Genomic DNA, 71,185 nt, shown 5'->3' on the forward strand with positions numbered 1-71,185 from the left:
CTTGGTCTTAGGTTTACCTTGCAGCAAATGTCCTACCAAAAAAAGCTGCGATTTTTGGACCTTACCTTGATGTTCTGCACTCGCCATGTGCTCTGGCAGTATTCACCTAGGAGTCCATGTGCTGGCAATATTCACCCAGGAGTTTTACGCCGCTACTTGAATACGGGTTGGACCATTCTTAGGTAGTGAAAGATAGAATTGCATCGTGTAGCCTGGGTTCAGTATTGAGGATGTCATGCTTTCACACCATGACGACCAGTTTCCAAGAGATCATTTTAGGGCTAACGAGCGCAGGATTTCCCAGCGATGTTATGCCGAGAGCTTGCAATAAATTGTTAAAGAAACTGAAAAAAAAAAGTACATTCAGGCTTATCTCAAGCAGTTAAAAATAAAAATTGAGGATAATGGGAAAAAGAAAACGAATTTTGAGAGATTTTGAGAAGATTCGAATGAAACTAGAGGAAACAAAAAGGTGAAGGTTAAAAAGAATTATTTAAAATAATAAGAATAAATGCATAAATTTTGAGAGAAAAGTAAAGGAAAGAAGAGTTAACACAAAAATTACCTGTTCTCGATAACATACCTGTGAAGAAACTCACACACCAGCTTAAGGGCAGGCCCTCTGAAGCTTGCACCGCAGGAGAGGGCAACAGGAAGAGTAAACGGCCGCCCTAATTTAGCGAGAGGATTTTGCAAATACTTAATTGTCTGCCGGCCGCGGCGGCTAGAATTTCTTTGGAGGAGAAATTCTAGAGGCCCGTGTACTGTGCGATGTCAGTGCACGTTAAAGAACCCCAGGTGGTCGAAATTTCCGGAGCCCTCCACTACGGCGTCTCTCATAGCCTTAGTCGCTTTGGGACGTTAAACCCCATAAACCAAACCAAACTTAATTGTCTGCCGTGCAAACCGCAGGCAGTATAGGATGAAATGATCTAGTTTCAACGTCCCCGCATGACGCACATAGATTGAACGGCGTGAACCCAGAACGGCATAAATACAGATTAAAGCGAGGAATCCTGCAGCATCATGGAAACCTCACATTGCCTTAATGCGCAGGAACGTATGTTCCACTGAAATTTTAAATGTTCGAAATCCGCTGTACCAAGGATGAGCTCATGGCTTAGGTACTGGCGTATTTGGTATCGTTCGTAACGGGTCGTGGTCAGCAGGGTGAGGTTTGCAACGAATTGGGCGACAGGCCCATTGATGGCTGATTTCTCTAAGAAATCTGCCATCGAATTTGAAGTAATACGACAGTGCCCTGGGATCCGCAGAAAACGCACTTCTTGCACATGAAGTGGCACAAAGTACATTAGAAATCGGTACAAGAGACTAGTTCCCGAACTTTCAAGCGCTGCCAAGAATGAGAGACAGTCCGATTGAATGATTAATTGATAGATATTGCGGAGAACTTTTTCAAAAGCCATACCAATAGCAGACAATTCAGCAGCAAAACTGCTGTATGATCAGGAATCCGGGTAGATTAATTCCAATCCAGTGCGTGGGAATATACACCTACTGCTGCTTTTTCCCCATGTTGAGAGGAATCTGTGAAAATAACTACGTGGCTCCGATACTTGAACCGCATTCTTCCAGGAGACCATTTAGCACATTTGCAGTGAAGTTCTGTAAAATGTTGTGGCAGCGTATGGTCGAAGCAAACTGCTGGAATAGCCTGAACATTGCTAGCACATTGCATGGATTTAAGCGAAACTGCAATTCTAGACAAAAGGTGCTCAGTAAACACAAATCGACGGAGCTTGTTTTGTGGCCAATGTTTATCTAGAAGCAAAGCTGGGTTTGTCAAAAAGAAAAATGGTGAAGCCACTACAGGCATATACTCAAGGCCCTGTAAGAAGGTGCGTACTGGGTGGGTGAGGTGTGCACCCCGTTCGGACGCTCACGCGACATTCATCCGCAACTTTTGCATCTTCTTCCATGCCCGCAGCATGCGTCACAATCCACATCATCAAACAGTATACTATATTGCAGGCAAACCTGCTGTTATCCGAAAAATTCGCCTCTTTTAGAAGCGGTTCCTTTTTACTTTCCCCATTTTGTCATCTCCAGTTGCTTGTTAACTCGGGCTGTGGTAACTTCTCAATATGTGCCACATTGCAGATCGCTGCGAATCCTCGTACCACTGCCAGCGCAATGGTGAAGCGGTTAAGGGATGCAGCACCGCAGCTGCTAGCGGCTGTTTCACACACTGTCATCAGTTGGGCTTATGAGACCCACGTTGGTCTTCTCGAGTAATTCGGAAGAAACAAAGCTCACGCAAGCGCAATTTTTGCAGAGATAATTCTTCGGGAGGCTGCCTGTTTTTCACGTATGCCTGCTGCAGTCCGCGTCATTTTCTTCTTAGCTGTTTGATATGTTGCTGAGTAATCCTTAGTTTGGCCTCCCTCTCCCCTTCCGTACGAGTGGAGGGGGAGACTCCCCTCTCTCCACCTGCGCAGGTGAAGAGAGGCTATATTCTACGGTAGCCACCCGGTGAACTGTTATTCCCCTGGCAGCCTCCCTCAGGTGGCGAATTCCTCCGCTCGCTTCAGATCTTCCTCCGTCCGTGCTGGCCACCCTCTAGATTTTTCCCGAGGCAGCCACCTTCCAGCCTCTCTCTCTCCTCTCCCCTGCCAGTGAAGGGGATTATTTCCCTCTTTCCACCTGCCAATCGTGACCGGTGGAGAGAGGGAAATCCCCGCTAAACTCCACGTGCCGCCTGCCACGCCTAGCTGGTGGAGGCTTTACGCAGTCGCCGACGGCGGAAGGACAGCTTTCGCCTTCATGGCCCTCCTAATGCAGTCGCATTAAAAATGGCCGAATGTTGTCGACGGAAGCGGTGCGCACCCCTCCAGCCCGTGCGCAAGCTGCACCGACCCTCCGTGCCCGGAGGCACCCTACTGTGCCCGCCTACCATGACAAGGATTTAGTGGGTGCGTGAACTACGAACAAGCCACATCTGGACGCCGTACTGCAGTTGCCCCAGCCAGGTATACCAAAGGCGGAACTAACAAACAATACATGACAGAATGGGGAAAGTAAAGGTGAACCGCTAAGGGACAAGACGAATTTTCTCTCCATATCAGAATCACACTTGGAATAAAATAAAAATTGGAACCTTGGCGACGAAAGAAGAAAGCTATTCCGATTCCCGTGCATCACTCAAATTTATAGCCTCAATTTTTTCATTAACCCCTGTTGTGTTTTTCAAGGGTTGTGTTATTTCGGGATTGTCCCCCATAATTTTTTTGGAAGTTTTTTTTCAGCCTGATCTCACCCCTTACCTGCGCGGCGCGGGTGGGCAGGGTGGACGTTTTTTCGCGGCTGGGTTTTGAAAAATGCCACTTGTTTAGGGTTTCGTTCTGTGCTTCTGTTCTTTTTTGTAGAGGTTAGTTCTCGCCCTGCATACTGCGCAGTCCTGTGTCCGTCGTCACCCGCCCCATTTCCGCACCTCACTCTGCGAAATAAATCTTCAGTTGCATGTCAGCCCTCGTCCGTAGGCGTGTATGTCTCACTGTGTCCATTCTCTCCCGTGATCTCATATCGCTTTCCTTTGGAGATGGAGCTTGAGATTTTGCGCACCGTTCCGGTAAATCGCCTCTGTTTACTACGATGACGTGGCTACAGAAAAAATGCGAGCCGGCCAGATTGCTCATAGAAAGTCGATGCTTGCGACGACAGTGAAGCCAGCCAGGGTCGTGGCACGCAAGGCTTTTTCCTGCCGGGGTCTGGTACCTCGAGTGCTGTGACGGCGACCCTGAAGATGCGCGGCCGAAGCCCACCGGCATCAGCGACACCACATCGGCCCTGAAGCAATCGTCTGCAGCCCGGGGACGCTCCTTGGGCCCGGACCTTTCCACTCCGCAGATAAGCCACCGCTGCCCCCTCTCCCCCTCTTCCGAACTCTGTATCCGTGTAGTTCGATCACGGCTAGTGTAGTTCGGCTAGTTTCGTTCAATCGCGTAACATTGTGTACGTTCATGCGTCTTTTCACTTATTACCGCGGTATTACCCCTGTGCTAATTCCACTATGGCCTCGCTTTTGTCCTCTCCATGCGAATTTAATTCCACGGTCGTGTACACTGCACTGCCTACGTTTTGGGAATCACGTTGTTTCTCTTAGGCGCTGTGTCTGATAGTTTTTTTGCAGCTTCATTCGGAGCACAGACCTTTGGGCTAGTTGGTTCATAGCAGACACGTACGAGCGAAAAAAAAAACACGGACAGAGAAGAGACTTGGACAACACGAGCGCTTACTTTCACCTGAAGGTTTATTGATACACAAGCACAATTATATACACCTTGCTGCATGACGTCAAACTGATAGCCCTGCCGACATCACGTGGCTGCTCCCAAAAACATTATTTCCTTTTTAGTCAGTGTGACAGATGGTGCGCTGACGCAGGATGGACCGGCTTTTCTAATCAAATCTGCCTCTATTATCTCTCTCACATCCTGACAACTATGTTTGGCCACAATCTTGCATGCGCTGAAATTAGGTTTACATGGTTTCTTATTCTTTTCAGCACAATCATGACAATGTTCAGAAAGATTACCGTCTCTATAATTGCCTACCTTCCTCCTGTGTTCCAGTAATCTTTCATTCAGACATCGGCCAGTTTGACCGATGTACAGTCGGGGACAAAAGTCTCCGGACCACGTGTTCCTCTAACGAAGCCGATAGCTCAGCTATTAGTCGGCGGCTAGAGACCACACTTGTGGAGGTAAAAGTTAAATTTTTGTTCTTTCATCTCCACAAGTGCGGTCTCCAGCCGCTGTCTGATAGTAGAGCTATAAGCTTTGTTTGAGGAACACGTGGTCCGGAGACTTTTGTCCCTGACTGTACCTAGAGCCACACGACAGAGGAATTTCATAAACCACACCAGAAACACATGCTACAAAAGGATCCCGGTGCTTGATACCGCATGGTTCTTTAGGCTTTGGAAAAGGATTAGTCAACTTGACTAGTTTTTCCAACTTCTCAGACGCCGAGAACACTACTCTGACGTCACTGCGTTTCGCAATCTTTAGGCGATGCGAGGTGTTGTGCAAATAGAGGATGACTACCATTCTGTTTCCATTTGCTTCAATCTGGTTCTTGTCTTTTCTCTTTACGGTTTTCAACATTCCTTCAACATCCCTTCAGTCGGATTTTTTTTTGTTCTCCAATCTGTCGTGTGTGCCCCGTTACACCTGTCAGCGGATTATCAGGCATAGCCCATGTCACCTGTCAGCAGTCCGAATCTCCCTTCTTCCGCAAGTGGCCTGTAGTAGTCTGTCGCTACGTGAGGGGTTGGAAACTTCCTATATATGTCATTTTCCAGTCTGTGCAGAAACTAGAGGCAATCGCTGCCATAGCGGCCGGAGGAAAGCCACTTCAAGCGTCGTGTCATTGTCATGGCAATGTTTTACTCAAGAAGAATAACTTCACTCCAGAGCAGGATTGGAACCACCGCTGGCGAGGACAAATCAGCTTAGTATCCCGGTTTCTCAACCAATCCAGCCGTCGCCGCAGCCTGTCACACTGCGTGTATGTAAACATCAGTTCTCCTTTCACGTAGTGCGCTGAGGTGGTTTAAACTGAAACTGGCTGGAGCTTCCTACGTAGCCCTGGCTACGTCCTCTCAAAACTTACGGAGTGGGCAGCGGTGGGCAGGTCGGCCCTATTAATTATGGCAGTGTCTATTATACCACAGAATGAGAATTTCCTGGCTGAAGTTTTCTCGGAATTCTCCTCCCATTTGCTACTGAGGGTGTTGTGCGAACTTTCCTACGCTTTCCCTACATGCACAAAGTCGCCCACAATTTAAAGAAAGTGGCAAACAGGCATGGTGTTCCGGTGGTTTTTTCGGCTCCAAAAAAGCTTGCTGGGTTATGCCCCAGGATCGCCGAGGAAGGAGCCCCACGGAGCGCATGTACAATAAAACATGCGGAACAATATGTCAAATGTGCCACGGGCGTGGTGTATCAAATCCCGCTCAAGTGTGGACGCGTGTATGTCGGCCAAACTGGACGCTGCATAAATGAGCGCGCAGGGGAGCATGCTCTATCTGTAAGAAAAAGAGACGGGGCTAACTTGCCCGCCCATTGCATTTCATGCTCTGGTTGTGAGCCGAGGCTCAATTACATCAAGATTCTGGGCAAGAGCAAAAGCAAAATAGCCCGCGAACTTTTAGAAGCTTTCCACATCAGAGAAAAAGGCGGAAATTGTATTAGCGATACCTCGGTCACCTTATATGATAGGGAAAGGAATTTTATCCGTAGCTTTCGCTGACCTATGCAGGCCTGACTTGATTTCCCCTTCCCCCTTGTCCTTTTTTTCCCTCTCCCTATTCTGTTTTGCACGTGTATATGCTGCATATATATTCTGTTGCGAAAGCAATAAATCTAGTTGATAGTTTGCGCTCTTTCTGTCTTCTGCCTCTTCCTGTGTATGTTTGTTCGTGTGCGCAACGCCATCCCAAGAAAGCTTTTCACAGCCCTGAGTCTCGCAGAACTCGCAGCGAGTGCTCGCAGAACTGTTGATTTCCTGTCTCGGATACACATCCCTGGATTACAGCTTAGTGTTCTGGCTTACAGTGTCAATGCATATAATTCATGCGCATTCGTGGCGCCTCACGTGACTGTCGTCGGCGAATGCAATCAACAAAATAAGCTGCGGGTGTAGCGACCGCAGTTCTCGTTGAAACCAACAATAGCTTCCTTCTCATTCGTGAAAGCTGTTAAGATAACTTAGCACGAGGCGGTGTCCGACGTTCTGCCTCACGCACTCGTTGTCGACCTCCTTACCATAGCCGTTACACCGCTGGTCTCGTATACCATTCGTGGCCCACGATACAGTCGGCGTCCCGTAAAAGCTAAACCAATGTTGGCAACAAAATACGGACGAGGGCCAGGTCTCGTAGGCTGCTGGTTTCGTATGGCATGCGTGAACCAGGGACGGGTCGGCGTCCCTATGTTTAATCAGAGCACAAACGGCTTAATTGGCAAGCTAGGGAAGACTGTGCAAATGAATTGTCCAAAAAGAATAAACTTCTAAACCTCTCGCGGTCAGAGTAATCGCGCACTTATTTAACGACCCCAAGGCAATGGACGCGACTCCAGATTAAGTAATGCGAGTATCTTTGTCTCTGGCAAGAATGACCACCACCCCCTCTTCGCGTTGTTTCAGCGCATGCCAGTTGCCGAGACGGTAGGTGTGGCGTTTCTGCGCACTTTATTTCTTTTCGCAGATTTGGCCTCGGAAGCATCGTGAAAGAAACCGCTGCATCAACGCCAGCGAGTGTTCGTGCGTTGCTACGCGGCGGCCTCGCGGGTTACGCTTTGCACTACGAAGGCAGAGCAGCAGTGTTGGATCGACCGGCGCTCCTCTTTGCCGTCAGGTTCTTATGTGCAGTACGATGTCTGAATATGAGGCTCTGTTGCGCAGCCTGTTTCACTGTCTCGGTCTGCCTAATACACGCACGCGCGGTACGATAGTACTGTCTTCAGTACAACGAACATCGTGGTTTGTTCTCCTTTATAATCTTTGTTAAAACTGCGCGGTGCGCTGACGGCATCAGGCATATCTGGCCATACACAGGCTGACGAACAATACTTGGGGCAACCAAGCACACCAGCTAGCGATTTGTTTACAGGTAGTGCTGACGTCTAGGAATTCATTCTCCCCTTTCTGCGATTAGTAACGACGTAGCGATTCTTCCCAGCAGTCAGTTATGGTTGACCGTGAGCAAGAGTAGAGACAAGAATAGCCGGATTGTGAAGACAAGGTATCAAAACAGGACACTGGTGCAGAAACGAATCGCTTTATTTAGCTTAAATCAGTACAGAATGTCATAAGACCTATCGTGCATGGAGCAGATTATGTTTAAATGCTGATTTCTCAGCGGATGCAGCTGAAGGCTTGGCATTCCACACTCGTGAAGTTGACGCCGGGCAAGACACTGAAGCTGGTTCGCTGAACAGGAGTGTACAGTGGCGATCAATATGAAGGTGATCGCTCGAGCGGCGACCGAGGCAAGGAGCAGCGCCACGTTACGTCATCACCTTCCGTAACGAGGGGAACATCAGAGTAGCTTCCCTCTCTCTTTTCGCTGTTTCTTAAGCTGCTGTCACTCCCTTCTCGCAAGTCCCAAATTTGGTTGTTTTTTTTTTTATGCGTCAGCAGACAGATACGCGTGTGTCGTAATCTTGTGTATACTGTTAGACCGGATGCAATCAATTGGAAGTTAATCGTGCCAGCGTCAACCTAAGCTAGAAAAAGCCGCCTTGCGCGGCATTTTTTTATCTCTCAGGAATGAAATTACGCTAGCTTCCGTTGCACTCAAGTTCTTGCGCAAAGAGCGGGCAGTCTTCTGAGTAACGATAGTGTCAGGCTTCACTTTTTTCTTTAATTCTTCCTTTGCACTGCACACTGCCGCATCTATTAGCTCTGCGAGGGCAGCACATTTTGAAGCTCCCAGCTGATCGAAACTATTAACGCAAATGAGATACATGAGTTATCGGCAGGAGAAAACGGCGGATGTGGCACCGTCCAGAAAAAAACGACACCGAAAACCGTCCAAGGTAGTCGGTCATAGGAATGGAAAGGTGCTTTCTCTATCCCATTGCTTACGTGGGCTCCGATACTTCGCTATAAGGGATAACTGCACACCTGAATTTCGGTTAGCAATAGAGTGAATGGAGGAAAATCAAGAAAGTGAAGGCATGATCTATGAGATACTGATCTATGACATCTCGAATCAGCCCTTTCACATTAACAGCACGAAAGTAGTCTCAAGTGCCCTCGTATTGTTCCGGTGCCCTCCACTACGCAATTCCTCCGTCCTTTTCTTCACTCCCTTCTGTACCAAGGGTGACGTCTACTGCGCCTTCCTTTTCCTGCAACTACAATATTATAATACTATCAACTGTTTCGGTGTTTAACACTGCTGTTCGTTTCTACCCTTTGCCTGCAGCCGCAAAAGTTGCTATTGAAGAGTAAAAAAGAATTAAGGCATAACATTGATGAATCTTTTATTCACTGCAAAAAAAAGGATAATTTTCTGCACGCTGCACTCATCCATAACACGCAACATAAACTCTGTTAATAATGCCGTCTTCAGAAATGCATTGACTTTCTATCAGACAATATTGTTGGTAAAAGTGCCACGTATCATTGTAGCGTCCGTTCGTTCGCGCAAGGCCGCAGAAAAGGGCTGTTATCATTTTTGTTCCTGACGCGAGAAGCGACCGGACTAATCTCGATTGTTCACAGCTATGAACAGCTTCGCCTACGTGTTTATAGATTACTCTAGATGATCTCGACCTGTTATCTCGAAGTTTCCTAGCCGGCTTTAAATTGAACGATGCCACGAGCAGCGGACATGCGTAGATCGACGATTTACGAGCACGCTTGTTGCTTACGCCGCCACCGAGTGATTCAGTTCTTTTCCGGGCGCAAGTCAGCCCTAATAAAGAGCTTCGTTTGCAGGTATTTCTGGTGTCTTCCTGACCGCTGGACTGCCGTCACTACAATAGGACAATAGGAAAGCAGTGCTTCACTGAATGGCCAAATGGCGAGGGAAGCTATCATAATTCTGCATTTGTGTGGTAAAAATGTGCCACACGAAGATGCTGTCTTAAAGATTCGTCACCCTTCGTGAGATAACCTTCCAATCATATCGGCCACGATATGAGGTAACGACGCGGACACATGATTTCCATGTAAGAGAACAACCACAGAAAAAAGGTGGCGTCCTAGGGATTACGGTTGTAGCCCGGAAGAGCCTACGAGGGAAAGAAGGCAACACAATCTTTATCGCCGCAGTTCCGATATCGGCCGCTATGCAGCATGAAAGGCCCGCCGGTCGATGCTCGCGCGATCACCTTCAAATTGATCGCGACTGTACAACTTGATCTGCCGCAGGCGGGTGTCCTGGCCATTCTTGTGGTTGGCCAACCCTACAATCTGCACATGGAAGGCGCGGACAGGGCGGCCAGCCGAGTCTTGCGTTGCGATGTGCACCCATCCCGTTGTTGGCTCGTCCAGGTCAACAGCTTTGACCACCCGCAGGTCGTGGAAAGTGCTTCCCACTTTCACGGCTATCCTGAAAGCACAGGTGAGACCAAATGTTGTCATTGTATAGCATGTGGGCAATTTCATTCATGGCGCTACAGAAATCCGCAATGTTGGAAGCAAACTGAATTTGACCGGCGTTAGCTGATTATAGGGCAGCCTCTTTAGCGTAGAAGATGCGTTCGTGGAACGGATGTGTAGCATTTCGCGCAGTTGCGGAAGTGTCGCAGGGGGAGGGGGGGGGGGGGAGAAAGGAGTGGCCTGTGTGTGCAGATCACGCAACGACCACCTGAACCGCACTGCACTCTTAGCATAACAGCTGCGCAGGAGTGCGAACTGCATGTGACATGAGTAGCGGAGACAACGGAGGCGTAAGTAGACCGGAGCAGATTCCACGGCGTTGGAGAAGAGAACTTCTTGCCACGAGGTGCGTATCTCTGTGTCTAGTGTTCATTTTTTTTTGTGGGTGTCCTGCTTAGTAAGAGAACTGAAAATGAAGTGCGTAGTGTGGAGTGAATAAAAGAAAACGAACAATTCCACCCGAATGCGTCCTGTTTGAAGAACACCAACGGCTGCAGGAAACAAACGAGCCGAGGCGCAGCGTGTGCCGTGTGCTGCGCGCACCCAAGGCGCGAAGGTCAGTGCTCGCGGTATGTTGCTCGAACGGAACATTAATGGCAAGCTTAAACAGCACGCAGTTACCACGTTTAACGCCATCGCCTAACCACTATAACCCTGCAGCACGCGAGGGCAACTGTGACGAGGGACGCAGTCCGAACAAGAGCGCCACCGAGAATGGGAAGCTGCACAGGCCGCACACTTAAGCGATCCCGAAGGCGCGTCCGTGACGCAATGAATGTAACAGCGAGGCGGCGCGACACGTGAACAAAGCTGCGAATGCCGACTTGCCGGTGGGCTTAATCATGTGTGCGATGCGTGTGAGAGAAAATACGGTTTCAGCTCGACATTGTGACAGTAACGTTCAACCGAGTATCGTGGCACCGTAGACCGGGCACGGCATGGGCCAGCAGAAGCAACGAGAAAAGGCGCGTGCGCCGAGAGATCGCGCCAGCACGAATATCGTCCGCTAAGCTTTTCCGAAATGCACGCACAACCCCTGTCGCTGTTGGCGCCCGTCTCTGCTAAGCACCGATAGAGACAACAGAGACAATTTAATTCCATTACGCGAGGAAGATGTGACGATGCGTTTGTTCTTTATGCGCGAGTCGCGAAATAATTGGGAACCTATGTAGGCACAGGTTGGTCAAAGTTTGGTGCGAAATTCGAAGTTATATGTTGGTAGCGCATTTGTTACCTTTGCGATTGACTTGCGTGCAATATGGCGGGCAGCTGGGCCGCGGAGTTGCATGCGAACGGTGAAAATAAACTTGGAAGATTTGCTCACGCCATTCAAGGGCGTTATTCGTCGCACAGTTTGGCCGTGCTTCAAAGCGCGTGGGGCCACATATGGGTCAGAGAGAAGCGCAACACAGGCATAGGCGGCTCAAAAGAGGGAACCCAGCAGGCGTCCTATTATAGGCGCGCAAATTTTGTCCCATATTGTTCCCTTCTACCCAGAACTCATGAAAAGACACTACCATGAACTTCGTCCCCGCTTTAGAGAGAACTGTGCACGCCTGTGAATACAACAGTTGTTACTTCGCCGTGAGATATGGACGGAATGCTGGGACTTTCACGCTATTGAATCCGGATATCAGTCACTGCTTTTCAGCTTCACGTACAACATGCGAATACAGGCAGGCACTGCTAAGTTTCATTGCTTAGGGCATAAATTTCCACCGAGAACCGATTTACTGCACGCTGTGCTATGCTGCATCGGTGTTTTGCGTAAACAGCGCAGAAGGGTTACAATGAAAAAAGAGGCGCGCTGTGCTGTGGCAAGAACGTATAAAAAGATAGTCTACATTTTGTACCTTCTATCTTTTATTCGCTGCTTTTCACCTCCCATAAGTACGGCCTTGTGGTCGCTGAAGTGCGTGCTAATCGGCTCCGTGCACGCTGTGAGTGCAAGTCAATACACGTCATGTTTGTCGTTGGCCTTGCTGCGTCCGAAACGAGTGGCAGGCCGCAGTCGCTCACTTAGAGGCGCCCACAAACACTAGCGGGTCGTTCACGTACGGGTGAAGATCGCCCCGGTTGAATTGCGCTGACAGGCCAGCGAGGTTGCGCCTTCAGGCGAGCCACAGCGCACGTTTCTTAAATTTATATTTGCGCACACAAATGCGACACAAAAGGGAGGAGAGTTCCGAAGACCTGAGAATGGACCAACTCAACTAGCCCCACCTTACTGGCACACATTCCTGCAATGTTTCACGGGCACTCTCCGTATGACGCCCATGCTCAGTCTGGTTCCGGCGCCGACCGGCTTCCCACTCGGCAGCGCGCACGAGAGGCCTGTGTCCTTTGCAGAGGGGACGACTTTCACGCTGCCGTGCGCGACGGCGGTCGAAAGCTTTTTTGTCGGCTATGGCACTAATAGAAATACGAAACCACATAATCCTCTTATCTGAATCATCACAGCACCATACCATACCTCGAACATCAGCCGTGTGATGGCACTGGGATCGCGCAGGCTCTGGCTCCCGCTATCTACTTTCTTATCTTAAGCTGCGCGGTGGCTTTGGCGCCTCGCCGTCTTTCGCGCCGTGCTAAGTCTGGCTCCCAATATCAGGTTCTTTCCGCCTTATCTTAGTCATCTGCTTCTCCACAGTTGGAGCCTCTCTTGCGCTATAGCTCGGGCGTCGCGCCAGCCGTGCGGGGTTACACCGGAGCTCGGCTTTGGGCGGCAAAGGCTCTCGCGGTAAAAGTGTCACAAGCACCTTCGGCTTCTTTTCATCCTTCCTGCAACTGCCTTTCTCGTGAATTACGTTGAACGCAGAGCGGTGCACCAATGGCTTTGACGCTCGGCTCAAGATCGTGGGACGAAATCTTGGCCGCGATGGCCGCATTTCGATGCAAGTGAAATGCAGAAACGCCCGTGTGTTGTGCGATGTCGGCGCACATTAAACAACACCAGCTGGTCTGATGTAACATCGAGCCGTCCACTACTGCGTCCCTCATAACCCACAATTTTTGTTCTTTATTGCGAAGCAATACTACTTTAGCTACCACCTAAGCCCGTTCCAGCGCGAGGCGGTGGTAGGCACCACTTGACCTTTGGCATGACCTTTGGCATGACGTCATACCATCTGTGTAAAACGGGGCCCCATCTCGCGCCGTCGCAGCGCGAGGCTGGTAGGCACCAACGGCGGCTTAACTCTCGCTCCTCTCACCAGGGGCGCCGCGCGCGGAGTGACGTCACACCATCTATGTAAAAACGGGGCCCCATCTCGCGACGTCGCAGCGCAAGGCTGGTAGGCACCAACGGCGGCCTAACTCCCGCTCCTCTCACCAGGGGCGACGGCGGCCTAACTCTCGCTCCTCTCACCAGGGGCGCCGCGCGCGGAGTGACGTCATACCATCTGTGTAAAAACGGGGCCCCGTCTCGCGCCGTCGCAGCGCGAGGCTGGGAGTAGTATTCCTCGCCAGCGGAGAAGTAGCCCGCGAAACCTGGACTAACCTCCGCACGAACGCCGAGAAACGCCTCTCGGTAGCGTCAACTTTCCGCCTTTCCATGGCCGAGCGCAGCTATATAGTGAACTCCAGAGTCCAAGCCGCATGTTTTTTTGTCGTTCGCGTCGCAAACCCGCCGCGTACGTTTGCCCGCAGGCTAACCACGGCCTGTTTCTCTTTCGTTTGGGCGGGCAAAAGCAAGCTGGTGTCACGGCTGTTCATTCGCGTGCCGTCGTACATGGGTGGGTTCAGTATACCCTGCATCCGCACCATGTGTAATTCTTTTTCTTTTTTTTCTTTTTTTTACATCAGGAGGCCCAAAAGTCGAGACTGCAAATAGGGCCTCCTATGGCTACATGAACAGAATACATAAACCGGTGCATGCACAACAATCCGAGGTAAAAAAAAAGAAGGCAAATAAAGCGACAAAAAGGAAAGAAGTGTACAGCAAATGAATATTACATAGTGATTGCAAACACAAAAACGTTATTAAACATCTAAGGATTCAAAAAAGTGGTGTTTTAACATTTTTTTGAATTTGTACAATGACATTGGGGTTTTCAGTGAAGGGAGCAAATTATTCCAAGTGGAGATGGCAAACAACGATGTAGTTTGCTTTCCATAATTAGTCCGTACTTTTGGCAACAATAAATTGTTGGACAAAGCAAAACGCGTGACGTTATTATTTGTAATTATATTTTCAGGGACAAAATTAACACATACATGGTCTGGTCTGAAAGTCGTAGGACTGGTTTTTTCCTGGGCGAACGGGCGGACGAGAGGTGGTCTGCGCGTGCAGGATCGTTGAAGGGGGATATTGGGAATGCTGTGGAAAATCGGCAGTCGGCTCTCGGCCGTTAAAAAGAGGAGGTCGCTTGTACTGTGAACCCCTGTCGAAACGTCTCGTCACGCAGAATCGTCGAGCGTTTACTGCAGCAGCGATACGCGATCAAATTTTGAGTAAATCTTGGTAAAACGGGCAAAGAGAGTCACAACATGATTAAGGAGGCCTACAGTGACGCTTCCATGGGTAGATCAGGTGTTTTTGATAGGCACAAGCTTTTACGAGAAGGTAAGGAAAGAGTGGAGGAAGACGACCGCTTCAGACGCCCTTCGACCAGCAAGACCAACGAAAATGTGTAGCGAGGGAAACATTCCACTGCCGCCATCTTGCAAAGTGTCTACCCGTCTTGCCCCCAGCGACCCGAGACTGGTTTTGGTTGAGATGTTGAGATACGTGTCCGGTACTTTCTTGACCCGTGCTGCGTGAAGGCTTTTCTTTTGCTGCTGCGCCTGCCTTCAGAGGATTACAAACGAACCATGGCAAACCCGGCTGCTAGTCCCCGTCGTGCGTGGGGGGAGGTGTTGGCTGGGGTGGTTCCGCATGCTTCTTTCTCTGCCTGTCCCTTGCCAAAGCCAAAGAGAGGGGGGCTTCCTTTATTCGGTCTATGGTTCCGGAAGGGTGAAGGGAAAAAGTTGGAGAGCCGGGGCAAAGAGGGTACCGTCTTTGTCCAAACGGCGTCAGAGGTGGGGTGATCATTGTTCGGGATAAGGATGCCCAGCACGGGAACAGAGGACCGTTTCCTTCCCTCTCTTGTTTAGCCTTGGCTGAGTAGCCACAAAAAGCTGTACCGTCGATGTTACTTACTATCTGGAGGGCCTCCTTTGAGGGAATGTGCCGTTTCGTTCTTGAGTTTTACCCGAATACAAACTTTACTGTTTTCAATGTCGTGACATATATTAGTGGGGGCAAAGAAAAAAAACATAATGCTGCCCAGCCCGCGTCGCAAAAGGCACAACGTCGATACAGTGTAAACTTGGGAGAGTTAGTGATAATTGCCGACATAATTGCACAGCGCAAGTTACTAAGTAAGCGAAAAGAGAAAGCGGACGCCAAAAATAAGGAAGGTGTGATATAAAGCAGATTATTTATATTTATATCCCATGTATATATTTCTAGCGTTTTTTTTTAATGAACCTTATAGTTGAAATCGGTGCCTTTCTTGTGTCCTTCCTTCTGCCCTCGTCTTTTGCGCGTGCAATCACTTCGTCACTGTTGATGCATCGTAATATTAGTAGTAGTCGAAACACTCCTGGTCTAGAGTGTAACCTGCAAACTCTAGCGCTGAAAAAAAAAATATTTTTTTTATCAAATGGTATTGCTTCTATGATAAGAAAACTATAACAAAGACAGCTATACAATTTAGTCAACGCTCAGCGGATGCCTGTCCAGCCTTATAAACTATGGTTGGTAAAGAAAAAGGCAGAGAGAAGTGGGCAATTGTCAGTTTCTGTTTACCTTTGAGATGAATCGACTTTGCGCAAGAGACGTGAAATTGCTATTGAGAGGGTTAGCACCGCAGGGTGTCGGAATGTGTTTACCTCAGAAGCAAATATTCGTCGTACATGCGGCGGCACCTTGCCACCAATTCCGATCAACTTAGACGGAATTTTGCCAAGGTTCACAAAAATGCAGTATACAGCTAGATGCATACCATTCACGAGGCGGACTCTAGACTTTTTTATAGACATTGTACGAAGAACGGGGGGGGGGGGGGGAGGCGAGGTGTGCAGGAATGCTGCCAAAAAAAGGGGGTCGGCTACAAAGCGATAGTTCTGTAGGCACTTAGGGCGACCTCCTCCCCTCTCTCTTTTGGACCCTCAACTGCGTGCTCTTATTCATTTTAGACGTACGTCTTTCTTGCATCCAGTTTGCATCATTAGGTTGCTTATTCCCTCCAGAATTTTCCATCGCGTGCTGATATCTATATGTTTCTTGCCTTGCGCCGATCTGACTCGATTTGGTTGGATCAAAGATTGAAAAATTGCGCCCGCGTACGTGTGTGTGTATGCATGCGTGCCCACGCTCGCGTACCTGGAAACTGAAGGAACAGCTGCTATTTTCACACCGTCTATTGTCAGGCAACTATAGCCTCGTTTACATGAACCCGACTTCGGCGGGTCGAGCCAGGAGATCAAGTTGAGCAAGGTCAGCCCAACTTGACTGCATGTTTACATGAACTCGATTTTAGCGAGTCGCGACCGTTTCAACAGCAGCGGCACCAAGCGTCGAGCGGCGCAGCGGGAAAGGGCAGTGGCAGCCTGGAAGATTGCGGCATGCACGGCTGCCTCGTAGGCGCTACGGAGCAAGCGAATAACAGGTTCGAATTTAGCACCTCCCCTTCCACTAACCCGACTACAACCGGTTTACGTGCTATCTGTTGTTGGGGTCGAGTGAGTCAACCCACCCCCTGCAGCGGAGTTGACTGGACTCGCTCCCTCGACTCCCGGACCCGACTCTAGGTGTTTACATGAACCCAGTAACCGGTTTTCAGCTGAAATCCTCAACTCAACCCGTCATGTAAACCCCGCTTATAACGTGCTTGTAATCATTTTCCGAGAATTCCTTTTCCTGCGGCGCTAGTCTACCCCGCCTGCAGGAGGGGCGCCCAGCAAGGGGAGGGTGCGGTCCTTTGTGCCAGTTCCCGAAAAGGGGACTTCTCAGCACTATAGTCGGTTACAACTAAAGAACGAAGCGTAACACGCAACTCAGAGGGAGCTCTCCAGCCAATCACGTCGATTTGTGTGGCTGTGCATGCAGCCAAGCCTGCGAAAGAGAGCGAAGGAGTCGGCGCTTTGTCCCCGTGTCGCCGAGGGTGGATGTCATTTGTTCGGGATAAGGCTAAAAGAATAATAACGCAAAAAGAAAGGAAAAGATTTTGCTGCCCCCGCATCAGCCATCGTCTCTAGGAGCACCTGAGCTGGAGCAGGGGAAAAGACAGGGAGAAAGGCGAAGGTACTAGTAGGTGTGGTGCCCTCGTTTATTGTCTCAGCTGCACTGGCCACTAAGGAGGAGGGGGGGAGAGGGCTGGGGTGCTCACATTTCGCATATGTCCGCGCGAGAGCGTCTTTTGCGCAAAAGCGCTGGATGTTACAGGTGGGGCCATATTCGGCAACAGACGGTCGTGGCGGCTTCAGTCTCCACCGGTGCTATCGCGGCGCACCTATGAAGACCCAACAGAAAACTGTTCGGTCGACGCGCTTGGCTGGGCGGTCTGCTTTGATGGGCATGTGCTGCTTCGTTGTTGAGTTGTACCCGACTTATATACCACATGGATTCATTTCAGCGGTGGAACATGGCGCCCTCTGAACCACGGCATTCGTTTGAAAGAAGTTCGAGTCTAGTTCAGGAAAACTGCACCTGCTCCATGGTTAGTGCTGAAATAATGCAGCTGCAGCCGCCATGGAAGCAGATGATGGTTTACGGGTTGTGATAAACGGCGGAAACTCAAGTAACTTTCACTCGTCGACAAGCTAGAACGCTGCTCGAGTTCTCCGAAGAAACGGATCGAGGCTGGTTCATGGCAACATGTTATTGTGATGTGCTGTTTGCACATTTCTTCATGAGATACGAGATGTTGGCTGCCGCTGATGTAGGCTGTAAACAGCTGGCTGCAATTCATTGGCATCGCAAAGGCTAGCGACGACCAGGCCTGCACTCGACCATCCGTTTTGGAAGCAGACAGTGCCAAACTGCGCTCAAAGTGCCGGAACTAGCGGTACACACCCGCCGCTGCCGCAGAACTTTGCCAAACTGGTGCAGTGAGTGCAGGCGAATCGAGCGTTCTCGAAATTCCCCTCCACAGCGCTAGCCGGAACAACGAACAACCGGCAGCACGAAGCGAAAGCCTGTGTCTTCCCTTTCCTGTCGCTTTAGCAATGCCAAAGCTGTCCTCGAAAAATAATACGACGTCCAGAATGCGTTTCGTAGCGTCAGGTGAAAAAAATTGGCAGTGGCTTAGCTCTGCTATGCCTGGATATACGTAGCGTAAAGCGCTCCGGTGTTTCGGCCGCACGTTTCGCCTTGGCTGCTCGACGGCAAACTGCCAGGCGACAACCTCGGGATCGGAAGAATTTACATTTTCCAGTCTTCTGCGCCGTTTGGCAGCTGCTCGACCGTCATTTCTCCGCGCACCCTCCTCGCGCATGCGCAGTAGCGCGCGCTGCAACTGTCGTAAACACGAGGTCACGCGTGGGAGAGGAGCGCACGCCGGCGGCGCCGGCAGCGAGGAGCTCGCACCGGCTGTGGCGAGGAGGCGACGCACCTGCGGACCTGCGCCTCTCGTGACGTCACGCGGTTCTCGCGCATGCGCATAACAGGCGGCGCACACTCGCGCAAAAACTGGGCTCTGACCCGCGTAGTGTGGCTTTACTAGCTTTATGCTACAAAACAATCCAGCAAAGCAATATGGCGAAAATCTGCTTGGAAGTTCGACACACACTACATAGGGCAAAATCGAGGGAAACGTGCAAACATCGTAGAGATATCATTCCCTCTCGTGAACACCTCCTGATTGTAAATAAAGCCCCTCGATAATTTGAAAGTAGCGACACTCTCCTCCACTCCGGCGTTTTCCTCCTCGAATATCCTCGCCCGCCGGCTGAGCGCGCTGCACACGGCACGCTTTTTTGGCCATCGCTCGCTCGCCGTCCGGGCAGTTGGCTGACAGATGCGCGCTCTCTTAAGTTCGCGCTTTTTCCACGCTCTGTTAGTGAATAAAAACACGAGATAGACATGCGAAACGCGTGACTACCACGAGCCACATAAATTAGCGTCTCGTACGCGCAATGAAAGTGCCAATTACGAGTGCTTGCGGCACGAACAAAGCCACTTGCTGCATACGTACATCTCACATTCTTTTTGACTTTTCAATACCGTCTCTCTCAACACGGCATAGTATATGAAGCATAATATTTACAATATATTTTAACATTCCTGAATTTTTTCAGCATAGCAATGTTTAGTTAAATGTAAATTCACTTCGAACTAATTATCGCGGAAGTACAGTTCATGAAGTTGTTCACGAGTGGAGTTTCAGAAGTGGGATGGTTGTTGGGAACAAGCTGGGGCATTTGCTTTGATGGCCGTCCTAAAATTTTTATTGAGGTTCAGTCTGAGTTTGGCACCGCGCAGTGCACATGCAACGGCTCAATTGTTTTTGTAGTTGAGAATTTTTGCGGCGGCTTGAAAACGAATATGAACTTTTTCTATTAAGCATAAAACGACTTCAGCTCCCGCTGCCGGCAACCTTGAGGTGATGTCGAGCCGAAGCCGAGAGCCAAAGATCCGCACACCTATTTTCCGTCATCCAAGGAAAGTGTCCGCACCCCAAAATTTGGCCCTCTCAACCACAAAATCTGACCTTGTCCGAATTTCATCAAAATTGGTGTCAAGCCTAATTTTAATATGACCAATTCAATGGTGAGCTCCAAAATTAGATGGTCTATCCCCAAAATTTGTCTCTCTGGAAACCATAAATTTGAAGTCGTCCATATTTGACCAACATTGGGGTCCAACCTAATTTGACAATGGGAAACTCAGTGTTGACTTCCAAATTTAGGTAGACCACCCTCAAAGTTTGGCACACTTGGGAATTTTCCGCCCACATTCTATTCCTTTTTAAATACGCTTAAAGAGATGTTACGTTAGGAAACAAAAAACTGATAGCAACGACCGTGACAAAACCCAAGGGAAAGTTATAGGATCTTAGCAATTTGGTCAGCCACAGTCAAGGCTATCCTAAAGCAAGTGCCTGACTAATATCAGTCTTGAGTATAAATACAGTCGCAATATGACACACAGTCTTTCAGATGCAATGTTTATTACAGATGAGTCGTGTAGTTTTACGCCGAAAATATACATAAAAACCACAAATAAGCCAGCTGTGGACATCTGTCACCCGTTGGGTGCAGTCCTCAAAACAAAACACAGAAAACAAAAACATACTTAAGGAAATGAAACAGCTCAGATGTAAGCCTATAGTTTTGGAACGGATGATGTATTCAACAAAAGGCTACGCGATCATGCTCAACTAAAGCATATGATCACAAACTGTAGCAATGAATATACAAAAATGACATGCATTGGATATTTACAATACTTGAGTACATTCAGGCAACAATGGAAAGCACTGAAGAGATTAAAAAATGAATTATTTATGTGAATGCAATATGAGGTCTTTTCCTAGAATGTGGTAGAAGCGGAACGGCTCAGCAAAACAACTAATAAGCGTAGATCGTTAGACAAGTTGCATTCATAAAAAAAAATCTAGGTTAAATCTCGCTCGGGACATTCGCCGCATTACTGCGATGTGCACCATTACCAGAGGTTCGAAAAATTTACCGCATCGCGGATACCGCTGCACGCATACCAACAATTTTGCTTCCACACTTGCTAACCCATGCACACACACATTGTATGCATCAGCCGCCGCTATTATAGCACGTTGAGCGGAACCATGAAGTGACAACAATAACACGCATACCGACGCAAAATGATCAGGAATTAAGTGAGGCTGTTGGCTTTCTGATGCGCATGCATGCAGTTTGAGTATACACAGTCGCTCGGAAGAAATGCACAGCTGCTCGCAGAGGTGGGCAGTCTTCGTCGGGGTAAAGTTCTTGCGGCCGATGTTGTGCAGCCGCTTTTTTCTTCTAATGCTCTCTTTCTTGCCGCTCGGAATCGCGAAAAGAACAAAGGCGCTATTTCACGCCGGCTTGTGCACTGAAATGCGCAGCAACTCGGCATAGTGCCGCACTAAAAGAGCGCGAATAACGCGAAGTGCAAGCGCGCAACGCCAGGGAGCTCGGTCGTAGCAGCGGCGGCTGGCCAAAAAATGGCGCCGACGAAAAATGAAAACACAAAAAGAGTGAACTTTCCGCGCGCTTTTCCCGGAGACCGCCCGCGGAGCCAATCACCGTTGAGAAAAGCGCCGATGGGAGAGGTGAGAGAGGAGGATCGGTGAGGGTGCGCGGCGCGGTGGCATAGTTCACAGAAAGACGCTACTTTCAAATTATCGAGGGGCTTTAATTGTAAATAGGGTGCCTCGATGCCAGCGCTGCGCCGTACAGGGTGGAGACACGACCTTCGTGGGCGCCATCTTGGGGCAAGCGCTGAAATGCGGGGCTACGGAGCGTCGGCCGGTATCTCTCTTTAGAACGCGCTTTCGCTAGCAGGCTGAGCTGTATAAGGTTTCTGCATATATGCTCACAGTTCTGAGCACTTTTTGCTTAGTTATATAAATGAGTAAAGAGCTAGCGTTTGCTTACAAGCGCAGCTTTTAGAGCAAATTACCACGGTGCAGCTAGGACAGCACTTACTTTTTGGCCGTCTCAGATGCTCAAAGCGGTTATTTTAACTGCAGTGACTGCTTTATAGAGCAATGCCTTTTGTACTGCCAGAACATGACGGAGTTTAGAAGGTGCATGACATGCAAAAGGCTTTAACTGCGTCTGTTGATGCAGATGAAGAACTAGTTGACGTTTTAGTCAGCCGCGCATATAAAAAATATTTTGCATCGCAGTCGTCTATTGTTGACAGTAAAATAGACACAGCAGAAAAAGATTATTCCTGAGAGTAAACCAAACTTTGACTCCTGCCACAAGATGATGTACACAGCATTTTATTTCAAAACAATCATCAACCGCTTGAAGCTGCCTCTGGCTGCATGCCTAGGAGGAGGCATCTCTTAAACAGTTTATTCAAGGTTTGTGCCAGCGACAGTTTTGCTGCCGTACCCATCATCCGATTCTTCTGGCTGGCTTAGCCAACTCAAGTAAATGCGCAAGCGCATAGTCACAAACCGCTCTAACAGTCTGTTCATAAGATTTGGGTGTTCCGCGCAATCAACCGCTGGAATGGGAACGGTTTGTTCGATAAGGCATTTAATGGTCTTCATTGGACTCTTCAAACGACAGATGTCTTTTTGTTCCGATAGGTTTTTGAAGAGACTTTCGCACGAAGAAACAAAGTCAAGAACTTGCTCGCTCACATATACAAGGTTACGGGCTCCAGCATTATATTCTTTCAACTGCACTAGGGTATGCTCCTCTCGTACCTCTTCAGAAAGAAGCATTCGTGTGCACGGGGCGCAGGACCTTGCGGAAAGCGCAAGGGGCCTTACCAAGAACCCGGCCAGGTGAGCGACGATGTCGATTTCAGCTCTTGTCAATTACTCTATTGCTTCAATTTCATCACATGCTGAAGGTCCTTCGTGCACTTCAGCTTCGTGCTGAACTTCTTTGATTTCGGCCGAAAAAAATCAACCAGGTAAGTGCTGTCATCGATGTCGTAGCCTGAAGTTTTCGGAACTTTGAGGAACTGGCTGACAGTTACAATCTTGAGTGCATTTTTTAGGTCGTATGAGCTCGGCACAGGTGAAATCATTCTGATGACCGAAAAAAGGTTTTCCAAACAATCTTGCACCATCCTCCCAGTCAAAACAAAACTGTACCGGCGTTCCTTCAGCAGAAAGATGTGCAGCTGCAGGACTACTGTTGTTGACATGAGCACCCCTGCCTGGCTTGGCTTCCACACTTTTTTTGCTCCTATTCCCAAGCCTTCGATGACTTCCATTGTGAGTTTGAGATGTGCAATGGCTTCCTCATATTTGTTCTCATTCTTCAAACTGAGAGCGACAGAGGGATGGCGAGCAGTCATTATTGTGAACCATTTAAAAATTACTCCAAAAAACCACGCAGTTGTTTCTGCTTCATGTGGCAGCTTCCCGATTTCGATGTAATATCTAATCGCTGCTGGGGCTTCACGAAACAGCTGAACCGCTATCCCTACCTTCATTTTTGTAAAATGACCGTTAGATATGTGGATGTTGCTCAAGTTCGATGCGACCTGCAACTGTTCTGTGTCGAGTTTTAGAACAGCCTCCACATGCGCGATCGACACTTCATTGCTGGGCAACTTGAACCTTGCGACGATGGCATCGTTAAGATGCATCACATCTTTTCGCACCAAATGCCCTCTCAAATTTTTGAGCACATGCGCAGGGTCTGGTATGAAATACAAAACATTTTCGCTGTCACATGGATGTGGCACAGAACAAACAGTTACAGAACTGCGAGAACTCGACAGGTTCAGTGACCTCCACATGGAACGATTTGAGCTACCCATGTCGCAAGTGACACATACCACCCGCAATGATATCTGGGTGCACAACTGTATTAAATGAAAGACAAAGTCTTTGAGCTTATCTCCACTGACAAACGCACCTGTATAGTGGTAGGCAATTACTTGCTTCCATCTGGTATTCAAACCACCTACCATGAAAACAAGGGCATGGTTGGCAGGCTTTTCACTTTCGGGGAGCGTGATCTTGCCAAGAAAGCAGTCACTGCTACGGTCCAGCTCCACATCTCTCCGAATTTCCAGCTCATCTAGGAAAAGGACGCAGTCCCTTTCAATCTCAGACATTGCAGCCACTTTGGCTTCCATTAAAGTTAGAATTTCTGTTAGCACACCAGGTAGGAAGGTTAAGTGTTGCAGTCTCCGGCACAGAGTCCTTCTAGATGGAAGCGGCTGCCCTTGTTCCAATAAAAGGTCGTAGCCGGCCGAACCACATGCAAACTTAAGCTGTAGCGCCTTCTTGATCGTGTTGGCACCCCAGGAGCAATTCTTCCGGTTTTTCTTTTCCAAGGCAGCTTTTTGGTCCTGGTTTAGGAAGCTCAAATTTGCAGTCAACGTTGTAAGGTTTTCTTCGAGCTGCTTTTATCTTTTTGCAGCTTTTTTCAGCTTTTTGTTTGCCTGCAACAAACTTTCTTCTAACTGGCTGCGTTTTCTTTTTTCGTCTTGCAGCTCTTTTCGCAGCTCACTTGTGGACAGCGAGAAAATGTCGATTTGTTCTCCTGAATCTTCACGCGTGTTTTCAGGCATCGCTAGGGTCTCTTCCTGGTCAGGTGGCGTCTCAGGGGTTGGCGAAGAGCCTTTTGTAGCGTCAGGTGTAGAACTACCAGGAAAAAGCCGCGGTGCAGGCGGCTTTCTTCGCTTCGGCTCAGCTGTTCGCGCAAGAAAGAAATTAATTCATCAGTACCTAAACATATCCGAGGCTCTAGTGCTCCTCAGATTATCTGATGCGGATACTAGGCTTGCAAGCCGAATGTGGGCAAACACTTACGTCTAAAATCAAACAACGTCGGGACAGCCGTTGACTTGAGGAGCCGTCGTCCATCCATTCTGTTGCCCTCAAACTGATCTTCCTCGAAGTGGCGCTAAAATGAGAGAGACGATGAAACTGTCATTTCGCGCCTCTGGTCGTGTGCACGCAACCAAATGAGATAATAAAAAAGCGTTAAGGAAGCGGTGCGATATTACAAGCACAGGATCACGAAGTATTTCTGTGGACGCCAACCAAGCGACAGCACTAATTCGGGTGTCGGACGGGCAAACTTAACTTCACTTAAATTTGGCTTGACCTCGGACCGGTATTTGCGCGTTTGACAACGGTGCACTTCGCCTCGCGATGTGTCATTACATGGAAAAGAAAGAGCTGTATTCGGGATGAACTTCTGTACTGCGCAGGCACCTTGCTTCCTCGCGACCGCTTTCTTAAAGCGACGGCCAGTTCACAATAGAAGTTTCTTCGCGACTAGTCGAATTGGCAGCCATATACTGTAAACGACTTAATTTTCGCAAGGGCCTAACATTTGCGTTCGCTGCGAATCGCAAATACCTCGAAAAATTATTCCCGTGAATAATTTGAGAAAAGGAAGTTGAAGGAGCCTATTATTTGTGCTGCGCAGAATTTAGCACTTGCGAAACGCCCACTTGCAAAATTCCAGGACGGCTGACTCGTAGGCAGGTTTTTGCAACCAAAACTCTCTGTTCATAGACTACATTTTCACTTCCTACTCTGGCCACAAAAGTGGGTAGGTAGTACGTGGGAGGTTCACCTGTCAGTCTCTATTATATTCTTTTTTGAAAAGAGAGAGGGGAATGCTCCTTAATCTGCGTGAACCGGAAGCCTCGACGGCTGCTACCAGCTTTCAAGATCGAGTGTAAAGGGCAGCTGTTGAAAGAGTACAATGGCGCATTCTTTCGACAAATACCGGGCTCCACCTGCTTCACGTGTTTTCACCGCGGCTCAGAACAAAAAAAAAAAATGTGCGATCGCGAGAGAGTAAAGATCATCGTGAGACACTCCGTGAATGATACGGAAGTTGAGTGTAGCTCACTGAAAGTGAAAAGACGCAATGATTCATATATTTAGCTTGTAATCCATTCACATAACTGGTAATTCAAAATGTTCCGCCTCAAAAACAAAGCGCGCTACTTCCAATGCCAGGCAATGCGATGCAACACGTGCTGTACTCACGTTTATAACTAGGCTTCGAGCTGCAGCTTTGAAGGCGCAGAAAAATTCCTGTTGCGCACAGTGCGAGATTGGTGAACAAGGCAAAAAGATATATTCAAACCGCACAAAGTCAGTGCTTACAAGCGGATGGGCGAAGCGGTGTGTTATAATGTTATTCCTACTGAAAGCACATAACTGTGAGCGACATTTAGAAAAAGATCTAAAAGCTTTAGCGCAGACAACGACCACGCGAAAGACGGCACACAAACACAAGCGCTTGTGTGTGTTTGTGTCTCTCATCTTCCTCGTGGTCTGTGTCTGTTCGCGCTAAATTTTTTTACATTATCTATATGAACAAACTAGCCAAAAAAAGAAGTTTTAATGATGCATAAAAACAGCGCAGACATTGTGGCTTACCTCGCAGATCTTCGCGTTGTCATTCGCCTTCCAGTTCTCACGCTTCACTTTCGCCTCCCATATTTTTCTCCGTCCCTCATCCCGTGGAAAACGAAAACATCGCGCTCCTTTCTTCGCCGAGCCGGCACACAATGGAACACAACACCCTGGCATGCTATTTTTCGTGAATTAAAGCAGTTCATCAGCTCAGAATCCAGCGCAAAACAGAGCTTCTAACCCTCCACAGCAGCGGCACGAAAAGCGACTTGCCCCAAGATGGCGAGCGCGGAGAAGACGGCGGCGCGGCGCATGCCAAAGCGTGTCACCACCCTGGCATCGAGGCACCCTAATTGTAAATGCTTAGGAGCGCCACATTCGTTATTTTTTTGAACTGTGATTATTTAGTACACCTGCATGTGTGTAGATGGCGCTACTTACTACATTTATCGCATGTCGCTGCGTTTTTGCTATTATTGTTTGTATTCTGTGTACAAGTTGATTAAAAGAATGAGAGACCGACATTTTAAGAGTATATTTGCCAGAAAAAAAGAAGCCGCGGAACGTTTCAAGAGCTTGTTCCCTTCATAAGGAGAACAAAAAAGGTAGCGAAAATCAAGTAGACATTGCGCATTCCCCAAAAGCCGTAGAGTAAAGGCGATGCTTAGCCGCGTAGAGCGAAGTATTAAGTTTCTTCACGCAAAATCTCAGAACTGCCACGTGCTGGTTACCTGAACAATATTGCATTCCGTTTTTAACTATTTCTAAAAAACGCTAACTTTGATCAGGAATAACTTTTAAACTAAACAAGGTAGGTGCATAAAATTTTTGGAATTAATGAGTGATTAGAAGATCTCAAACTGTACAAAAAGTCGCCGCAGTGCAATGCATATCCCAAAAGTTATTACAGATTACATTGTTCTGTTTTCTATGCTTTTCAAACAAGCGTGGCTAATAAACTAATCTATACACGTACTTCTAAATGCTTAAATATGCGCACTAGCATCACATCTCAAAGTATCTCGAAAGATATTTCTCTAGGTGCAAGAGCTTTTTCACAATTTTGCATTTCCTGAGACAAGTTGAGCTCAACTGCCAGTTTTCATCTTTGCGTTTTCTTTTACAGTTGAAACAAATTAGCAGCTACCGTTAAACCAAATGCATCTTTTGAAAGCAGAGAAAACTAGCTTTTCGGAGATGTCTGAACCATATTTATGAAGCGAACGAGCGAGGTACAGTCGACGTACAAATATCACCAAAAATGGTTCCCGCTCACTGTCAGAGTGGGACTGCCACCTTATCAGAATGATTGCTGATGACTTGAGCATTCCTCAAACCCAAGTTTTTGGGATCGTGACAGAAAACTTACCCATGAGGAAAGCGTGCGCGAAGTTGGTGCCGGGAGTGTTGTCAGAGGAGGAAAAGGCCAACCGGTAGGATCTTCTTCGTCATCTGAATGAGGACCCCGATTTTTTGTCCCGCACAAGGCGGCAACGCTGTCTCAGCCCCCCTACAGCCTCGACTGGGCCCTGCCAGACTTTTTTCTATTCCCGAGAATAAAACCGACGCTCGAGGGGAAACATCACGGATCGGTACAGGTGGTTCAACAGGCCGTGACGAGGGAGCTAAACAGCATTCCGGTCCAGGCGTTCCTGGAGGCGTACGAAAATTGTAAAACTCATTAGCAGCAGTGAGTAGGTGCGGAAGGGTGCTACCTTGAAAAATTGTAATCGTTTGTACTATTCTCTTGAATAAATTTTGTTTAAAAAAATGAGTCCTACTACTTTCAGAACAGACCATGTATATACTTATTGATGACTTTGAAAAGAAAAACCAGGACCTGAAATTTGTGTAGATGTTCAAGGGGCAGGACATGTAGTGAATGGAACAAAGGTGAAGACAGCTGGGTAAAAGAAGAGAAAGTGATGATTCTAAGTGCTTGTTTTTGCATAGAAATGAGTATAGAAAGATGAATTCTGTATGTGCTACCCCATGAAGTGATACAGTAATTAATATGTGCTCGCTTTGCGAGGAGTACCCGATCTTGTGCGCAACCCGCCGCCGCGGTGGCTCAGTGGTTATGGTGCTCGGCTGCTGACCCGAAAGACGCGGGTTCGATCCCGGCCGCTGCGGTTGAATTTCTTTGGAGGAGAAATTCTAGAGGCCCGTCTACTGTGCGATGTCAGTGCGCGTTAAAGAACCCCAGGTGGTCGAAATTTCCGGAGCCCTCCACTACGGCGTCTCTCATAGCCTTAGTCGCTTTGGGACGTTAAACCCCATAAACCAACCAACTTGTGCGCAACCCAGACTATTCCGGGAGAACACTCCTCGCATACTTCCTGGGTACAGCGCGTAACGTGTTTTTTTCGCAAAACGTGGTCGGCCCTACAGCCGAGCAGCCACCGGCATTTTTCGTTAACATGCGCCGCACACTGGCGTCGTTGACTGCCAGCGTGCCCGATCTGGATGTTGATGAAACACCGGCCTCCAGGATCAGTGAGGCACTAACGGTCGCTCAGCTGACCCGCGAACAACTCCAGAAAACGAGACGGGCACGCTGGCGCCATCTAACGTCAGCTGCGCTTCTTGCAGATATCAGGGACTTCGGCTGGTTGCGAGGCTGGCGGGTCCTGCCCACAAGAGACCGCCTTGCGGCGTGGGGCGTGGCGCCCTCCGCCCGATGCCCGCAATGCGGTCTCTTAGAAACATTAAACCACGCAATGTTCGACTGTGTAGTGGCGCGCACCTTTTGGATTTTAGTGTCACGCCTGTTTGTAACCCGCCTGCAAGCGCGCACTAGTTCGTCTGAAGTGTTTAAAAATATGCTGTTGTGTGTCGGCATGTTAGTTATGTGGCGGCAGCGTGGAGTGGCTTCCCTAAATGGTCATCCGCAAAGAGCAATGTTTCCAATGTTGCAGCCCCTCCGCACGCGCCTCTTTGAGCAAGCATGCGTGGACGCAGTGCCAATGAGCGAGGCTGAGTTTTTGCGCAAATGGTCGACATATACTTCATCGTCCTGCGCGGCGGTCGAGTGTCGGCCTCATTACTGCCATACTGACATGCTCAGGCTGCGTCTCTGCGCATGTGCTTGAAAGATCAGAACTTTGAGTTCAGCAGTTTTGCTTTGTATTTTTGTTGACATTAGAAAAAAATAAACTTCTCTTTCGACACACTCCCGCTCCTCTCACCAGGGGCGCCGCGCGCGGAGTGACGTCATACCATCTGTGTAAGAAAGACCACCGCGGCCGGGATCGAACTCGGGTCTTCCGGCTCAACAGTCAAGCACCATGACCACTCAGTCACCGCGGCGGAAGGTAGAAATTTGGGTTAGCTAGTCACAGATGGGCAAAATCTGCCTCTCCCGTAATCGAGAGTAGAGTAAGCATGAAATGTTTACGGGCATAACACATTGGTTGTAGATGGTACTAGTCAAAATCTTGAAATGGGTCTAGTGTTCACCACACCACACCACACTCTTGTTGCGTCGAAGCGATGAACTGCAGTAGTGCGGGCTTAGGTAGGCAGCCGCGAAACGTGGCGGCCTGGTCGCTTTCGGGAGCGGCCGCATAATTATGGCGTTGTCGGCAGGGGCGAGCAGTCTTCTGCTATGGCGTATCACTCGCAAAGCGATCGCTTTCCGCAAGGCGCTTCTTCCCTCCCCTTCATCAGGCTCCATTGCTCGGCTTAAGCAGCTGTGACGGTGGCGGCATTGAAATGCAGGACGATGCAGAAGCGTACGCGGACATGACGAGAAGCAGGCCTGACAAGAATGTATAAGCAGCGCGTTCTAATACTCCGCGGTCGTGTAAACATCTGCCTGCCAAAAGGGCAAACGTCATGAGCTGAACGCCCAGCGGCCGGTCTTTTACATGCGCGAGTGTGGGACCGCAGCGCCATCCTTGGGGACGGCGCGGAAGCGGCCCCCCACGGCCCTCTCTCGTAGAGTCTCGTTAAATCTCGTACAGTGCCTGGATGATCTCGTTTCAGTGCCCGGATGAGTGGAATTCAGTTCCCGGATGTTGGCTCTTGGTCTCGGCGTGACGTCACCACACTGCCGACAACGGGAGCTAAAAGCATTTCATGCTTAAAACGGGGCCCCATCTCGCGCCGTCGCAGCGCGAGGCTGGTAGGCACCACGGTGTAAGAATATTCTTACACCGTGGTAGGCACCAACGGCGGCCTAACTCCCGCTCCTCTCACCAGGGGCGCCGCGCGCGGAGTGATGTCATACTATCTGTGTACAAAAAAAAACGGTGCCCCATCTCGCGCCGTCGCAGCGCGAGGCTGGTAGGCACCAACGCCGGTTCGCTCCTCTCGTAAAGCCTGTCAGATGCCGCCTCAAGCAAGCAAGACACTTCGGCAGAATCACCGTGGGCAGAATGCAGAGGAAGCATCAGCGAGCTACGGAGACGGCAGAAGAACGAGAAGAACGACTTTCCAAGCGGTGTGCTCAATATGCAGCCCGACGAAAACGGTCAACGTCTATGCGTCATTAGCCGTGTCAGTACATGGGAAACCAATAAAATAGCGGAACCTATCGTATTGCTTCGAAATTACCAGGCTTAACCAAGCTAAGCCACAGCCAGTTTTTTAAGTACGCTGTTCCCTTCGACCTTATCCGTTGTTCACGGAGAACCCACACCGCACAAGTAGACATAAACGCACCGACATCGTACACTAAAAGAATAATCACTGAAACCGAGCAAAGCATAGGAAATCTTTTTAACGATGGTTTTTATCGAAGTGGGAAATTTAAACCCAATGATTATTTATATGAACGATAACTTAGTGCAGAGCAGAAGAAAATAGCATATGTGTCGGGAGGAATACGAACCCACGACCTCTGCAAGTCGCGTACGGTGAATGGATGAATGCATATGGGGGTAATGCCACCAGGGAAAAAGGCCAAAAGGCGCAAATACGAAGAGCTCTCATATTTCCGGTTAATGTGGGTAACAAAGTGTGCTGCTGAAGAGTTAATTCCTTGCAACTGCAGCGGAGAAGCTGACATAGTGAGATTTGGGCAAAAGGCAGAGGAAGAGGAACCACGTCAGTACGTTACCCTACAAACAACTGTGCTCAGACGGCAGCTGTTCATCCTTTTTTTATGCGTGTCTTAGTGCCACATATCCCGGAAAAAAATCCCCTGTGCTTTCTTTAATTCCAGTTAGTGCTGTCTCCTTTCATATGTATATCACAGCAGGTCCCTCCTATATCTCTCTACCACTAAGCGTTCCTTTACGCGTGAAATCCTGAAGGTAAAACACCAGTACCCTGGCCTCAGAATGAGAGGGCAGGTTTCATAATAGAAGGCCTTGGCCCCGCGAAAGGTGGAAACCAAGGGGACATGGCGAAAGCAGCTGATGAGATGGATTGACACAGTGAGGGAAGCAAACAACACGACCATAGCTGATCATGCTACGTGACCATGCTTCGTGAAGTGTGTTCGGTAGTGTGTTTTTCAATTTAGTTCTAGTTTCTGGCTGGTTGCTTGCTATTGTATAACGATGTTAAAATAAGCATCTTCTACTTGCTTCTTTTTCACTGCCCAGTTATGTACCCCCCCCCCCCCCCCCCCTCACATAATACTCCAGTCGGAGCCCATGAGGTATTTGAATAAACAAATAAACCAAGAGGTCGCGAGGAGCCGGACACGACTACGCCACTGAACTGCCTCAACAATGGAATAATATGTGCTGTCTCACGTCCGGCCGCTGCACGAGACCATCGCGAGGTGCCGTAGTGGAGGGCGCCCGAATAATTTCTACCGCCTGGCTTCTTCAACATGGCCTGACATGAACAGCACACGGCCGGATTTCAATTCGGACTCGAGCGAAATGCGACCACGGGGTTCCATAGCGCGGCCTTGATATAAGGAGCCAAACGTCAGAGCGACTGAGCCGCCGCGGTGGGACAAATAAATACAGGGGCAGAAGACATTACAGTACGTCACATGTATAAATCTTATCCCGCCCACAGCGGGAAACATTTTCTTTCCATTTCCAGATAGAGCAGGACGCACCGTCTCTTGTTGAGTGGTATGCATGCTCGCCTATCTAAACATCACGTTAAAGAAACTCCTTTTCACGCCAGCGGAGAGCCTTGAGAGCAAGTACACGCAGCTCTGTCACTGCACGTCGCGGCCGAGAAGAATGCGGATACAAGACCCCCAGCAGTTGCCTCGTGAAAGTTATGCCTGCAGACATAATAGGATGCGGCAGCATTAATGTAATTGGAACCTGGATACGTGCATGCCACAGGTTCCAGTTAAAGTAAATAGGACCTGGTTCCAAAAGTTCCGGGCCACATGAGCGTTCACCGAACTGCACACCTCTTGCATTGCGGAGCGTCCGTCCGTATACCTGCAGGTGCTAGACTGAATATTAGCACATAACGGCTTTTCTCCCCCTGGATAGGATTCCAGGCACCGATATGGCATGCAACGCAGAGGCGCAGTAATACGAGAAGAAAACACAGTCTCGTTTAGGCGCTGTCGTGCACTAAACCTTTGTTAGCGAAGCGGCGTATTGCAATGATGATTCAAAGAGGCGTCGCGTTTGGACTTGAAATCGATGACGAAGAAAGCCCCAAGCGAACTCCTGGATGAGAACCCTTGCGGGCTCAAAACAGACGTGACAACCATGACCTTGACACCAAAAAGCCCGACAACCACGTGACCTATCTCGACGCTCATGTGGTACGAAAAAAAATCTGCGTTCTGGTTTATGGCTTATGGGGGTATAACGTACCAAAGCGACTCAGGCCATGAGGGACGCCGTAGTGAAAGGCTTCGGAAATTTCTACCATCTACGGTTCTTTAACGTGCACTGACATCGCACATTACACGGGTGCCTAGCATTTCGCCTCCATCGAAATGCGACCGCCGCGGCAGGGATCGAAACTGCGTCTTTCAGGTCAGCAGGCAAGTGCCATAGCCACTGAGCCAGCGCAGTGGCTTTTTCTGCGTTCTGTGGAACAGCATGAACTAGTTATATACCGATGAGAGTGACAAAAGCCAAGTAGTACCTTTTAGGTGTGTAGCTCTTGTCGCGATTGTAGTCGACGTAGATGCAGATCGCCTGTATCGCCGTTTTGCGGTCAAACTGAATATTGACTTCGTGCGGTGGGACCCCGTTCGATTGGCAGTACGTATCAAGGCTGTTGTCTCGCAACAGATCGACGCCAAATCCTGCGAAAAGGTGCGGTGACAAGATACCTCAGAATCCCCGGCCAGGATTCGCCGTTCGTGACGGTCGGGAGGCGCCTCATAGCTTACCACGTTTGCAGGACGAGAGCGACCACACAGCATCGAATCCCACTTCGCGTACATCGCCCGGCATCTCCAAACTCGAGGAGTCTGGAGCAGAGGAAGCATTCATGGTCCTAATAAGACGAGAGGAGGAAGGAAAGGGGGAAGGTTAGCCCACTTAACAGGTTAATCAGAGGAAAGCTCCTACTCTCCCCAGACGCTGCCTTAAACGCCGGCACTATAGTCAGGATAACACGGGTGAGTAGATTTGCCTGACGTACGGTTAGGGAAGCCCTTGCTTGCAGGGCGGCTACCGTTACCGCGAACAGAAGCAAACGGGTTGCGGGCAGCTGCAGTGCGAAATACCTGACACACAACTCAAACCACGGCACAACGATAGCGCGCAAAACGGCAACGGGGCGTATCCACGGGCTCACAATATTCAGCCTCGTAAACGGTTGGTTGATTTATGGGGTTTAACGTCCCAAAGCGACTAAGGCTATGAGAGACGCCGTAGTGGAGGGCTCCGGAAATTTCGACCACCTGGGGTTCTTTAACGTGCACTGTCATCGCACAAACGATGCGACAACAAGACGATGATTCTGGATGGCTCGCGTTCGCTTCTGTGGCTCTTCCAGGCACGGGACAATTTATTCTGGAACGGTACTTTTTAATCAGTGCGCAAAACATACCCTTCAAAGCTAGTGATTTTTTCAACCGTTGCCACGAAAAATACTCGAACCGCACAATCTATTTAGAACTTAAAAACGCCGCGAATTCAGCGAATAAAACCCAATTTTACTGAACGCAATCGATCGCCTCTATGGCGCATGATCGCAGCAGTTCGTGACAATGGGTCCGGGTCCACGGAGCCCTGCATTACTCAGCTGACACATCACACAGTAAACGAAAATAGTTTTTTATGTTGCACTATATCAAACAAACCACAGACATGAAAATTCTTGAGCTCATAATTTCATTTGGCGATGTACCTTTTCTTTAGTTTTCAAGAACCTTTAACAGTCGGTTACTTTTTGTCAAGGAGAAATTCTGCGCGGCGGTCAGTGCAGACCTTAATCTTGTTAACCGCTACTCACGTCGAGACGCGATATCCTGATATTTCAGCAGACTCAAAGCACAACAAACAGACAGCATGAATATACCTTCACGCTCTGAGGGGCGATGACTCATAATAGGGAAGTCATGAAAATGGAGACATAACTGCCTGTGCCTATGAAGTTCATTCAGATGTTCACAGTGCGCGTGTTCAAACGACTCCCACCGTGTCACGCCCACGAGGCAAGTTTTTCTTTTGCCGCTAGCTAGCCTTTCAGTCTGACAGCACTGACTACCGCAGAGAACTTTGGAAATTTTCATACTTGTGAAAAATCAAAATAGGTAAAAAATTTCGTTCAGGAATTAGCAATAAGGTTTGAAAGCTATAGTAGGAATGTTTTTAGAAACGACTCTTTAAATAGTATTGTTTCAAGCGCGAATTAATTCCGCCAGAACACGAATTAAATACGCTTGTGCTGCTATGATTCAACTTGTTCGTGAAGGAATTAAGCTGTCATTCCGAATAAACGCGCTGGTGCAAGCATTTAACGTTTTAAAAAAACTGACAAGTCCATAAATTCCTTTCACCACCACCATCATCAGCTTAACTACGTGCACCGAAGGGACTTTCCCATAGCCTTCCATTAAACATCTCCTATGCCAGCTGCGGCCACCTTATCCCGCAGACTTCCTGATCTCATCCCCAACCTCACACTCCGCAGACCCCTGCCACGCTTGCCCTCTCTTGGATTCCACTCCGTCACATGAATGACCATAGGTTACCTTGCCTTCGCAACACATGACCCGCCCTTGCCCATCTCTTCTTTTTGATTTCGACTAGGATATCACTAACCAGCGTTTGTTCCCTGACCCACTGTGCTCTTTTACTGTCTAAACTTACACCTATCATTTTTTCTGCCATAGTTTGCTGCGCTGTCCTCACTTCATCGGCTTGGTTTATTGGATTTAACGTCCCAAAGCGGCTCCCGCTATGAGGGACGCCATAGTGAAGGTCTCCGGAAATTTCGACCACCTGGGGATCTTTAACGTGCACTGACATCGCACAGTACACGGGCCTCTAGAATTCCGCCTCCATCAAAATTCGACCGCCGCGGCCGGGATCAAACCCGCGTCTTCCGGGTCAGCAGACGAGCGCCTTAACCACTGAGCCACCGCGGCGGCTGCCCTCACCTCAATTTCGTCTTTTCATTAGCCTCCAAGTTTGAGCCCCATACTGAGAGCAGGTATAACTGCTGCATACTTTGCTATAAAGAACTGGCACTTGATGCAAGTGTCAAAAAACAGGATGATGATAGCGATACAGGATTCTTTGTAACCTATTCAACGTGCAGACTTCGAAACAAGTACGAAGTTTAGATGGGCTCGTGTAAAGTCTACGCATACATGGAAATTTCACGAGTTCTGCTCACGGTTGCAAAGCGAGGGGCACCGTCGAGCCGTAATGAAAGGCGAACGTCGCAGAGCGCCGCCTTCGGCACGAGTACTCGTCTTTCAGGCTCCGAGTAGCCGCGTTGTCGCTCGCTCTATTAGCGCGTCGCCTGAGAGCATGGAGGAAAAAAAAGGGAGCGTGACGTCAGATTCTTGAAAGCCTAGCTTAGAGGAGAGGCCGGTACGTGGAGGAAGGGAAAAAAGAGGAGAGGCCGTCACGTGACATTTTGTGAAGCCGGAAACAAGCTGGGCGCCATCTTGTCTGGGCTGACGGCACGCCGCCGCGCCGATTGCGCGCGCGTTTCAAAGCCAACGAAGGAGCGTGCTACCGCATGGGCACAGGCCCTCGCAGGTTTGCATGTATGGGGTAGAAGTTTTGACAAATGCCATTTGTTTGCAGTTGATGACTTGTTGTAGAACAGAAGCTTTTGTGTTGTTGTATATGATGCGAAAATATTGTAAATAGCCACGTTTTTCCGTATGAGTTGTTTTTGTGAGGAAATCAATGCTTTTTATGAATGAAGTTCTCCGGATCCTGTGTGCATTCGTATCTTTATGTAGATATTACAGTGAACAAAACTAACCCTTCGCCTTCATTAAAGAAGAAAAATCTCTAAGATGTTGTTTAAGCGCAGGGTCTTTTTCTTTTTACCGGCGGCGTATAACACTCACCGAAAAATATTTCTGCGTACGCCACTGGTAGTGGCTGTATTGTGAAAATAATAAAAATTTACTCATCTGCTTTGGCGCACGTGTCTACCTTGAGTTTAGACTAACCTAAGGGCGCGTGTGATCAATGAATACATTAAGTCGGGATCGAATTAATCGCAGGTATAACCAAGATGCCGGTAGAAACTACAGCGAGTGCATAAAGGTATACGCAACAATAGTCGCATATAAAATCAACGGTAAATTTCACATTCGACCGAACGAGCCCTTGCATTCTTTACTGAGTATTTCATGCAATAGTCACCGGTAGCTCAGGTTTTTTGAGTCATTTCTGCAAAAATATTTTACCAAATTTTAAAAGAGCTTTGGGGAACGTTCTAAAATTAAGAGATTTCACATACCGATTGCCTGAAAGCACTTTTTCTTTCTTTTTTTAATGCTGTGTGTCTTGGATCTCACAGTGTATTTCATGAAGCTTCCGAACAAACTGTCCTACCTTAATGCAGTGTGTAAAGTACTGCCTTTAAACTTAAGCCTCCTGAAATGTTTTAGTATATTGCTACCCTGGAGGCCTTTCATGTCCAGCTTGCTGGCACGAGGCTTATATTTGAATGGTACTCTGCAACAGTTTCTATTTGAGAGCATAATGATTTTTGAGTGGATAGCTGTCAAATGTGCTCATGAGGTTGTAAAAAAATTCTTCTTTGCTAGAATGAGTTTAGAGGTTCATGCATGAGATCTCTGAGCAAGGTTATTGATATTGGGTTGTTTGCATGCTATGCTCGCCTAAAAGTGTTCCATATACTGGCCACACTTTAATTGCGCTTTCTGGTGGTTAGCACAAACCTCTCAGTTTTATGCTGAATGAGTGTGCACTTGTCTGCTTTCGGCTGAGTCGTGAACAATGCTGCCATGCATGGTCACACCCCACCTTAGTGTTCAACCTGCCTTTTAATGCAGCTCTTGTTGCTGAATGTTGCAATCTGCTTCCATTGCATATGTTTGGGAAGCTGGCTGTGTCAACAGTGCCTTGTGCTGCAGAACTAAGGGTAAGAAAAATTCTGCAGTACTTTGTTGTTGGTCTTAAGTACTATACTTATCTTCATAGCATGTTTTCGTGCGGCTGGTGATGCAAGGAATGCTTTCTCGTATACAGCAGTGAGGATGGGCAAGTATACTAGAAAGTTTGAGTTCTTCACCCTGAACGCAAAATGTAATATTATAACGTGTTGTAATGATGGCCGTGCCAGCAATGACTTTTGATTCACAACTCCAAGAGCCACTCACACAGGACAGAAACGGAGAGGGCCAAAGTGCATATAGTAGACGGCAGGGGAGGATTTATCTGAAATTTTACACAGGATAACCATTGTGAACATCTTTTTCTCAATGAAAAAAGTCCAAGAAATACATGTTTAAAATGTGACTGCCCCCCTCCATAACTCCACTCTTTGTAGCATGGCAACATAGCATGTTTCACATATCCACAGATCTAGTATTGTGCATAATATATATTAGCGTATCTTTTCAGACTTTTAGAAGTTTAGGAGTATCCAGTGGCTGCAGTTTAAGTTTCACGGTGTTGTGCATCATTTCAATGCTGTGTTTCATGTTTAATGTGCAGTGCTGCAGCTGTACGCACCACTTTTTGCTACTTGATGAAATACTAGCGTGTACTGTCACTGCATTGTAGCACACTTTACTCGCGACTGACAATACATAAAATGAAAGTCGATCTACTGTACGTAAGAATGCATCCAATTATTTTTCTTCAACATAACCACAGGCATCAATGAAATTCAGCGCACATGTGGATCCTCATTTCACTAAGTACTTTTTACCCCAAATAACACTATCGCAGGACATGAGCACAATAATCACGTGAGAAAAGGCCTCCTAATTCAGTTAGAGCATCGCCTCTTCCGCACATCTTGACCATGACATCAGATAGAAAAGCAATTGCAAACCTGCAACAGGAAACCGGTCTAAACATAGCGCGCGACCAGAAACACAGACTTGGCCACGATATGAACGAATACACTTGAGCCCGGCACGTCCCAGAAGCTAGAGCTCGCTAGTCGCTTCAAACGTTACACGCTTGAAGCGGCGTGTAACAAAGTTGCTGCAGTATACTAAGAGCAAAGCGAGCGCAGCTGCTTCCTTTAAAATATCGCCCTCCGCCCATGTCATGGCCCCCGCGGCTCACACAATCGCAATCCCTAAAAATGAAAATGACAGTTAAACTAACACCAGTGACGATCTCTGGAGCGTTGCAAGAACAATAGCAACGAGGTTTCACTGCCGATGGAAACGAGAGCGCGAATGGCACACGCACACTGCACGCACAGGACGCGAAACGTCCGCAAAATACGCCGACGACCTCTCTAGCGCACGGCGTATCGAATCACTGGTGAACGAACAGCGCGAGTGCTCCTCAGTGTGCAGCGGTGGTCTCCCGACAGCTCCGAGCAATGACGCAGTAGACGAAATGCCCGTGCGATCGTCGCCGAACACGTTGAAATCAATGCACGTAACAACGAGAGTTTTGCAGCGAATTCCACCTGAGATATGAGTGAACGGCGCCAACGTCAGCCCGTGAGCACGATCAAAAACAAATTCGAGCAGTTGAGAAAAGTACGCCTACGCCTCACCGCAATTGCTACGCCGCGGCCGACTGCTACCGCCCGGTTTGCAAGCAGCAACTACGACGCCGTTGCTAAGCTGCCCGGACAAAATGGCCTCCCGATCGTTGAAAAACCACGTGATTTCCTCCACACTTTTCTCCCAGGGCGTCGTGTGGAAAGGGCATCTCTTTTTTTCCTTCCTCCATGGGCAGTTACGTGGGATTTTGTGAAGCCGGAAACAAGCTCGACGCCATCTTGTCCCGGCGGTCTCCTCTGTTTACAAACATGTGTACATTTCGCCGCCGCGCCGATGGAGCGCGCGCGTTTCAAAGCCAACGAAGGAGCGTGCTACTGCATGGGAACAGGCCCCCGCGCGAGTGGCGCTTGGCTGCTTGCAGGTTTAGGATGCCCTATGCCGGTGTTCGTCAGTGGAAAAGTTTATAAAGCGGAAATACCCGTGTGAGACAGTCGGCTACTTTGAGTTACTGCTTCGTACTGCGTCGTCTCCGCGCCGTCTCCAACTGCTCGGCCCTGGTCACAATTAGTAGCAGCCCGGAAAAATGCATATCTCAACCCTTGCAAGCGCGGGAAGTGACCTTCGCTTTCAATTATTGCGGTGGGCTACCTTGACGTGCAGTAGCCGCCGCCACTTTTGGCTACGTTGTTTTCTGGGGGGGGGGGGGGGGAGATTATGAGCCTCCCTGGCAGTGGCGTAGCCAGAAATTTTGTTGGGGGGGGGGGGGGGGGGGGGCTCGTGTTGCAGCGCGGCCGCCTCATAGAATTTGTGGAGGGATCAAACGCAAGAATAATAACTGCATTACCATTGTGAATGCCATTGTGCATTAGATAACGCTGTCTAGACAAGTGAAATATGTACTTTTTAAAATAAAAATGTATATTCGTATGCGTTAAAAATCGTGTTAACTGATACCAATGCTTCCATGTTTTTGCGTATTTACTAAGGAAGCAAAATATCACACGAAGTCTACAGCTTAAGGCTGTTGGACGCACGTTCCAGATTACTAAATCAATTCATGTGCTCTGCGCACCGTACCCGTTTCCTGTGCAGATGCACTGGATTCGCGGCCATGCACACGATCCACATAAAATTCAAGTGGATGTTATGACACACCTTGACACATCATACGATCCGCAACCTTCCCCTCTTCCCCCAGATCCGTTCCTGTCCCAAGTTTACGATTCACAAGTTCTGCGCAAGCGAACACGGGCTTTATTCCTCCGTGTTCGCATCCTCTCCCTCGCAGTCTTACTCGGCAGAAGGAGTTTCCGTGCCCGGGATTTGGTCAGGGGCGGCTCTGACTCCATCCATCCGTCGTCGGGGGCGTGAAAAAGATCCGCCAGCAACCGACAGGCGCCCTCCCTGTGGCGCTGCACCGGACATTTGTGATGTGCGGCATTTGTTGTGGACGTGGCCAGCGACGATTCCTATTAGAAACCGGCTCCTCTGGGAGGTGGGCGTGCGGTGGAACAGCGAGTGTGATTTGTGACGTGGGCAATGGACAGTCAGTTCGCCGGCAACTTCCCCGACTACCTCAGCGAAACTGGTCTTCAGTATTTTCTTTCAACTTTCTATCTCCTGCATTCCATCCTCCCTTTCTCAACTTATGCCTCATGCCACACTTCTCGAATGAAAGAAAAAATTGGAATTAATTGAATATAACTGTGCTGCTGAGAAATGTCGTTTTCTTTGAAAGTCCGCGCTGAACATGACGAAGATGAGAACCGACGGTGCTGCAACTGGATTTGATATACATGGATAGATAAAAATACAAATACTTCAAAAGAGAACGTTCTTCGGCGGTCATGAGGAATTGTTCTGCTTCCCCGACGTGAGTCCGGCCTCAAATCAATCACGCCATAAAACAAGCTATCTATTAATCTATTTATTTTTTCCAAGAAAACAAAACGAAACCAAAAAAAAAATCTCAAAAACTCTCTATGCAGCCCTCTTCCTGGCCGATCCTCCTGTGTGGGTATGCGCCATTCTATCAGGTGAACAACAACAACAACAACAAGAACACGGCTCTGCACTGACGTGGGCAGAAATGTCTGCGATCAGCCGTGAGGACTTGTTCAGGATACCACGATGAGCCAGCAGCCGCCTTCTAAAGAGGTTGTGGGTTTCTACGTGGACACAGGCCACCACCCACCGCGGGTTCGAGCTTCGCGCGAGCCAAGGGCCCCGATCAGCCGTCACCACACACACACTGGGACACCGATGCGGTGCACTCAACCTCCGCTGGGAGGAGAGCGATTCGCCGCAAAGAAATAGGCCTCCAATCTCACAAAGGAGACGTTTATTCACATCGTCCTTCAGCAGTACACACACACTCAATCGTCACCCCGTCCCGGGGGCGCGCGAGGAGCAAGGCTCCGCTGCGCGCACGAAGCGACTCGAGCAATGCGCACCGCTAGCACGCCGCTGCAGGAGAATGTCCCCGCGGCAGTGCTGTGATCTCTCTCGTGTCGACCGTTGGGCCGGTTGCGAGATAGAGTGGGCAATCAACGCAAGGTACGCCTGTCTGAGGTCGCTGGACCCCGCTGGACAGGCTCGAGCCGCTGCAGGTCAGAGGACACGTGTGGGCGAGCTCGAGTAAGCACTGGTCCGAGCGGCAAAGGCCGGCAGGGACAAAACAGTAACGTACGCACCTTACGCTGTCTCGGAGGGATCTCTCTCTCCGGGCCCCGCTCGGACGGTCGCGCGGCGCGCGGCCGCCCAAAGCGGGGTCCCGAATTCCCGCCAAAAGGCGCCAATGGCAAAGGCCCTTGGGGAGCCGGGGCGGAGCTGTGGCTAAATGACAGTGATTAGTCACCCAGCCGCCTCTCCACCGCCTGAGGCGGGAGCAAGGGAAAGAGGAGAAACAACGCGGGCGGCCGGCACAGCCGCGCAAAGGCGACGGCGGAAAGCCAGGATTCCCACAAGGTGTAGAGTCACTCCTTCAGGGCGACGACCAGATCCAGTAAGGATGTCCGCCCCGCTCCAGCTGGACTGCCTCCTCCTGTGCCTTCCACGACCGCGATCCCCCGTCCCTGGCTTCCGTGAGGACCCGTCACGAGCGGCGTCGCTGGGTGGCCTTGATGGTGAGCAGAGGCCACCTTCCTTTAACAGTAGGTGGTGGTAAACGTTTATTTGCTCTATTTTACAATACTTTTTTGCGGCTTCAGATGGAGTCTTCCGTCTTATCATCAGGGTCGGTTCCCCTAGTCCAGGGCTCCGCTGAGGGTAGCTGCCCTGCGTGCACGCCTTACTAGTCCTTGTTGGACTTTCAGGATGTCGCTGGAAAGCATGCTTTCCCACTGTTCGGCACTCGGGTTTTAAATTATGGGTAGCTTGTCTATTTTCTGGCATGCCCATGTGGTATGGTATAAAGTTGGTTTGTCTCCACACCACGGGCACTCGCTCTTGCACTGTGTGAGGTAGATTTTGCTTAGGATGTTTAGGCACGGGAATGTTCCCGTTTGTAACTGCCGCCATGCTACGGCGTCTTCTGTATTGAGTTGTTTGTGTGGGGGCGGGTATTTTCTTCTGATCCCTCTGTAGTAGTTAAGAATGTCTGTATAGCTTTGGGCTACCAGCTCGGGTTCCTCAGCGGTGTCGGGAATGTTGGATGCTCGGTTTGTTACGTACCCTCGAGCTATCCTATCCGCCTCCAGATTTCCCGTAATGTCGGTATGTCCCGGCACCCAAAATATCGTGTTTGGCCTGTATTTGACACTTCGGGCATTGCTAGACGCGACAAACGTGAGCCCGACTGACGGCCTCCTAGCTACAAGCACCTATGTGGTAGTTACTCTCGAGTCTAGACGAATAAAGCATGTAATAGAAGTGTCCACTCACGGGAATAAAACGCGGCTCGTACACCCTGTCCGCCGGCACTGCGTTTTCGGGTCATACTTCCTTTTACGCATTATCCATAATTAGTAGGGCCTCTTAGGAAGCCCCTGGCCGAGCTGTTTGTGATCATGGTGTGGTTTACATGAACAGCAGGGATCGTTTCGGAGTATTGCGTGATATACTCCACCGCAACAAGGCTAGCAATCCTGGAGGCCACCATTTTTCAACGGGAAAGAGTTTATGAAATAATTTCTTCATATAGTGTAAGATTTCACTAAAACAATCAATATATCCGCAGATCTCCTTGGCATGCTTGCATTTTTTTGCTATTAACGTCCTTGCAACCGTCAAAAACGTTCGCCATGGGATTTGTACGGGTGTGTTGACTGCTCAATGCGAGTGATAGAGAAATTTTAAAAGAAAAGTTTTGATACGCATCGAAAGAATGGACCATTACCTTCAATATTTGAATAATACCTTACAGTATTTCGATATTCAAAATGTTTTTCCAGAAATGCTGGACATGTCCACCATAAGCAGAGGATGTTATTCCTCGGTTGAAAAACAGGTTGGGTTTACGATGCTGAATGTGACAGAGCCTCGTGTGATTAAGCAGCACTGAGGGCCCGCAACACGTGATGAACACGCGGTGATGCGCGAAATGAACAACCATGCGGTGATAGCTTCGCAACGCGTTAACAACACCATGGCAGGCGAGGATCCTGCAGAAATGGGGAATGGTTCGTTTAGTTAGATTAAGTTCACCGCCTTTCCATGTAACCTCTATAATTTATCAACACTAAAACAATCACTATAGTGGTACCAGGATGTTCTATGATCTCTCACAACATCGCACCAATCTTGTTTACGTTATTCATAAGTCTTTGGAAAACTGATTTGCACTCATCCAGTAAGAGAACACTCAGATGAGCATTCACAGAATTCGGGACTAAGCATGTTTCCTACCTAATCTATCTTTCGAACGAGCACGCCTTCGCGATTGAAGTCATTTAGTTCCCTCCTCGAGTTATTTGTATGCCTAGGTGCTGCACAATAAACGGAGTTACTCGAGGAAAGGTATCAAGAGAAGGCACATGCAATGCATGCGGCTTCAATTGTACAATATGCGACTGCAACATAATATATTTATACTAGAATAAGTATTAAAGCTGATAGCTAATCATGGCCGAGAGATAGGAGCCTGGCGTAATGCTCCGAGGTGAGCGACACGACAAATTATCATTTATGTGTGCGCGGAGGGAAGGATTATGGGACAGTGCCACAATCGTCTGGTACTTAAGGATTCTGGAGCTTAGAAACGATCGCAGTGCCCCCAGAGCTGGATGCCAGCAGTGACGACACAGTGCGGCCTATGGCCGCTCAAAAGGCCTCGTGCAGATCCAGCCATAATGTCATGGGGCACTCAGATTTCTTCGGTGCAGCTGTCCGAGAGGCTTCCTGCACAATTTATCGCGATGTCCTTCGTTGGTCGTTCCGCACACCGGAATCTGACACTTGTGGGTTTCTACGTGGACACAGGCCACCACCCACCGCGGGTTCGAGCTTCGCGCGAGCCAAGAACCCCGATCAGCCGTCACCACACACACACTGGGACACCGATGCGGTGCACTCAACCTCCGCTGGGAGGAGAGCGATTCGCCGCAAAGAAATAGGCCTCCAAGTTCACAAAGGAGACGTTTATTCACGTCGTCCTTCAGCAGTACACACACACTCAATCGTCACCCCGTCCCGGGGGCGCGCGAGGAGCAAGGCTCCGCTGCGCGCACGAAGCGACTCGAGCAATGCGCGCCGCTAGCACGCCGCTGCAGGAGAATGTCCCCGCGGCAGTGCTGTGATCTCTCTCTCGTGTCGACCGTTGGGCCGGTTGCGAGAGAGAGTGGGCAATAAACGCAAGGTACGCCTGTCGGAGGTCGCTGGACCCCGCTGGACAGGCTCGAGCCGCTGCAGGTCAGAGGACACGTGCGGGCGAGCTCGAGTAAGCACTGGTCCGAGCGGCAAAGCCGGCACGGACAAACAGTAGCGTACGCACCTTACGCTGTCTCGGAGGGATCTCTCTCTCTGGGCCCCACTCGGACGGTCGCGCCGTGCGCGGCCGCCCGTAGCGGGTCCCGATTTCCCGCCAAAAGGCGCCAATGGCAAAGGCCGTTGGGGAGCCGGGGCGGAGCTGTGGCCAAATGACAGTGATTAGTCACCTAGCCGCCTCTCCACCGCCTGAGGCGGGAGCAAGGGAAAGAGGAGAAACAACGCAGGAAGCCGGCACAGCCGCGCAAAGGCAACGGCGGAAAGCCAGGATTCCCACATCCCCCTCTCCTTAAATGCCCTCCTACCCATCGGCAAAGCACGCGGCCAAAATAAAGAAATCAATACACAAAAAAACTACACTTCAGTTCCAAAATAAAGAAATTAATACACAAAAAAAACTAGCTACACTTCAGTTCCAAAATAAAGAAATGAATACACAAAAAAAACTAGCTACACTTCAGTTTCAGCCAGAACAACGTAAAAAAAAAACAACGCACAGACAAAGAAAAAACAAGGCAAACAACACTTGCATACGCTTCAGTAAATCAAAACAGCTTGCAGATTATATACACGGTACACAAGACGATGTGAATTCAACTGTACAACTATGCGACAGGTGGATGTCAGCCTCAAAGTTCGATGGCGCGGCCCAGTGGACCGGTCGGCGACTCACCGCTCGCAGACTTCAAGTTGAACGGGTTGGGAGGGCCGACGACTGATGGTGGTCTTCTTTCCGTTGATGTAGGGTGCGTTGATGACGACGGGGCCGCGGCAGAGCACTGACCTCGCGCCCTTGGGCACGACATCACGTTCGGCACAAGAGAGTTAGTGCACCCCCTTCACGCCGGCTCAAACGGGCGAGGACGTTCGGCGGCGTCCTGATGTGTAACCTTGGCCACGGCGAGGGGTCCTTCTCATCCTCGCGCTCACGCAGAAGAACAGCGGCACAACTCACAGGCGTCGCCTTGGTTCATGGTTACGCGCGCACACAGTCACAGCCACAACCACGCATACACCGGCACGTACGCGGACGCTGGTCGGCGACAACGATCCCCCTCATCAGAAGCGTCCAGAGGCGCCGCGGCGAGGGTCAAAGGGTGCACTTTCCGCCCCCCATCGCCCCAAACGCCCCGCCAACTTCCCCTCCATACTGGCCGCACAAAACTCGCGCACCGCGACACACGGCTCCTTAACGAGCCAACCACCCACAGTCGGGCCGGAAATGAGAAAAGGCGCGCTGTACAAACGACACCCATCGTTTTCTTCTTGAAGATAAGAGCAAGCACGAGCGGGCTGAAGTTTGCCTATGTACAAGTCTGGTAAAAAAAACTGAACGCCAATGCTGACGAATGTTGCCTATGTACAATCTCGGTACGCTAGAACGAAAACAGACGTACAAGCAGGAAACGAAAGTGGCTAGAAACTGACGCAAGCAAACAAATAAATAAACTGATAAACACACAAGGCTGGAACTGATCCTGCTGCCAAAACAACAACAAAAAAAAAACACACCGTGCTTCGCCTGGGTAGGGCCCGACGAGAAAGCTCGCCAGCTAGCTGAGGCTGCGTGCCTTCGGTTGCGGAAGAGTCCGCCGTCCGGCATCAATCACACCGGTGACCGTCGCCTCAGATTGTACCGGTGCTCCGTACGCTTGCGTTCCGCAGCACCAGTTGTGCCTTTGCGCTTGCATTTGATACCAATGGGTACCGGCGCAAGCTCGTCAGACCGTGACGCGTAGGCCTTCAGGTCTATGAACCCCTGCTTGCTCCTGGGGAAAGGCCCCATCAAATCGCAGGTGGCCATCTGCCACGGACGCACACTGTCAATCGGTTTGATCATTCCAGGCGGCTTGCCGCCCCGTGACTTCACCGCTTGACAGACATGGCAGGAACGGCAATAGCGGAAAATGTCACGCTTCATGCCGGGCCACGTCACCGATTGACTCAGTTTTGCAAAAACTTTGGAGCCACTCAGATGACCGGCCAGTGGTTCGTCATGAGAGAATAGCTGCGCCTCTTAGACTTTTGGGGATAACCACCTTCAACGGGTCGATGAACTCGTCATCGGTGGCTATTTACTTCAGCATGAGCCCGTCATGGTCCAGCAAATATGAATCCCCGGGGTTCGCCGCGACACACGCTGGCTTCTGCCCCCCTGCGCCCGCTACAATACAAGTAGCGTCACGGCGCTCCGTCTCCCTGAGACCGTCGCTCACCTCGCGACAAAAGGGGTCATTTTACTGGGCTTTCAGTAGCTCTTACGGCTGAAAACGATTCCAGTCATCCCAGAGGGGAGCATGGTCTCGTCCCCACTCAGGTTTGCAGCCAAAATTTCCGTTCGAGTCGGCACCTCCGAGGCGCTCACGAAGAGCTTTGCCCCTCGTCCGCTTTGCGAAGCGCTGCTCGCCTGGTTAGCGAAATGGGTTAACCCGTTTGCGGGTTCCCCCTCCTTGCCGCCCGGCGGCTCGTCCGCTGTTTCGCCCCCTCCGCCTACAGGCGTCAAGGCGCCGCTGGCGAGTGGGGCACGGGATAGCGCGTCAGCTACCACGTTTGTGCTCCCCTTTCGATACTGCACCGAAAAGTCGTAATGCTGTATCAGGAGAGCCCAGCGCGACAGCCGACCCGCAGGCTCGCGGAGCCGCATCAGCCAACTGAGCGCACTGTGGTCTGTCTGCACCACGAATTGCGTTCCATCAAGGTAGACGTCAAATTTACGCAGTGCAAACACGATGGCGAGGCACTCCTTCTCGGCCACGGAATAATTCCTCTCTGAGGGCAGCAACGAGCGGCTGGCAAAGGCCAGCGGTTGCAGCACGCCATCGAATTCCTGTAGGAGAACTGCTCCTAAACCCAGATCGCTCACGTCAGTCTGGACTACGAACTGTCTGGTCAGGTCGGGTAGCCTGAGCTGCGCTGTCTCGGCAATGGCTCTAGACAGGAGGCGAAAGGATCGCTCTTGCTCGGGCTCCCGTCGCCACGCGGCAGTCTTTCCCAAGAGCTAGGTCAAGGGTGCCTGCACGCGGGCACAGGACGATAAAAGTTGGCCATTCCCACACAACGGCGCAGGCCGCGTACGTCCTTGGGCGCGGGAAATTCGAGTATGGCTCGAAGTTTCTCCGCATCTGGCTCAATGGAGCCCCGGCCTCAGCGACTGCACCCCTGCCTCAGTGGAGGCTTGGGCGGGCTGCACGAACGAGGGAGGCAAGGCTCCTAGTTCGATGAGCGGCGCGGTTTCCACAGGGAACCGGCCAGCGCCTCGCCGTTCCCAGAGCAGAATTCACTGCTCGCGGGGCACGGCTGCTGCTGTTCGAAACTGCCGGTTGCGGCAGCGTGACACGAACTGCTTTCGCACTGGGCGGAAAGCGTGCACAGCTGAGGCATGTGACCAGCGGATGCACCGCAGGGTGCTTCCGATACAGCTCCAATGGGAGCCACGTGGTCAACATTTTGGGTTGTGTCACCGTAAACCCCAATGGGGGCCGCGGCCAACCACGGTGTCTAGCTATTCGAAGGAACAGCGGCCAGCGGATCAAACGACGCTACAACTCCGTAGGGAGCCGACATGTAGCTGCCGAGTGCCGCGCTGAGGGTGGTAGACACGGTGCGCAAACGTGATCGTCAAGGCGACCTGCTCGGCTAATGTGCCATCAAAGGCGTAAGCGCCAATGACTTAGCACGTTGGGCGCCAGTTGTGGGTTTCTACGTGGACACAGGCCACCACCCACCGCGGGTTCGAGCTTCGCGCGAGCCAAGGGCCCCGATCAGCCGTCACCACACACACACTGGGACACCGATGCGGTGCACTCAACCTCCGCTGGGAGGAGAGCGATTCGCCGCAAAGAAATAGGCCTCCAAGTTCACAAAGGAGACGTTTATTCACGTCGTCCTTCAGCAGTACACACACACTCAATCGTCACCCCGTCCCGGGGGCGCGCGAGGAGCAAGGCTCCGCTGCGCGCACGAAGCGACTCGAGCAATGCGCGCCGCTAGCACGCCGCTGCAGGAGAATGTCCCCGCGGCAGTGCTGTGATCTCTCTCTCGTGTCGACCGTTGGGCCGGTTGCGAGAGAGAGTGTGCAATAAACGCAAGGTACGCCTGTCGGAGGTCGCTGGACCCCGCTGGACAGGCTCGAGCCGCTGCAGGTCAGAGGACACGTGCGGGCGAGCTCGAGTAAGCACTGGTCCGAGCGGCAAAGCCGGCACGGACAAACAGTAGCGTACGCACCTTACGCTGTCTCGGAGGGATCTCTCTCTCTGGGCCCCGCTCGGACGGTCGCGCCGTGCGCGGCCGCCCGTAGCGGGTCCCGATTTCCCGCCAAAAGGCGCCAATGGCAAAGGCCGTTGGGGAGCCGGGGCGGAGCTGTGGCCAAATGACAGTGATTAGTCACCTAGCCGCCTCTCCACCGCCTGAGGCGGGAGCAAGGGAAAGAGGAGAAACAACGCAGGAAGCCGGCACAGCCGCGCAAAGGCAACGGCGGAAAGCCAGGATTCCCACACACTGGGGCGTTCACATGCTGTTGGTCAAGTTCCATGTAGAAGGGTCAGGATGCGTCGCAATTGGAAGCCCTCCTGGAAACCGCTGTAGTGCCAGTGAAGTAATTTCTTCATCCCGACGAACGAGAGGTGAAATGTCCATGTCTCCATTTTCATTTGCGCACAGCGCAGGTTGAGTCCGCCGACATTGCCCCAGTTGCGGCAGTGCTCGACCTGCAGCTGCACAACGTCAAAAATGACGGAAACGAAGAGACCAGCAACAGCGCCACCGGTGTTGATCATCGAAAACCTGCGATGTACCTCTGTGCTGCAGTAAACTTAAGTGCGCTTTTTATGCGAAGCATATTAACGTAGGTTTCGGGCCTTCGCGCTACGCCCGGCGGTGGCCACCATTGACCTTGAAGTGAGATCACATGATGTGACGTCACGTGATGACGTCACACCGGCTGCAGATAGGGCCTCATATCGCGCCGTCGGACGTCGCCCGGCGGAGGCCTCCCCGCTGCGGTTCGCGCCGTCGCGCGCGACGCGGCGGCGGCGCCACCGTCGCTGCATCACGTGATATGTGACGTCACGCCAGGGATGAAGCGGCGCGCGCCCGCCGTCGCGTCAGTCTCTGTGCCCGCAACCGCGCCAGCGTCTTTGCGCCGGGCGTGTATGTGGTCAAGATGCCTCCAAACGCTAAGGACGTTAATAATAAGAATGCAAAACGAAGGCTGCTTCGCATCCACTGGGCTTAACCTTGATAAGCCTCCAACTTTTTCTTTTTTCTTTTATTGTTTAATCCACTTAAATTCTTACTTTACGCTTCAAGACGGGCCTAAATGGCTTGCTTCGTTGGATGGCACAATGTTTTAAGAGTGAATGTAAATGTCGTCTTGAGGTTGGTCTTTTTGCTTCCAATATGATTTGCGTTTGCTCCATCATGCGTCTGCGTACGGCGTCAATGCCTGCTTGAATAAGTTTCCTCTTGCCTAGCTCAAATTGCAGCCAGCCGCATTGCAAGAGAATTTATATATGAATGCGAACAAAAATCAGAGCAATTTAATGAGCTGTAGGGGACACTGACATAAAAGAAAGTAGGGCTACTTCCTGAACATTGTAAAAACTTGGAGCAAGATAGAGCCAGCACAACTATAGTTTTAAGTAAGGGGGGAAAAAGAAATGATTGCAAGAATAAAAAAGAACGCTCTCCCCAACCTGCTCCAAGAACTGAACTGTCCGTCGGCGCTCAAATTTCGAGGGAGATGAAATTCTAAAGGCCCATGTATTTTCGAAGTCAGTGCACGTTCAAGAACCTGTAGTGGTGGAAATTTCCGGGGCTCTTTACCACATCGTCTCTCATAGCCTCCGGGCGTTAAACCCCGTGAACCATGCGTTATCTTCATATACCGCATCACTGTCTTCACGCACAGTTTCTCAAATAAGGCGAATGCATATGAGACCCCAGCAGCAAGAGAAGTCTCCAAGGCGGCGGTGAGACGTGCTACGCAGCGAGTCGTTCTGCAATTTTTCGCACCGTCAGTGCCTAATTAAAACGTGGCCATAGCATCTTATGACGCCATAAGAGCATAGCCCGAACTCAATTCCCAGGCGCCTGGCGAGCTTTCGAAAGGAGGATCATGAAGCTTAGTCCCCATATCAGTGCTATGAATGGTTTTAGAGACTAGGAGAAGAAGCTATTATCGTCTGCAACGGGAAGAAGAACTTGGCTTATTTTCTGCAGCTGGTCATTGCGTCGGAATCCGCTGCAGCTGTGGCTGCAGCCCCTGGACTGCTGTAGTCCGGCAACCACCCTGAGCCCGGAGCTCGTGTCTCGACAGCCGCTGTCCTGGCGCCAGCCGCTGCTCAAGCGTCGCCCCGTGGAATGGCGCAGGCCGACGTCCGGCTGCAGCTCGTCGGGGCTCAGGGTGGGTTCCGATCCGTCGCCAGCGGCCGGTGTGTGGTGCTCCCAGAGAGGCCGCCCCGGGCGTCACCGTCAATGCGCAGCAGCAACTGCCCATGAATCGCGGAGGAGGTTATCCTCGACAATCGTCAGGTAATTGCAAGTTTTGCGGGCAACAGCCATTTCATCACCAATGGCGAAACATCCTCTCTTTTGTGCGTCGTGTGACGTTAGTAATATTTTTGGCTTTGAAACTGGAGCGAAAAGGTATAAATCACGGGGAATTTAGTCTTTCGGGTGACTTGTTCAAAAACAACTTCTGTCAGTGTCACTGAGAAATCATCGCGGAGGAAGTACTACATCCTTTTTCGTGATGTGCTGGTGCACCGAGGCTGTCTTCAACTTGTCGCCGCATAATTATGGCAGTATTCGTCGTGAAAAGGGGGTAATTGTCTTCCGCCTACAGCCGAGACTGCCGTGTCTGCCCACCTATATTTGTGAAAGAAGCCAACAGCCACAGAAACCAAGTAGCACAGGGGATTTTTAATTTATTTAATTATTTTGTGGTCTTGATCAATTTAGAATATTACTGAATATGTTATCGCTTAAAGCTAATTGATTAGAAAAGCAGAAGAAAAAACAACCACATGCCGCCGGTGGGATCCGAACCCACGACTTCCGAATTACGCGTCTGGTGCTCTACCTCTGAGCTACGGCGACGGCTGTCAAACCTTCTGCTTTCGGGGGTATTTATGTTTACAAGTAACCTAACCTTGAGAGTGTTCATCAGCGCCACCCACGTTCATAAGCAGCGGACGTAGAACGTCCTGAGTTACCGCAGGTGTGACGTAGAACGTCATCGAACGGAGAGGGTGGAAACTGCGTGAGAACCCTCTTATGCTTCCTATGGCGTCAAGGCTGCCAGAATCGAGGCCCTCGCTAAGCAATTAAGCAAACAAGGGAAGGGGTATGAGGGGCTCGTTATAAATATGAAAGAAGCCAACAGCCACTGAAACCAAGTAGCACAGGGGATTTTTAATTTATTTATTTATTTTGTTGTGTTGATCAATTTAGAATATTACTGAATATGTTATCGCTTAAAGCTAATTGATTAGAAAAGCAGAAGAAAAAACAACCACATGCCGCCGGTGGGATCCGAACCCACGACCTCCGAATTACGCGTCCGGTGCTCTACCTCTGAGCTACGGCGACGGCTGTCAAACCTTCTGCTTTCGGGGGTATTTATGTTTACAAGTAACCTAACCTTGAGAGTGTTCATCAGCGCCACCCACGTTCATAAGCAGCGGACGTAGAACGTCCTGAGTTACCGCAGGTGTGACGTAGAACGTCATCGAACGGAGAGGGTGGAAACTGCGTGAGAACCCTCTTATGCTTCCTATGGCGTCAAGCCTGCCAGAATCGAGGCCTTCGCTAAGCAATTAAGCAAACAAGGGAAGGGGAATGAGGAGCTCGTTATAAATATGAAAGAAGCCAACAGCCACAGAAACCAAGTAGCACAGGGGATTTTTAATTTATTTATTTATTTTGTGGTGTTGATCAATTTAGAATATTACTGAATATGTTATCGCTTAAAGCTAATTGATTAGAAAAGCAGAAGAAAAACAACCACATGCCGCCGGTGGGATCCGAACCCACGACCTCCGAATTACGCGTCCGGTGCTCTACCTCTGAGCTACGGCGACGGCTGTCAAACCTTCTGCTTTGGGGGGTATTTATGTTTACAAGTAACCTAACCTTGAGAGTGTTCATCAGCGCCACCCACGTTCATAAGCAGCGGACGTAGAACGTCCTGAGTTACCGCAGGTGTGACGTAGAACGTCATCGAACGGAGAGGGTGGAAACTGCGTGAGAACCCTCTTATGCTTCCTATGGCGTCAAGGCTGCCAGAATCGAGGCCCTCGCAAGCAATTAAGCAAACAAGGAAAGGGGAATGAGGGGCTCGTTATAAATATGAAATAAGCCAACAGCCACAGAAACCAAGTAGCACAGGGGATTTTTAATTTATTTATTCTGGCAGCCTTGACGCCATAGGAAGCATAAGAGGGTTCACACGCAGCTTCCACCCTCTCCGTTCGATGACGTTCTACGTCACACCTGCGCTAACTCAGGACGTTCTACGTCCGCCGCTTATGAACGTGGGTGGCGCTGATGAACACTCTCAAGGTTAGGTTACTTGAAAACATAAATACCCCCGAAAGCAGAAGATTTGACAGGCGTCGCCGTAGCTCAGAGGTAGAGCACCGGACGCGTAATTCGGAGGTCGTAGGTTCGGATCCCACCGGCGGCATGTGGTTGTCTTTTCTTCTGCTTTTCTAATCAATTAGCATTAAGCGATAACGTATTCAGTAATATTCTAAATTGATCAACACCGCAAATTAAATAAATAAAAAAACATCCCCTGCGCCCCTTGGTTTCTGTTTCTGTTGGCTTCTGTCATATTTATAACGAGCCCCTCATCCTCTTCCCTTGTTTGCTTAATCCCGAAAGCAGAAGGTTTGACAGCCGTCGCCGTAGCGCAGAGGTAGAGCACCGGACGCGTAATTCGGAGGTCGTAGGTTCGGATCCCACCGGCGGCATGTGGTTGTTTTTTCCTCTGCTTTTCTAATCAATTAGCTTTAAGCGATAACATATTCAGTAATATTCTAAATTGATCAACACCACAAAATAAATAAATAAATTAAAAATCCCCTGTGCTACTTGGTTTCTGTGGCTGTTGGCTTCTTTCATATTTATAACGAGCCCCTCATTCCCCTTCCCTTGTTTGCTTAATCATCTATATTTGTGTCACACTGATCCCACAAATGTGAGTTTCTCGTGTGGCAGGCGTGGCTGTTGGCGTCGTTAGCGCGATCTTGAGAAGTCTGCTTCGTACGCAGTAGGCGCGGACGCTGCCAGAAAGCGCAGTGGGCGTCGGCTGGCGATTAAAAGGGCTCTGAAAAGAGCTGCCTAGGAGAGCACATGAACTCGCTCAATCTCTGCATTGTGTTGTCATAAAAACCTGATCGAAATATTACATTCTTGCACGCAGCAGAGAACCCAGAATCACGTGGTAAATTGGCATGCCCTTTCCGGCGAATTTTCATCCACGCACCCTCCTATGTCGCACGCACCGTTGTGTCTTTGGATAAAGCACATCAGCGCAAGAGTGCATCGGCATTCCGCTTTTCAAACGAGGCACAGCTGTTTTAACTCAACGCTGGGCCTCAGTTTCGTTTTCTGTACCGAACAATCTTGGAGGGCTTGGTTCTCGGAGCGCCGAGAGATGGCGCTGCGCATTTCGCATGTCGTCTATTGTCTCTGCAGAAACTTTTTGCTCGAATAAACAAAATGTTAAACCAGAGAGAGCAGTGCAGGTGATTTTTCCCGAAAACTATAAATTGAATTCAGTTGCCTTTGCAGTTTCTTAAAGGAGACGTAGAAACAGCCGGTCCGATATATCAAAGGAAAGAAAAATGGCAACTGAATCTGCGAACTCGTTCCATTCCTGAAATGTGGTAGATAAAACTATGTATTGAAAGCTGTGGCTTATCTCCAGAAGCGTCGTATACAAATGGCAACAGGTGCTGTCTATGCTTAACCGCACTCATTAGTAGTCTTTTGCAGTGTATTCTTTGTATTCTTTTCTTAGGCGGAAAACCCTCTCTAGAGTGCTGACGAGAGATTCTTCCGACCACCACCTGCGAGATGCACTTGGACTTACACCTGAAAAACGGCCTCTACAAGGCAGTCTATCAAATGAAGCCCTTCTCCCTATGGACTATCAAGAATAAACGTATTGTCACCAGTGAAAAATCGCATAGCAGTTTCTTTACTCCGGCGGGCATGTCGAAGTCGACGTACAGAAGCAATATACGCCCTGTGCAGCGCCTATAGGGGCGCCACTGAAAGCCGCGTAGCGGCGGCCGTTGGAACTGCAGGCGGGCCGGCGGGCGAGCAGTGAGCCTCACACGGCAAGCATGGCTGAGGTGCGTGCGTGCGATTTGCCGTTTCTGCGTGTTCCGGACGGTTATTTCTCCGGTGAGAGTGTGCGCAAGGGGACAGCACTTTATAATAGTGGACATGTGTCCGACCTCACGGCTGTCTGGGACGACATCGTCTACATACGCGCCAAATGTCTGCCGCAGACGAGCGTCAACAAGCTTGCCTACGAAGTGGAGCTCATTGTGAGTACGCCCTCTAATGCATTCATTCCTTGCCGCTTCAGTCAATGTTTTTTGCTTTGATTAATGCACTCTCTTTTTCCGCTTGCATGACGCGTATTGTTACAGTAATTTGAGGGAGTGCCGTCCAACCTGCCAGAGACTCGTGCAGGTTGCGGTCGCGCGAAAAGCCAGCGAGTGTGCAAAGCAGCACGATGGGCGTGAAAAAACATCTCGGGTTAGACTGCGGCAGTAAGGGCTGAACGTTTTTATTCTTGCACTTTACCACTGCCCGTACAGCTCGAATTTCACGTGTTCCGTCGTTAAAAAAGAGCGTTTCGATGATTACAAGAGAGCACGCGAGTGAGATATCAGTCGAGCAAATAGCTGGAAAGTTGCACCACCGGTAGCAAAAAGTTTTTAAATTTGATAAGTATTTTGTTTTTAGTGTCGCTCTCATTGTTATTCATATCACCCTCACTCCCGAATGCATAGTTGAGGCGAGATTTATCACCTGGCCTAGCGCCCTTAGTCTACAGTGCACAATCTGTGCAATTGCTTAATCACTTCATTGCTTAATCTGTGTAGCACCGTCTTGTCATTGCTTTTTCACATTCCAGCCAGATTACTGGAACAGTTTCTCTACCCTTCAAATTACCTGCACAGAAAGTTTCCAAAATATAGAATTTGCAAAATAGTTTCTTCAGGCTGTGAGGGCTGGTGAAACAAAGTAGTCGATTCAAGCTTTCTACAGGGCATCTTTACAAGTGGCATTTTATTTTTTTCGCCCAGGTGCCTGATTTCTTGCTAGAAGATGGAAAATGCACTTGCAAGGCGGGACAGGGAGGACGCTGTAAACATATTGCAGCTGTGGTGCAATATGTTAACTCAAAAGAGCACAGCTCTCAAACAAATGACCCGAGGAAGTGGGGAAAACCTTCTGTAAAAAGCCTCGGAATTTACCAAAAGGGAGCATGCCTGGAAAGCTTCTATGGGAAGCAAGTGGAAGAGGTGGTTGCACTGCCACCAGCAGCCCCCCCCTGTTCAAGATGCGACAACAGTGGCTGCTCTCCTTGACGGCCTTTGGGGTGAAAACTGCGCACTTCTCACGGCAGTCAGCAACGAGCTCTCCCCTCAGATTTTAGCAGAAGGAGATGAAGTGGCCCAGCACCCTACACCAGTTGTAGAGGGAAACATGCGCACTTCAGCACTTTACCGGTCAGTTGAGACCTGGACAAACACAGACTCTGAAATGGAATTTTATATGTCAAAGGTTGTGGCTACTCCTCATGACATACTTCATACTGAAGCAACAACAAGGGAACCACGCAGAGATCTTGCTCATTGGAGAAGTATGCGAGCCATTCGCATATCTGCAAGTAGCCGGCCGCACACAATACTAAAATCGAGACGGGATCCCATTGCAGTAGCCGAAGGGTTTCTAAAAGACACAAGATTCTGGTCCCCTGCCACAGCATATGGAAGTGCCTTGGAAGCTGAAGCTGTGGGATCATTTGAAGAAGACATGTGCATTCAAGTCCGTACTTGTGGGCTTGTAGTGATGCTTGAACAGCCGTGGCTGTGCTGCACACCTGACGGCATTGTACCTCAAGAACCGGTGCAGGCCCTACTTGAAGTGAAATGTCCTTACACATGTAAGGACAAAAATATTGTAGAGATCAGCGAACAATCCTGTAACGTACCTTACTTAGCATTTAAAGACTGCAGGCTGGAAGTGAAAAAGACGCACCAGTATTACACGCAGATTCAGATTTCCCTGTATGTTCTTGGCATGCAGAAGTGCTTCTTTTATGTTTACTCGAAGAAGCAGCAAATTCTCATTGAAGTTCATGTGGATGAGAATTTTATTGCCACATCTGTTCCACGGTTGCAGGCATTCTACTTCAAGCATTTCCTCCCAGCAATTACTTAATCATCACATCAAACTGAGAAATAAGAACAATAAACTTTATTTCTCAAATCAAACCGACATAAGCATGCATTCTGTCTCACTTTCAACACAACTGTTACATGGTATGACTAAAAAAATCTCTCTTAATGCTGCATGATTTTGTGAACCAGCAATAGACATTACAAGATCCAAAATGCATTTACTTTCAGGCATGGTCCTTTGCTTTCAGAATTGGCTTTTGCAGATTCGCAAGCACCCCGCACATGTCTGTTATTTTTCCGACATGAGGAACAAGGTCCGAGGAAAGCTTATCAGACAAAATTCTGTATATTTTTATCCGTTGGATGGACCTCTCTACATGAATCCGAGCACTTGCAACAGTGTATGTGGTATTCACCTCTTCTCGGGTAAATGGCTGATTAGGGCGAGAAAAAACTGGCATTTGGAATTTTACACCATGCTCTGCCAGCATGCTTCTTATCTGAGGAAACCCTTTATCAGCCAGCACAAGATCTCCAGGTTTTAAAAGGTGCAAAATTCCACAGTCTGTGGTGATAAATGAATCTGTGGCACGACCACCATAAGGCCTTGAAAGAAAGCTTATGATGCCGCTTGGTGTGATGCCTACTAAAAACTTGACAGTAAAGCACCCTATATAATTTGAATACATTAGAACGCGTTCATGCACAGTGCTTGGTGCCGCACAAGCAACCTCTGTGCAGTCAATAATGACCTGACAGTCTGCAAAATGCGGCTTAAAGCTTTCTGGCATCATCATCTGATTAGTCGATCGTGAGGGCCAATATATAAGGGGCCTCAACTTTTCGTGCAAAACATTCAGCACGGAAAAGAAATACCTAGAACAGGTGGTCCTGTGAAGACCAAATAATACTGCCAGAGAACAGTATGATAGATTTAGTTTTAGCTTCATTAAAAACAGGAGAAGTTTGTTTGAAGCACTAACTATCTCCTCAGATCTGTGTGCTTTAAAAGATTCAATAACTATTCCTCGTAGCTTTTCAAAGACTGGGACTGAAACGCCTCCAATCGATTTCAGTATGTCTGCAGCCTTGTCTTCGCTACAAGCTGCAAGTGTCTCATAGCCTTGAAAATTTGCAGTGTTCGAGTTTGACACCACTACATTCATCGGGTCACATGCAGTGTCTTTTAGCTCTGTTGTTGTGCCCCAGGAAGCATCCTTGGTGTTCTTCTTCATAGGAAGGACGGCCTAATGGAAATTCAATTCATTTGTTAATTTTCACAATTCTTCAAAAACAAGAAAAATAAATTGTGTGCCTCTAGCATGCAGAATCAACAGATATACGGTAGATATGTCCATGAAATTAGGAAATTGAAACAGAAGGAATACAAATAGAAAACAAAGAATACAAATTCGGGTCAAGAAAATGGTGAGTAAGATATCAAAACCATGGGATATGGCCGCCCTTAATTTTAAATTTCTGTGCATGTGGCAACTTGTTTTTGCCTGAAATTAAATCTCTTCAATCCACACCTTTCGCGCACAGAAATAGAATCATGCAGTGTGCAACAATCATAAACAACCAGTCACTTACTTGCGTCTCAGCGTTGCAGTCTTGCATGCAGCAAAAGAACAGGCTTGGCATGTCAAGTTCTGTTTTCCATGCACAAGGGTCTGTTTGCAATCCGATCTGTACAATGTATAAAATGTGGAACCCTTGTTATTTTAAAACCTCTGTAATGAGCCACTTAAATGCAAGTCAACCAAATCACAGCAACGCAGTTCCCTATGCCATCGTGTGGCACCCCAGCCATGGTGCAGTGTGACAGCAGCAAAAATAAGAATCAAATGATTTTATGTTCATCACATAATGTGAATAAACATGGAGTCAAGTAATCAGCACAGAAGACTACAGGCCTGCTATACTTGTCGTCACTTTTATCAGTTCTTAGCGAGACTTATTACTTAATGCTTGAACGCCAGCTGTCAATTTCTCATATTTAGCATTCAGTGACGCAGCATCAAAATTGTCATTTGTTTCATGCATAAAGTTTTCTGATGCAGCAAGAAATTACTGCTACAAAGGTGCATCAGTAGAGCAGCCCGGCAGTGAAACCGGTTAAAAAATTAGTCTCCCAGGTGCATGAGTAAGTGACAGCTGTGGTGTAGCAGTAATAATGGCTTTTTTCACTAATGACAAAGGGCAATTCATATACAGACTCTTGCCGTTTCTTGACATTTAAAGATAAACATCCATTTGCAGCTATGAAAGAAATTGTATTTACACTTCTCTTTTCCACCTCCATACTGCAGTCATCCATGGCATCCTCAAGTGGTGGGCTATCCGAAGGAACGCTGTCCTCCTTTTGCTCACGTGCACGCAACCTGCAACCATAACAAAACATAAAGTCCACTCTTATATAGTAATGGCCTTTCCCCAAGGAACAGCAGTTCTGATATAAATAGCTATGCACAGTACATGGGACACTCTTCTGTATGCACAAATTGTGCCTTTCTTACCTTGTGCCTCTGCCTGCATGATAAAATAGGCCTCTGAGCTGAACACAGACCACGAAGTGCAATTAAGTTCCTATTCCCTCATCACATTGCCAAGAAATTTCTTTGATAGTAACGTAAAGCAGAGGATGAAATGAATGTAAAATAATTTACAATCTTGGCGGGTACTGCCTCCTAGACAGGGATTGTATGTATAGGTTCTTTGAGATCCAGCAGTTATTTTTAACCGCCTATGTTCTTTAACACAATTTTGTGGAAGCCAGAAAGTCTAAATAATCTTGTCATTAAAATACTTGTCTTAAATTAAGCAACAAGCAATTGTAAGCTACCAGTGCCATCAAATGACAGTGGTGGTTTAGTTAGTCTCATTTTCATACACTTACTCCTGCATACCATGCCTTTGTGGAAATACCAGAAACAAGCACATTTATGACGCTGCAGCTCTACCCGAGTTGTCTCCCATAAGGGAGCAGAAAATATCTATTGTCAAGTTTATTTTTACCTTTGATACCTCTTTGAACTTCCAGGCTTTGGGCATCTGTACACACTTGGGAATATGCTGGGAATGTATGCAGGACTTCTCGGATCATTTGACCTCTCGCCGTGTAGAAAATGTTTGCTGCAGATCCTGGTGTTTTTCGTAGGCTCCCATGGGCTGCCATCCTCTCTACAAGATACATTAGATAACAGGAAGGTGCATGAACTAAGCAATTAGTTGAAAGGGCACATGACACAATATTAACTGAGTGAAATGAAATGCAAAGCCAGGCAATAAATATTACTGGTAAATCACATGTTAAATTGATTTTTTTTTTCAAAGTAGAGATGGTTTATCGAGTTTAACATCACAAAAAACTCAGGCTGTGAGCGACTCCGCAGTGAAACACTCTGGATAATTTCAACCATTTGGGGTTCTTTAACGTGCACTAACATCGCATAGAAAACGGGCACCTAAGCATTTCTTTCGCGGCTAGGATCGAACCCAGGTCTTTCGAGTCAGCAGCCGAGCATCTAAACCATAGAGCCACCGCGGCGGCTTTCAGAGGCGAAACAAAACCGCAATAAAGCAGCATGAAAACATTAATTCATATTGTAGCGTGCAACGCCAAAAAGAACACCCGCGCAGAGACGAAAAAACCTGCGGCGGTCTCCTAGTGGTTCGAGCGCGCGCGAGAGAGCCAACTAACTTCTTCCTCTTCTAGCGCATGCGCTACTTCTGTCTCTTCTTCGAATGCATGTATCACTGCCCCCCTCTTCTGCAGCATCGACACGATGCGGCTGGGAGTGAAAAGTCAGCGAAAGGGTAGAACACAGCTGCAGTGGACCGCAGTTCAGTCAGGTAGCCGGTCGTGGTAAGGCTTCATGCGAACAACGTGTACGACTTCAGTTCGGTGCGACCGGCGCGATGAACAAGCTGTCGGGGCGGGAGCAACTGCATAAGTCACATCACTGATGCGGCGCACTACTTCGTAAGGGCCGAAGTATCGGCGCAGCAGCTTTTCAGAGAGCCCGCGGCGACGAACAGGTATCCAAATCCACACAAGGTCGCCGGGAGCATAACTGACGAAACGGCGTCCACAGTTGTACTTAGTGGCGTCAGCCTCCTGTTGACGGTGGATGCGCAGGCGGGCCAGTTGACGCGCTTCCTCAGCACGCTGAACGAAGGTATCTACGTCGATGTCAGCGTCAGAGTCGCAGTACGGGTCGACGGGCAACATAGCATCCAACGGAGTGGTCACCTGGCGACCGAAGACAAGCTGAAAGGGGGTCAGTCGGGTTGTTTCCTGCAGGGCGGTGTTGTACGCAAACGTTACGTACGGCAGAATGGCGTCCCAAGTTCGATGCTCGACGTCAACGTACATTGATAGCATGTCGGCTAGTGTGCGGTTGAGTCGCTCTACCAACCCGTTTGTCTGCGGGTGATACGCCGTAGCACGTCGGTGGCTCGTGTGCGTCAGAGTCATCACGGACTGGGTTAAGCGGGCCGTGAAAGCAGTTCCCCGGTCAGTAACCACAACGGCGGGTGCTCCATGACGCAAGACAATGTTGTGGACGAAGAACTGCGCCACTTCAGCAGCAGTGCCTTTGGCAAGAGACGTGGTCTCAGCGTACCGTGTGAGGTAGTCAGTCGCAACGACTATCCAACGCTTTCCAGACGAAGACTTCGGAAATGGGCCAAGGAGGTCCATGCCCACTTGATGGAAAGGGGTCTTCGGTGGATCGACGGGGTGAAGAAATCCGGCCGGTTTCAATGGAGGAGTCTTCCGACGTTGGCATTCACGGCATGTTTTGACGTAGGCCCGCACCGATGGGAGTAACCTGGGCCAATAATACTTTTGTCTAATCCGCGCGAGTGTACGGCTGACTCCAAGGTGGCCGGCGGATGGTGCATCATGACAGGCACTCAAGATCTCAGACCGCAGCTGTGATGGTACGACGAGTAGGAACACTTCTTCGCTGTTGGCAAAGTTGCGCTTGTAGAGAACACCAGACCGTAAAGTGAAGGTGTGAAGCCCTCGAAGAAAAACACGCGGAATGGGAGCGTCACTGCCTTCGAGGTAATCGATGAGCGGCGCCAACTCCATGTCCGCCCTCTGAAGCTGCGCCATTTGGGTGGTACTAACAGAGCCCAGGAAAGGAAAATCATCGGTGGTTTCTTCGGTATTGATTGGGATAGGCGCGCGCGACAGACAATCCGCATCCTGATGCTTGCGGCCAGACTTGTAAACTACTGTTAAGTCGTATTCTTGCAAGCGTAAGCTCCATCTAGCCAAGCGTCCTGAGGGGTCTTTGAGGCTCGCCAGCCAGCATAAGGAGTGGTGGTCGCTTACCACACGGAAGGGTCGTCCGTAGAGGTACGGTCGGAACTTGCAGATGGCCCATATCACTGCAAGACATTCTTTCTCCGTCGTAGAATAATTGGTCTCGGAGCGCGTAAGTGTCCGACTAGCATAACTGATGACCCGTTCTGCACCGTCTTGCCACTGGATCAGTACTGCACCAAGGCCAACGTTGCTGGCGTCAGTGTGGATGTCCGTGGCAGCATGCTCGTCGAAATGGCCGAGTATCGGAGTGCTTTGCAGACGGCTGCGAAGCTCGACAAATGCAGCCTCTTCGTCGGTCCCCCACAGGAAGGGCGCGTCGTCACGGGTCAGTGCGTTCAGCGGTTCCGCGATTTTCGAGAAATCTTGAATAAAGCGCCTATAATAGGAGCACAGGCCTAAAAACCGGCGAACGGCCTTCTTGTCAGTTGGGCGTGGAAAACCTGAGACGGCAGCAGTCTTGTCAGGGTCCGGGCGAACACCTTGTGCGCTGACAACGTGACCAAGAAAGCGAAGTTCCTCAAAGCCAAAATGGCATTTCTTGGCTTTGATGGTGAGTTGCGCGGATTTGAGCGCTTGTAGCACAATGCGCAACCGCTCCAAGTGTTGGTCAAAGGTGGGCGAAAATATAACGACATCGTCCAGGTACACCAGGCAGGACTGCCATTTCAAGCCGGAGAGGACAGTGTCCATCATGCGTTGGAAAGTAGCCGGTGCTGAGCACAGACCAAATGGGAGCACTTTAAACTCATAGAGGCCGTCAGGCGTCACGAAAGCCGTCTTCTCCCGGTCTCTCTCGTCCACTTCGATTTGCCAGTACCCGCTTTTAAGATCCAATGACGAGAAGTATCTGGCGTTCCGCAATCGGTCGAGCGCGTCATCTATCCTGGGCAGCGGGTAAACGTCCTTTTTGGTCACGCTGTCAAGTTTCCTGTAGTCCACGCAGAAACGCAGAGTATTGTCCTTCTTTTTGACAAGAACCACAGGCGATGCCCACGGACTGGTGGACGGCTGAATGACATCGTCTGCAAGCATCTCGGCAACCTGATTCTGAATGGCTTCTCTCTCCACCGGGGAAACACGATATGGGCGCTGGCAGACGGGTCGCGTAGTCTCGTCAGTGATGATACGATGCTTGGCGAGTGGAGTTCGGCCGACCTTCGAGCACGTAGCGAAACAGTCCGCAAATTCTGCCAAGAGGGCCGACAGAAGATCCCTCTGAACCGACGGCAAGACAGGATTTATTCTGACTGACTGAAGAACGTGATGTGGGCCAGCATACTCCGGAGAGGGTCCTCCCACGGTGCACAAACCTGGAACCTCAGCAACGTCGTGGAGGAAGGCAATAGCCATGCCTTTGGCCAGGTGCTGATATTCGTTGGCAAAGTTAGTCAGGAGGACGTGGGTGCGGCCGTCACGAAGTTGGACGAGACCTCTTGCAACGGCAAGTCCTCGCTTAAGCAGCAGTGGAATATGGCTGTCCGCTAGGCCCTCGTAGTCATGAAAGAGGTCGTTCCGCACGAGCACCAGAACACTGCACCGCGGCGGCACCGTGACGTCGTTCTCGACAATGCGCAGAGCGTTGCTGCAGGGATCGCGGGAGTCAAAGCGCGCCACGGCCTGTTTGGTCGAGAACGTGACACGTGCCTCCTGAAAGTCAATCACAGCGCCGTTCGCCTGCAGGAAGTCGATCCCCAGAATCAAGTCTCTGGAACACTCGGGGAGTACGACAAATTCACCAATGTACGTAAAACCACTAATCCCAACTCTAGCCGTGCACTTGCCCACAGGGGAAATTAGGTGGCCACCAGCGGTGCGAATGGGGGTCCCCGTCCACGGTGTCAGAACCTTCTTAAGTTCTCCAGCGAAGGCACGGCTCATAACAGAGTAATCAGCACCGGTATCGAGCAGCGCGGTAATGTCAGTGCCATCAATTGTCACACGCAAATCGGATGCAGCGTATCTGATACTGTCGCTGCCTCTCTCTGTCCGGGTATCGTCGGCTCGAGGGTTCCGCGATGGAGGATCTTGACACGTCCCGACGTCAGCGGCTTTGCCTCCAGAGGTCGCTGGTGTTACTTTTCCCGACGCGGACTCGGCGAGCGACGGCCAGCAGAGCTACTCTGGCGGCCAGGGCTGGAAGAGCGATAACGGAGAGGCGAAGGGGAACGGGACTCGCGCCTTCCAGAGTAGGCAAGGTTCTGGCGTGCCCAGAGATGCTGTGCAATCTCATGCGGTCGTTCGCCGTTCTGAGGGCAGGGTGCGTCGGGATGGAAACCGCGAAGGCCCACTTGGCGGTACGGACAGGCGCGGTAGAGGTGACCAGGCTCCCCACAGTGGTAGCAGAGAGGCCTGCGGTCCGGTGTACGCCACAAATCCGACTTGCGAGGGCGTGGCCCAGCTGTAGCAGATGCGGTTGCAGAATACGTGGCGATGTTACTCACGGAGGTCGACGGGGTCACACCGTAGCCAGGCACGCTTGCGTGACATGTGCCGATGTTGCTCACGCCAGGCGTTGGGGTAATGGGACCGTAGCCTGTCGTGCGACGTACAACAGATGCGTACGTGGGTCGGTCATCGAACCGGGATGGCGCTTCGGGGACAGGAGGTGCCTGCGCAGCCTGTCGCACCTCGTCCCTGACAACTTCGGACAGCGCTGCCAGCGGCGCAGGTGCAACCTGAGGCAGATGGATCCGTTGCAGTTCCTCCCGGACAACGGAGCGAATTAGTTCACGCAAGGTGTCTGCACTGCAGCCGAGACACGACGAAAAGCCTTCGGGCACCATGCAGTTGATGTCCCGGTTGTACTGGCGGGCCCGTTGTTGCAGCGTCGTCTCCATCGTGGTCGCCTCGGTTAGAAATTCCGCCACCGTGCGGGGTGGGCTGCGCACGAGGCCCGCGAACAGCTCCTGCTTAACCCCACGCATGAGATGGCGCAGCTTCTTCTCCTCTGTCATGTTGGGGTCGGCGCGCTTGAAAAGACGGGTCATGTCTTCGGTGTACATGCGCACGCTTTCGTTCGTGCGCTGATTTCGGGAGTGCAGCGCAGCTTCAGCCTTCTCCCGGCGGTCAGCGTTGGGGAACGTAGCCAGGAGACTCCGGCAAAACGTCTCCCAGGTGGGAAGTGTAGCCTCGTGGTTTTCAAACCACGTCCGAGCAGACTCTTCCAGGGCAAAGTAGACGTTATTCAGCTTGCGCTCGTCGCACCAGCCGTTGTAGCGTGCGACCCGCTCGAACGTCTCCAGCCAGTCCTCAGCGTCTTCGAACACGTCACCGTGAAAAGATGGCGGTGTTCGCGGTGGGTGGCAAAGGATCGGCGCCAGGGGCCTGGTGTCAGCGGCCATGGCAGTTGGACTCGACGGTAGAGGCTGGATCGGCGGCTGGGTCCTGGTGTCAGTGGCCATGTCAGTTGGACTCGGCGGTCGAGGCTGCGTCGTCCTTGTTGGCGGGGGAAGGGGCCCAAATTCAGGCGACTCTCCGCGGAGACGGCGGCTGGGTCGCTGGTGAACCGGTGTGAGGTCCGTAGTGACGCTGTACGGAGTTTGCAGGTCGGGAAGCGTACCCAGCACCTCCACCAAACTGTAGCGTGCAACGCCAAAAAGAACACCCCCGCAGAGACGAAAAAACCTGCGGCGGTCTCCTAGTGGTTCGAGCGCGCGCGAGAGAGCCAACTAACTTCTTCCTCTTCTAGCGCATGCGCTACTTCTGTCTCTTCTTCGAATGCATGTATCAATATCATGCAAAAAAGAGAACCACGCATGCTAGAACTACTACAAGGGTTAATAAAAAACGACGGTCTCACAGAGTTTACAACTTCTTTCACTGTGACCACAACGCGTAACACAGCCGGGGTAGAGAGATTACGCATTCACCGCAGAACAAATGTTTCGAAGTTCAGGCGGTTACTGTTACCGCGAAGTCATGCTAAAAGCATTCAACACAAATGTTGTACGCCCTATCGAAAGCTTTTAATGCCCACAGGTGTCACGTTGATGCTTAATTCTTGAAAGGCACCGCGACCTTGTTTTTAACATGGAGCATTTTGTTCAAACCATCTAAGCGCAATGAGCACATCACAGCTTCGCTAGCGATTTTAACTGTTGACGAGGCGAAGTTTAAACGGGGAAGCGTTCGCTAAAGGTCCAGCGCTTCAAGCAAGACAAAAAAGAAAAGAAAAACGATCGAACGCTGAAGCATAGCGCGGTTTCTCACCTTCTGCGTCGTACAGCCGCGATCCATCGCCGCCGTCGCTCTTGCTCGTGAGGCAGGACCGGAAACTTATAGAAGTGCGTTCCTGGCGAGTTTTTGTAGGTATTCGAGCAGCCAACTACGCAGCAGTTGTTTCTCGACATCGCTGAAGGCTGACAGCAGCGTTAATTACAATCAAGAACACCCTGCACGACCGCACGAGTGTGGACATGCATAGACGCTGGCGGGAACAGCGGCCGACCGAGCCCGTCTACACTTCGCGGTGTTGGCGACAGGCGGCGCTACCGGCGGTTTGCTCACGGCGTATAGGCGCAGGTCAACAGCCTGCAGCATATGCGACCCTAAACTCATGGTTATGGTTCACCGCAGCTAATAGCTTCGTACCCTTTGACGGTGATACAGTGAACATCTTCTAACCGACGGCCAACATGAGAGAAGAGGGCATGCAAACACTTCCAGGCATCAAGAAGACTGCGACTGTAAAATTTGCGCTGTGCTCACACCACACAGCAGCTGTTGTGATGAGGGAGACTCGTGAGGAAAGCAATGACACGACCACAAGTTCTGCATTAAACACCCTAACAAAAGCCGTCTTCTTAGGTGAACTAACCATGTAAGGGTGATGTCGATATCAAGTTCGACAGTGATAAAATGCGTCATGTAGACGTGATCCGGACGTCTAGGCGACGTGGATGAAATTCCGGAGCGCCACAGCCGCTCGATCCCCGAAGAGCTGCAAAAAATCAAGGATTGAAGAGAAATATGAAGCAACAGCAAACCAAATTCTCTTGTACCTTATCCAGAACCACCTTGAAGTGGTACTGTCATAATAAAAACTTTGCTAAAATTTGGTGAGAAATACAGCAAAATTGCTAAAATTTCGTGGAAAATACAGCAAATTCGACACTCAGTGCGGCTAGCAGCGCACTTTTTATGCCTGACTTGATCAGGAATATTACGCAGGGTATAATGACTGAAAGTGCTTTCGCACGTATTGCCTTATACATTCATTCAGATTATTATGAATGTACGCTCCAATCAAGCCCATTTTCCTGTCAAGTGGAATTCTTATGCCGTTTCATTATCACACCTTAAAAAGCACTATGCTGAATGGGTAATCGAGTGCCGGTAAAAGCTACAGCTTTCTTCCTGCCGATCGTATCTCTTGATATTGCCTGCGCATTATTGTAGATAGGAAAGACGTCAAAACCTGTTTTGGTATGTCCGTCAATCTCTCATGTTTCGAATAATTAAAACATTGTAGAAGAGTGATATCACTTCAAGCACCGTAAGCCTGCTTCAATGTCAAACACTTAGCCGATATACGCGCAAGGATGTCTGCTTTCATCAACGCGCATTCCAAACTCTCACCGCCGACCCGTCAAAAGCCCACGAAAGATCGGCATCCTTCTGTGCTCCGCCGTGTTGCCTGAATCAACACCGGAGCTTCACCGAAGCACGGTGAAGCTCAGACCTTTGGGCGACGCGCGAAGCCTCCACTGGAGGCGTTAAGGTCGCCGCATCGTCGGATGGTTGATAACACAGAAGAGCACAGATTGCTCCTAAAGGCACTGCGCTTCTCATCGGCTTCTTTTTTATTTCTCGAATCAAAGGTCACGTGCTGAAAGCCTCGCCATAGTTCCTGAACCAACAAAAAGGAGTGTTCGTTGTCCAAGAACTGAAGTCATCTTGGATTTGGAGGGTTCCAAAACAACCTCGAATTAAACGCCGGCTCGACGCCACCGCTTTATTCGCATTCGCATCATTTGATAGATGCATTAAAAGCTGCACGAGTGTTCGTAGTACACCACATACAATGCGGCCAATACACCACTTACCGAGCACCCGATGTTCGCGCCAGCCATATACCTATACGACAAAACGATCGCAGTCTGCGTCGCAAGCAGTTTCATCCCCCCATTGCCATTGTACCACTCAGAGGCGGCTACTGCATGCGCTTCCATCCGGTGAGTTCGTGCCTTCTTCAGGCCCGACCCTGCCGTGTCCGCTGCATCCTCCCCCCTTTAACGGGTGCTATTGGGCCTTGGGTAATAATTTATTTTTTCTACTAACAACTGCCAATCCTAAAAGCCGCGGTCATACTGACTTTCGAAGACGAGAAATCAGACTACTCTCCTGATTCTCAAAGACGAGAGAGCAGACTATTCTGTGGTTCAAACTTGCCACTGGTCTCATTCTGTTTTGATTATGCGTAAACTGCGGACGGCTGCGCACTGCCTTCAAACTGTCTCCTTGAGGCGCGCTTTCGAAAGGTTTGTTGCTCTGCCTCCAGGTTCTGAACCACTAGCACATGTCTGTACTTTATAGTCTGCGAAGGAAAAAAAAGTATTCCTAATAAGGCACTCACGCGTTTCTAAGTACGAAAGCCGAGGAAATTGCGGAATGTCCGGAGTCTTCCTCCTATCCCCGTTCTCTTTGCAACATCGAATGCGGGACAAATATTCATTCAGTAAACGAGAATTTCTTTTATTTCGAACAGAGGCTGGAAGGATGGTCAGTTACAGTGTTTTGCGAGTTGTCCATCTTCAGGAGCCGGCCACGGCTGGCCGAACCATAGCGCGAAGTCTGTTGCCGCGTTCGCTAAAATGTGGCGAGCTTGGAGAACAATGCCGCTGCCATTCAGGGGACCAAATTCATTTACCAATCTCTGAGTTGCGTCCTTTTAACCAGCATATTTCCGCGGAGCTTCATAACCGTTCACTGATTTTCATACCAGAACCAACCCGTCGCCCACTGCATTACTTCACTATCGAAGAAGAATTAAGAAAAAATGAGTGCGCGCTACGAAGCTCTCTGAACCTGACGAAATTCGTTGCCACGATATCTCCCACACAAAGACCGCCGGCACGCTGCGTGCATTCGTTTCATTGTCCTAATGGAGGAGATGGTGGTAGAAATTGCTGCGGCTTTCCCTGTTGGGGGCGGCGCTGCTGTGCATATCTGAGGATGGCTTTAGAGAAGGCGATGAGATGTTGTGGCTCGCAGCGCATTTGCAAGCCCATTGGCGTCCAGAAATTCTGGAAGGCGCCTAAAGGGGTGTGGACACCTAACGTTAGGATGCGTGCTTTTTTGTTTGTAATTATGCGTAAGGCATTATTTCACATAGATCAACAGGCAGAATTCTCCTATGACCGCTAAGTAATTTATAACCGAATTTCTTTCTCATGATGTTTAGGTTTTGGTTTCAACAGCCAGGTGATGGGTGTGACGTCAAAGTGTGGTCAAAGGTCTCGTCAGGCATGAGAAGACTGCGATGTTGTCGCAGCTTCCACATTCGCAGTCATTCCTACTGTTGAGGAAGGCTGGCTTCAGCACCGTGCTGAATTATATGGATGAAGAAGTTATTATATCGATGTTTTTCGGTGCCTCACGTGAACAAAACCTCATTTTCACGTTACAGCCATCGTCCGACTGTTGAAAAAGAAACCGAAAAAGCATGACAGAAAAATTCGATCATATATTATTTAGCAGCCCTAAGCCAATAACCCGTGGTGATTCATCCATCGTAGTGTCTTCCGCGTTATTGTTGAGAAGAAAACATGCCACCAAAATTAGGTGCCTTTACTCCTTTAACTCCTGAAGAACTGATTTCCCCGTCGACGTCTGGCACTTGCGACTCACGCTCTTGAGTGGCGCCTGCTTATTGTCGTTTCACTGCCACTGCGGTGTCAGCTGAACTGATGCTCTCGCCATCGCCGGTAGAGAGTTGTTTGCGCTCATTAAACCTTGCAACCTCTTGGTTGGTGTCGCTCAAGAACATTCACGTAAATTGTGTTGCTTCAATGGCTGTGTGCTTCTCCGCATGGTAAAGACAGATACTGCCGCGGAATATCCTACAGCAGTGATGTTGCCAGCCAGCCATGCGAACACGAAAGGAGCCGGTCCTTCAACAGGCCCAGTAAGGCGAGCCGTAAAGGGGCTGTGAAAAGGGTTCTACTGCAGTTTAGGTATGCCTGGGATGTTAAATGACGGCGCTACACAAATATCACCCATTAAATTTTTTTTAGCCACTTTGTAAAAGCTGCGTTATCATTAGTCAGTTTGAAAATCAGCGTCATCGCTCCTTTCCCTCTGC

At 49.7% G+C, this 71,185-nt stretch overlaps 2 protein-coding genes and 1 pseudogene across 2 annotated transcripts; all 3 read right to left on the reverse strand.

Annotated features, from left to right (window-relative positions):
* Positions 1-7,881: 7,881 nt before the first annotated feature.
* LOC149356004 (anaphase-promoting complex subunit 10-like) lies at positions 7,882-33,544 on the reverse strand. The gene is made up of 4 exons (XM_089584068.1): positions 33,442-33,544; positions 33,192-33,354; positions 9,884-10,087; positions 7,882-7,966 (listed from the first exon to the last, which is right to left on the reverse strand). The coding sequence occupies exons 1-4, from the start codon at positions 33,542-33,544 to the stop codon at positions 7,882-7,884; spliced, it is 555 nt and encodes a 184-aa protein (XP_089440194.1).
* LOC149356005 (uncharacterized) lies at positions 22,646-26,401 on the reverse strand (annotated as a pseudogene).
* Positions 33,545-59,034: 25,490 nt separating the features above from the next.
* On the reverse strand, positions 59,035-67,370 carry LOC149356006 (THAP domain-containing protein 1-like). The gene is made up of 4 exons (XM_089584066.1): positions 67,093-67,370; positions 60,561-60,725; positions 59,827-59,926; positions 59,035-59,231 (listed from the first exon to the last, which is right to left on the reverse strand). Exons 1-4 carry the CDS (start codon positions 67,230-67,232, stop codon positions 59,064-59,066), a joined length of 573 nt encoding a protein of 190 aa, XP_089440192.1. The 5' UTR covers positions 67,233-67,370; the 3' UTR covers positions 59,035-59,063.
* Positions 67,371-71,185: the final 3,815 nt, after the last annotated feature.

Source organism: Amblyomma mixtum, chromosome 3 (assembly GCF_055824585.1).
Source record: "Amblyomma mixtum isolate Tamu chromosome 3, ASM5582458v1, whole genome shotgun sequence".
Taxonomy (NCBI): domain Eukaryota; kingdom Metazoa; phylum Arthropoda; class Arachnida; order Ixodida; family Ixodidae; genus Amblyomma; species Amblyomma mixtum.

What these genes read in the sequence shown, in the direction of transcription:
- LOC149356004 (XM_089584068.1), bottom strand. Translation starts at nt 33,544, where the DNA reads ATGAATGCTTCCTCTGCTCCAGACTCCTCGAGTTTGGAGATGCCGGGC. An exon ending in AAGAGCTACACACCTAAAAG is followed by an intron (nt 10,088 to 33,191) that starts GTACTACTTGGC and finishes CTGTGCTTTCAG; the next exon opens with GATAGCCGTGAAAGTGGGAA. An exon ending in CGGCAGATCAAGTTGTACAG is followed by an intron (nt 7,967 to 9,883) that starts TCGCGATCAATT and finishes GCCACTGTACAC; the next exon opens with TCCTGTTCAGCGAACCAGCT.
- LOC149356006 (XM_089584066.1), bottom strand. Translation starts at nt 67,232, where the DNA reads ATGTCGAGAAACAACTGCTGCGTAGTTGGCTGCTCGAATACCTACAAA. An exon ending in GCGGCTGTACGACGCAGAAG is followed by an intron (nt 60,726 to 67,092) that starts GTGAGAAACCGC and finishes TGTATCTTGTAG; the next exon opens with AGAGGATGGCAGCCCATGGG. An exon ending in TGGAGGTGGAAAAGAGAAGT is followed by an intron (nt 59,232 to 59,826) that starts GTAAATACAATT and finishes TACATTGTACAG; the next exon opens with ATCGGATTGCAAACAGACCC.